This window comes from Fringilla coelebs, assembly GCF_963513975.1.
Source record: "Fringilla coelebs genome assembly, chromosome: 5".
In the NCBI taxonomy this organism is placed as follows: domain Eukaryota; kingdom Metazoa; phylum Chordata; class Aves; order Passeriformes; family Fringillidae; genus Fringilla; species Fringilla coelebs.
The window spans coordinates 49,826,985-49,894,931 of NC_140033.1; the positions used below are offsets into that span (position 1 = coordinate 49,826,985).

Below are 67,947 nucleotides of genomic sequence, written 5' to 3' on the forward strand. Positions count from 1 at the left end.
TTTGCACTTGCAATACCAAGCCTGTGTGCTTCCACTATTCGTGAGAACAGCATGTTTTCCCAGGAAAAATCTATGCCAATAGGGCAGTGAAGTGTCGGAGCCTACAAACCCCTGTCCAGATGCAGCAGAGCCCTCTGGAGACCGCTCTCACACGTGGAATCTTGGGCCTGCAGTGCCACCTAATGAACAGGCGCAGCGCAGAGCCCGCATGGATGCTGCTGTGTGCAGGGGAATCAGGCAAAGGCACTTGCTAGGGCACTTCATTACCCTCGAACAACTTTCATCCCTCTCCCAGTGCTTCAAAAATTACTATTGGATCCTCACAACCCTGCTGTTAGGCAGCAGATAATAATAACCCTGTTCTGTGAACAAGTTGAGGAGCAGCTTTTTGCTGAGCCCAAATACACAAACCCAAATACACAAAATAAGCTGAGAGTAGTTGAGTGACAAATGAGAGTTAACTCCTTGTTCCATGCCACTTTTGGAAATAGTGCTTCCAAGGGACAGGGCAAAGCAGTGACATGGTGCATTGTTGCAATTTGCACCCTTCTCCTGGGACTCCTTGGCTTGTTCATGGTGCACCAACAGGACTCACCTGGGTGATGAGCCATGAACTCCCACCTTTCAGGAGGCAGAAGCTTGGTTCTGTTTGGTTCATGAGGACGCTGGTCAGGCATGAGGTGCTAAAGGACATTCCCTCAGGAAGAAACCAGCTGCTGGTTGGCTTTTCCATAGGACATTGTCAAGGAGAACAAATATGCCACACAAAATGTAAGCTTAATGCTGGTCACAGCAACTGCCTTCTCAGATCCAGAGAGCAAAATGCTGAGGTGCTTCCTAGGACTGTCTTCTGGTTTCTGACTTCTGCTGATACAAGGAGGCATCCCAGGGGACAAATCACCACCCAGGACAGGGAACTGCCTTGAGGCAGCAGGCAGGCAGTGTGAGGAGTTCAGTCTCTCCCTGGAGCTTAGGAGTTAGGGCTCTGCATTCTTCCTTCTGCCTTTACCTTTTCTGCCATGATCTCAGCTCATGCACCCTCCAGAGCAGAGGCCTCTGTAAAGGTGCTGTCACAGAGTGCAGCACGTGTGTGAATGGCAGCCGTGTGGTCAGAGCCCTTCCCCAGAAATGGAGGGTCTGAGCTGAGCATTCTCCTCAGCCTGCAGGGACTGTACACACTCTTTCCAGCTGCCCAGTCTGCTCTACCCCACACAGCATGGCATGGCGGGGCATGGTTTAATGCGGTAGGTCTGTAGCATGGGTGGAGGGCACCTCCCAGGTTCAGCATCCCAAGGGCATAACCCAGACATGTCTTGGGGTGAAGGCTGGGAGCCTGATTCTGGCACCAAAGCAGCAGACCTGGCCACAAGCACCCATCATGTTGTGACAGCACAGATGCTGAACCCTCAGCTAAGTGTGAAACAGGCTCTAGCTCCATAGCTGGTTTTGAAATCTTTCAAATTTTCAAAGTGCTTCAGGGGTGAAGGAAGTGAGTACTGCCACTCTGGCTCTTCACAAAGGAAGGAACCAGGGACATACACTGTCTCACGTGCAAATAGTCCTCTGTGAAAAGAAACATTTTTAGGGCTGGATGCTCTACAAACAGGCGGTGCCAGGAGAAGACCATACATGAGAGTGGGAGTCTTTGGAAGTTTTAAGCAATGAACAGCTGAAGAAGTTTCCACCGAGCATGTGGGAGCCAAGGCTTTTCAAAGACATATCATATGTCCACAGATGGGCAGGCTTTCACTAAAACAACAAAACTCAAATTAATTGAAACAACAAAACTCAATTTCATTGAAACCACAAAAATATTTTTAAAGAAAACAAACCACAAAAGCACTTATTTTCTCTTGCCCACCCACACTTCAAGTCTAGGCTTCAGAGCAATGAAAATCCTACTACAGCTTCCTGTAGGGGAATTTATCTGAAGTGTGTGTTTTGTGTACCAAACCAGCAAGGTTCAGTCTTGCTGGGACAGTCAAAGTGGCCTGGAGAGGAGGAAGACTGATCTCCAGCTAAAGTGTTTATCTTGGAAAACAGAAATCAGTGTTTCAGCACCTTCCCTAGGACATGTTTAGGAATTTTGCATGAGTCAGGCACAGGATGACATGTACACACAGCCAGGAGTTGAGGTCGGGACACAAATCTCATCTGGCTCAGGAAAAGCACCATGCCATAGCTGTTCCATGGCCCAGTGAACTCTGAATTTGTCTTGCACTGAGCAAGTGATTCAGTGGGTGAACATTTATTGCCCTTGCTCTTGAAAAAGAGAATGATCTGGTGTTTGGGGGCAGTCTCCCAGAAGGTGGGATTTTATGGCTCTAAAGACAGAGGAGGGGCAGAACCTTGATCACCAACACTACTGGGTTTGTGCAACAATTGCTGAGCTATCATTTAAAAGGTAGGAAAATAACAAACCTCTTCCGGTGGCATTTGCAAATGTAGTAGATGCTATTTTTTGCACTGATCTCGCTCTGGGAAATAGTTGAGCTCTTCAAGGTAGTCTGGGAAGAAACACCTACCTGGTCATTTCCAGCCACACGTGGCTGTGAGACAAGGTGCAGAGGAAAACAGCTGCCCACCAGGTTGATCTAAGACTAAAGGACAAGTGCCAGCTGTGTTGGATTGAGAGGAACACAGTCCGGGATTCTGGCTTATCATCCCACTAAAATGGTCCTCTAAGGGCCTTAGATGTGCATCCAAGGCATGGCCACATTTCAAGAGAAGTGCTGAGGGCTCACATCTAAAGAGGATGGAAGGCTGCAGTTAACAGCTGTGTAAGCTATGTAAGGAGTGCAGAAACCCCATGCTGGGCAAAAACTGGTTATGGATGGGAACAAAATTACACAGAAACCATGACAGACCTCAGCCAGAGCTCTCAGGGGGTCCTCTGCTTGGGCCAGACGACCTTTCCTCTACCCTCTAGGACCTCCTCCTTTGGCAAGGCTGGGGCACTTCCACGTTTTTTTCCCTTGTGTCTGCTGTGTAACACCCGGAGGCAGAGCACTGTTTTGGGCTGGGGCTCACTGGCCATCCAGCGTGGGGCAGTTCTCGTGCTGGGAGCAGATCAGAGCCAGGTGAGGAACACAGAGCAGCAGAGTTCGCTGGCTGCTGGTGCCAAGGGCTCCGGGTAAGCCGTGGAGCTGCCAACTGGCAGCAGGGGGCGGCTGCATTCCTTCCACGCCTTTTAAGAAACTAACATTAAAAATACTAATTGATGTCAGCATACCGACAGGGTAGATTTCTGGTGCCCTTGGGCTTGGCTGCGCTGATACCCAGCGCATCCTGCGTGTGCCTTCCGTGCTTCCATGAGGCAGACGGGGCTGCTCCTGGGGGCCAGGGCAGCGCCGACCGTGCCTGTTTACTGCTCTTTACTCCTGCGATGCGCTCGGAGGCTGCCTGCCCAAACCGCAGTGTGCGAACGAACCGGACCTGTGCTTGCGGGGCAGCAGGCTGAGAGCCATCTGCGGCTAATCAGACACGCAGCGCGCAGGGCGAGAGGCCGGCTCACCCCCCGGCTCAGCGGGACCTTGCAGCCGGCATCGACAGCCGGATCCTCAGGGCTGCCAGCTCCGGGACATTACGGGGGCTGCCAGGGCTGCCTTCTGCTGCAAGGTCGTTTCTTGAAGACTCACCAAGCAGCGTTTCTTCGGGGATGTGCTGGGTGGTTTTTAAGCTATGCTGATCTTTGCTGCAGTCTTCTGGGGGACAAAAAAAAAAAAAAAATCTTTGGCAGGATTAGGCTTTGTAGAATATAAATGACCATTAATAAATTTTTAGTGTTAATGTAAGTGCTTGTATCAACTGAAAGCTGAATCGCTTAATCAGGCTAGCAGCAATTAAAATGGTAATTTTTTTCTGTACTAGATTTTGCTAGCAATTTTTACTCAAGTAAAACTCTTTGAAGTTAATTGGAATTTTGATTAAAGCCTCCTGGATCTGGGTCTCTGAATTTGTACTGGGGAAGGTTCAATATTTGCTTTGGTTTTCTGCACATGGAGTTCACTGCTATATATTAGTGTGACTGTATAATTAGTGGTAACAAGAACAACTCCAATAAAGATTTCTGTAATCTAGTTCTTGATATACTTCAGAAAAGGTCTTTTATCACAGAATGACTTTTAAAGTACTGCTAAAACAGGCTGTAAGATCTGAAAACCTTGATTGATTAAATTGTTTGTCTTAATTATTTCTAGCTCAAACGAATGGCTTAGCAAAATTCACTTAATTCGGTAATTCAGAACTTGGATGGGGTGGGAGGATGGGAAATGTTCCTGCTCTTCGCCTTCAGCTCTCGGGTTTTGGTTGCCAGTGCAAAGAAAAACAACAACAACAAAAAAAACCTACTGAAATTACATTATAACCATTAGTAGACGGTAAAGTAACTGTGGTGGAACAGCTTTTAAAGGTAGTGTTTTGTCCAAAATGTTGCAAGATAAACGCCAAGCAAATGCAGCCCCCTGACCAGACTGCAGCGAGGCACTCCAGCATTTTGTGACAAGTACTTTTGGGCAACGGAGTGCTTTTCTGAAAGCTGTGACATAACTGGTGCAAATATTGCTTAAACTTCACTTGGGTCAGTTGCTGGTGTGGGAAAAGCAGAAAGAAAAAAAGAAGGGAATAATCACATGGAAATTACACTGATTACACCAAGCATGTGGGTTCCCACTATCTGTCTCTCTTTCTCTACTAAGAAGAGTATTAGAGCTTGTGATCAAAATGCAGGTCAACTTGTTTTTGAGAACCCCTTTGGTATCCATTAGCAAAGTTAATCTATCCATATGTACTATTGGCCTTAAGGAGACATAAATTATATAACAAGTTGTAAACTTCCTGGACTAAAAAGTACAAAAGTTTATCAATAATTTAAATAATAACAACTGAAAGTTTGTTGTGACTAGGGGTTTCTTTCTTTTATTTTATCCTGATATGGTCATTGGAGCGCATTTTCTCCCTTTTCCAGTCTGACACCTCAGCAAGTGGATTCTAATGTGAGGGAAAGGAATACAAGGAGATCCTTGCAATTCAGAGAAACATTCTGTTCTTTTGTGTCTACTTTTTCTGAAGGTCTTAATTTTGAGAAACAAAGAAAATTTTACCTTAAATACTTTCCCTATTCTGTCTAAAACACAGACACAGAATATGAGAAAAGAAGAATTAAAAAGCAGATCAAAGCTTTTATTATTATTATTATTATTATTATTATTATTAACCATTATTTTGTAATATAGTATAAACGTCTTGAATATGCAACAGCTGTGCTATTAAATACCAAAAACTGTTACAAACTGCTAATTCTGCCTAATGATTATCCAAAGGGTCACCATTCCCTGACAGTGGACTTTGAGTTCTTAGATGGCTTCAGCAAGGGTAAGCACTCTGCCAGTTACCCAATCCATACCTGTGGACACGGTATGTAGTGTGCAAATGAACACATGCAGAATAAATGACTGAGATTAACACATTCACACTGTGTATTTGCCATTTCTACAGCAAGGTTTGTCCTGTACCAGACTTCGCATGCAAACAGCGCCCAGTGACATTCAGTCACAGCAGAGGAGCAACTGAGCACACTTGTGGGAGAGTAGGTAGTTGCATATGTAGAAATAAGTCCCTGCTCTGATGCAAAAAGTTTCCTAGGAGACTTCAGAGAAAAAACCCTCACTCTGTTGTTTGAAGGAGTGGTTGGAAAGCAAAGGCACGTTTCTGCAGACTGGTGTGTGAGGGAGCCTGGATACCTGAATGCCTGCTCATGATGTCCCTGTTTTCTCATGCATCACCCAAAAAAGCCTTGGTTGCCTTGAAGAGGTGGCCTTAGGTCCTGCTTGCTCCACAACGACTGATAGCTACATGTGTGCTATGTTCACAGAGCCGCTTTGTGCTGGTAGAGGCGCAGAGGCACCCCCAGAACCCGGGACATCCCATCGGCCAGGTGGGTGCAGCTGGATCGACGCTGAAAACAGGATTATCAACTGGATCAATGCTGAAACCAGGACTGACACCCCATCAGCTGGACTGACAGTGGAACCAGGACTGGTGACCCCTTTTTCTCTCTTTTCTCACGTTTTCATATTTCTCTCTTTCTCTCTCTCCTGCCCTGCATCTCCCCATGCTCCTTAATACATCTTTTCTCTCTTCCTTCTCATCTTACCCCTTTTTCCAAAATATGCTGCCATGTGCTTATACAGTCGGTCAGGGACTAACATACCAACTACCACGCCAAGTGTGCAATTTACTAGTAAAACTTTCTGATGGTTTGCGGGCCCTCAGACTTCCGTCGCAGCTTTCCACCGCGAGCATTGACGAATCCCGGCTGCTTCCTTCCCCTCGAAGGTGGGCCGCGGCAGGCACCTGGCGGTAAGGCACCTGCGGCGGCCGCCCGGGCAGAGGAGGCGCCCCGGGCTCCTGCCGCAGCGCTGCTCCCGCCTCCTGCTGTGCCGCTCGCCGCTTCCCCGGCCGCCGGGGGCCGTGCTCCTGCGGAAAACGCCCGTAAACGCCGCGGCTCGGCGGCGGCGGGCAGCGCTCCCTCACGGCGCTGCCCCCGGCGGGAGGCGGGCCGGAGGCGGCGCGGCCGGGGCGGGAACCGCCTGAGGCGCCGCTCCCGCCTCCTTCGCTCCCTCCCTCCCCTCCTCACCCCCCGCTCCCGCCCCCTCGCGCGCGCGCCGGGGAAAACGTTGCGCAGGTTCTAAAGCGGCGGCGGGGGCGCGGCCGCGCGCGAGGGGGCGTGTGAGGGGGAGCGGCGGGGAACGGCCGCCACCGGCACAGCCAAGGCCCGCCGCCGCCCGCCCGCCGCATGGAGCTGTCGGCTATCGGCGAGCAGGTGTTCGCCGTGGAGAGCATCCGCAAGAAGCGCGTGCGGAAGGTGGGCAGCGGCGGAGCGGAGCGGGGCGGGGCGGGGGGAGCGCACCGGGACACCCCCGGCCCCTCCCGCCGCGCACCGGGAGGGGGGAGGCGTGGTGGGCGCGCGCGCGGCCGCCCGGTCCCCGTCGCTATCCCCCGTCCCCTCACACCGGCCGGCGTCACCGGCACCTGCCCGAGGCTGGCGGGCGGGGGACACACGTGTTGCCCGTGAGGTGGTGCGGGGCGGAGGGGGGGCTGTCGCTGCTGGGGTTCAGCCTCTCTGCAGGATGAGTGCTGGTGACACCAAACGGGAGAGCCCAAACCGGAGAGGGTTTGGGAAAGCTCCCGTGACTCAGTTTCCCCAGCCGTGGAAGCGCTCCCGTCCCCGCAGAGTGTTGCGAGGATTAACCTGTAAGCACGCAGTGTGTAGAGGTCCTTCGGTGGAAAGTTCCTTATAGGGCAGTGTTTTCCAGCCTTGGGAAAGCTCCTCTTGATGAGCCCCCCAAGAGGAAAATGAAGCTGGTTCTCTGCCTCAAGTACCCGAGTGCTTTTCTTGCTCTGCTCTCCTGTAAAGGCATTTGTGGTTGCAGCAGGGCTCTTGGAGAGTAGTCGTCCTGCATGCACAAAGGCCTTTGCCATGCTTTGGACAGCGCTTAACAAACCCCTTAGTGTATAACATTAAATATTTTGATAGTTGTTCACGTTGCCTGTGGAGCCCTTGAATACAGTTTCCAATCACTACGCTTCCTTTTTTTTTTTTTTTTTTTTTTTTAAATCTTGTACTTAGAGTGGAAAAAAAAAAAGGATAGCTCTGAACTTCAGCTGTGAGCTGCTGATTGCTTGGGTCGAAAGGATGAGTGCCTGTGATGGATGGAAGAGTGTTTGAGTAGAACGTGTAGCAAATGGAAAAGAACATGCCAGAGACGCTTCATAGGTTCTGATAAACTGTATTTCTTCTCTCTGCTTAAAAAAAATTCATCCGACATTTGCTCCTGGCATACATCTCCTTCCTGCATTTATGTGTGCTGACACAGGTTTGCCTGTGAATGTGTGGATGGTTCGGTCTTGCTCTCTGGTTGGCTTTTAGTGTTCTGCCTGCAAGCCTTCTGCAAAGCTGTGCTCCAAGCTGATGGTAGTACAAGCATGCTTAAACACCCCTGTGTGCCCAATTTTTGGAGAAAAATGTATAGCAAGTGTAGTTGAATTGGGAAGTGGCTATGTTTTGAAAATAAAGTGATGGGAAACAAGCTTTTTGGTTGCAGAGTTCAGTCTGCTGATTGGTTGCATCTTGTACTGTAGCCCATATTTGGTTCCACAGTTCACCTGTTTTCTTCTGCCTTTTTTCACCCTCAGGGTAAAGTAGAATACTTGGTGAAGTGGAAAGGATGGCCCCCAAAGTAAGTTGTGTTTACTTGTCTGTTTTTTCTTTAATATTCCTTAATAGCTTGCACTGTGTCTCTGCAACTGAGCATTTCATTCATAATGGGTAATGGTTTGTCCCTCATTTCAACAACAATAAACAAAATCAAAGAGCCACAAACCAAGCCCAAATCTGTTTGTGAATTGGCAGCTAAGGAATACAAACTGTGTGCCAGTCTATTCAGACTGGGTTTTTCCACCACTGAAATATTTCATTGAGACGCTTTCTAGATACAAATGTTTTTAAACTCCTTATGAGTTCAACAAAGAACCCAGATTCTTCTGAACTTGAAATAGCTCCTGCTTTTCTGAGTCAGCACCAAGAGGACCCCACTTTATTTTTAGAGCTGTCTGCAGTCTTTTAAAATAGGAAACGTGTTGATGGTCTTGTCTTCTTGTCCTACTGCTTCCCCTCTGCAATTCACCAACGGAAAGGGGCAATGTTTCAGATTTATTGATTGTAGCCAAATGCAGGTGATCTTTGTCCCTTGAAAATTACCGCCATGCCTTCATTTCCTTGTCTGAAACCTCCTGTTACTTTGAGTGCCTTTTCTACTTTTGCTTTGGTTGCTCCATTGCAAAAAGGAAGAAAAGTTTGGGTTTTTTTCAGCATTGCTGTGCACTGTTTACAGACACTTCTCTCATTAAAATGCAGCTGCTCCTGAAGAAGAGTGATTTCTCTGTGCTTAAGCAGTCTACGAAATGCTTTGAGATTAAAAGGATTAGGCAACTGGAGAATATTACTATGTCAGCTAGCAGTCTAGTAGAACAGCCTCCTGGCCAACCCATATGGGGCCCTGTCTTTGCTTTTCTGTTTGTGCCTGTGTGTGTACACGGACAATGTGTGTGGGTACAGCAGTGTTACACACACAGTTGCTCTGCGTGTTGCTAAGCAAAGGGAGCCGCTTGTTGCGGGTTTGTCCTCGCAGCTGCAAAGTGGGACCCACCAGGATGGTTCTGTCAGGCTGTATCGGGTGTCCAAGAAGCTGAAATGTGTTCTTGGGTGCCTAACCGTCATACCTAATCCTTGTGATTGTAGGCCATGTGTGAAGATAAACAGCTTCCCCTCTCTGGTGGTGGTGGGAGAGAGTGACTTTATTCTTGAGAGCTCTGCTGTCAGAGTGTAACCTTGTGCACTTGTTGAGCACCAGCTGCATGTAGCATGGGTCACTTGTTGGACTGCTTCAGTCTCAAATAGCCAAGTCTTACCTAATCACTGATAGAGGGTGGGAAATGTGTTTGGAGCCTGCAAGACCTCATCCCCTCTTGGCCAGAATACTGATGTTTATCCCATTCTCCTTCCAACAAACTCATTGAAGTCCTTCTCCTGTAAAGCTCCTTACCAAGAAGGTGGGCTGAGGCATGGCGTAATGTTTTCTGGACAGAGCAGGCCTTATTCTTAACTGCTGCCTGTCCTTGTCCTGCGCCTTTGAATACTGCGGGAGACAGAAACACTTTTGGGAATTTAAAGCACAGTTCCCCTGGGTGCAAGGTGATGTCAGAGTTCTCTTGTTTTGCTGTATGGCATGTCCAAGCGTCTTCCCTCTTCCCCCAGACTCCAAATCTGAAGATTGTTGATTATTTTTTTTCCTTCCTCCTGCCTGCCTCCACTTTAACTGTTGCCTCAGTGGTTTGAATTACTTAAACTCAAGATGCTCAGAGCATTGGAGTCACTTTCATCCCACTAGCAGTCTCTGTTCCTTGTTTCTAAACATACATATGCCTGTGATGGCATGCAGCACCGCGAGCTGTTTGTATCTTTGTGACTGTTTTCTCATTCCACATCATTCCCTTCCTTGATTACCAACCTTGTTGCATTGCTTTTTGTAATCTGTGTACCTATTATCCCATCATTTCCATTGGAAGTATCATGGAAGGGAATGAGGATAGGTCAGTACTTTACTGCTTTCACATGCAATTGACATTTCACTTTTTTCCCCCTCTTCTTAATAAAAAATTGTTATTCATGCCCTACGCCTCAGATTTATGGATTGCACTGCTGGAGTCAGGGAATGGAGGAGTGACAATCTGATTCTATCTACAAGCTTGTTTACAACTTGTGTTGGAGTTAAAAGGAGGGGGAAGAGGAGGAGTAGAAGGAGGGGGAAGGAAGATCATATGATCTGTGTTTTCCAGAGTGCCTGCTCTCTGCAGTTTGCTGCAGCCCGGGCTGTGTGTACCCATATATAAAGCTCCGTGTGCGCGCGCGCGTGGCAAACTCAACCATGTTTTTTTATATGCAGTGTTTTGCCACTGCAGCGAAGCTAGAATCTGAGCTGCAGAGAAGAAGGCAACACCCACCAGAGTGTTTTTTTTAAGCAAATCCCTTTTTTTCTCCTGCCTATGAAAAGCAATCCAATGACTTTTTTTTCCCCTTGTGTTATTTTTCTTAAATTTGTAGGATGAGTGCCAGAATTCCTGCAGCTGGGAGGAAACCTTCCTCTTTTCAAACAGTATCTTGGCTTTGACAGCTCACAGTCAGGTTGCTGCAGGAGGCATGAGCAAAGGAGGGAGGGAGAGAGGGAGGGATCAGCTCGTTATGAAGACATGGCTGTTCTTAACTCTCTGATGTACAGTGCACCTTGGGATATCTGAATGTCATATTTTTGTTTCTCCCTTTTGTAAAAGAATTTTATTTTCATTTCTAGACCCATCCTCCAGTATTGTTCCTGTATTACAGTACTTTTCTTCTCTCTAATGGAGAGATAAAAGGGAAAAGCTTTCCCAAATCACCTCCCTTGTATTCCCCGTGTACCCCATGTCCTCTCATGCAGTCTGTGCTTCATGCAGAAATGTTAACATCCTAAAATGCTTTCTTGCTGTTTAAAGGCACTGATACAAATGCACCCTTTTGTACCTGCATGTGACTCCTCTCTGATTCTCCTCCCCGGGACCCAGGATAAGCTCTGCCTCCAGGCCTGGATCTCACATTTCAGGAAATTTAGGGTTCTGAGGCATTTGAGGGTTCAGATTTGATTTCTTGCCTTAGAGTGTGTATGGTAGAGACACAACAACCCACCTTTTCTGGGCAAGCATGACCGCTAAGAAGTAAGCATGCCCCAAGGACCGCTTTGTGATTATTTCAGCTTCCACAGTGTGAGCATTTTGCCTGCTTCTCCCTAGTGTTAAGTGCATCTGTGCTCTTTGGGAACTAATTTTGGTGGGTTCAGTCCTTTCCTGAGCATCTGATTCCTGTCGCAGCTGTCTGGCTGTCGAGGAGGGAGCTTGGGCAGTGAGTGATGCTGTTTCCAGGCTACTTCGGGAGCGTGAAGCCTGTTCGGAGCCGTGTCGGTGGCCCGGCCCGCAGGGCGGTCGGGGGTACTTTGTATCGATGAGTTCCACTCGATAGGAACAACCTGTAGGGGGAGCCGAGCAGGAGGAAGAGGCGCTGGCAAGTGGCCATCCGCTCGCCCCAGGGCCCAGCTCCCAACATGTTTGGTTGAACGGCATCAGTGGAAAAAATTAAATTCTTAAATGAATCCTTTCAGCTTCAGTGATTAGAAGTAATTAATAATGCAGTTGAGAAAGCATACTTACTCTTTGAGCACTCTAAATTAAGAGAGACCTATTTTTCAGAAAGATGTATCCGACCGTGCCTCATTGTTCCGTTGGGTTTGTGGGATTTGAGGGAGTGCTGCAGATGAGACCTGTTTAGGCATGGACCTAAAAACAGTTTGTGAGTGTCTGCACAGGCTTTGCAGACATTGTGGAGGGGCCCTGGGGAGGAAAGTCTTCCCCGTTTTCGTACAAAGAGCCGCTTGATGCTCGGCCCTGCCTGCTTTGGGAAGGGGAGGTGGTGTCTGTGGGAAGCTGGGGAGGGAATGGCTGGGATTCCTCAGAGCTCTCGCAATGTTGTGGCAGGCCCCACCGACCCTTGTGAAGACAGTATCCAGGGCTGCAGCACACTGGTAGCAGGCCTGCAGAGAGAATGTTTCATTAAAATGTTGTTTACTTTTTATTCCTTATGTTTTTCTTCAGATACAGCACATGGGAGCCAGAGGATCATATCTTGGATCCTCGCCTGGTAGTGGCTTATGAAGAAAAGTAAGGACACATGTTCTTTCTCTCCCTGGACACAGGAAAAGAAATAGCGTCTTTATTTCATTGTATACATAAAATGCCCCTGTTGTCCCTACTACAGTGAAAGATGATATGTATAGCAATGAATCCTGCTTGATTTTTGTACCCTGATGTTGACTGAGATGGAAAAGGCAGGGTTAAAGCAGCTTTGATTGGCACTGTTCAGGAAATAAGGCCAAGAACAGGCAGCACTGAGCCAGAGAACAATCAGACTCAGGTTTTAAGCGGGTTCAGAGCTGGTCTGGAGTGAGGTGAGGTGGGAAGTTTCTCTAACCCATCCTTGATTAGCTCTGTCAGAGAAATTCCCCTATTGCAAGGTTTTCACTCCTACAGGAAGCAACTCTGGGATGATTTCCAAGCTCATGTTGGTCACCATTGGGTTTTATTGAAGGAAATTGAGGGAGCTATGCTGCAAAAGATTGAAATCCCAACTGGGTTTTATGCTGTGTTATTTAGTACTCAGTTTGATTTGTATTCCTCTTTCACAGGGAAGAGAGAGATCGTGCATCAGGGTACAGGAAAAGAGGCCCCAAACCAAAGCGCCTCCTACTGCAGGTAGCCTCTTGCTCTTCTGTGTATTTCTAACTCCTTAGCTGCTGTGCTGCTCCCCTGCTCTCAGTGAGGTGGAAACTGTCTGTTTGCTGTTGCATGGACAAAACTGGAGGTAACAAGTTAACATAATAACATGAAATCAGTGTTTAGGCAGATAGTTTTAACCTGTTAGCTGAAGAGCTAGCTAATTTGTCTTTAAAAAAGCAAAACAAAATGAAACAACATTTTTCTCTCTGAAATAGGATTTTACAAAATGTGGGCCTGGGTAGTTGCAGGTTACCTGGTTTGTGTGTTCTTTTAATTTCATGTTGAGCTTGGATTTCCCATCAAGTCAAAGGTAGCCCATAGCTGGAAGAGGAATTTCAGCATGCTTTTACTGTTGCCAAGCAAAGCAGCCAATCCTAGGAAACAAATATTAGGAAGAGCTTAGAAGGCAGTTGAAGAGGGGAGAGAAACGGTCTTGTGGAAGCAGCACACCTTATCCTAGCTCATCTAAAGGTTCAGAGACTGAACAAAGAATATTTTCCTGGTTCCCAGTGGGGAGCCCTCACTGCATGATCAGATGTCTGCTCTGACCCTTGCTGCATTGGTGTCTTGGCAGCGGCTGTATGGCATGGACTTGAGGAGTGCTCACAAGGGAAAGGAGAAGCTCTGCTTCTCTCTTGCACGGAGGTTTGGAGGAGGAGACAGTAGCCTGCCAGGGGCCAAGACAGGGCAGGCAGAGTTCCCCGAGAAGACTGGGGGTGCAGTCCTGCCATTCTCTCTCCGGAAGCAACGCAAAAACCAGAAGTACCTACGACTGTCAAGGAAGAAGTTCCCGCGCATGGCGAGCCTGGAGAACCGAAACTGCAGGCACGAGTTCTTCCTGAATGATGCAGTGGGTCTAGAGGCCCGGCAGAGCCCTGAGGACTGGGAGGCCATGCAGCACACCAGCAAAGAAGGTAAGGCTAGTCACCCTTTGGTGAAGTTCTGGGGCATGTGAAGGATGTTCTGCATCCTTTCACCTTGGTTACATCCTCCTGGGGTTGTGGTTTAGGTCAGGCCCATATTATATCCCTCTTGTTTGCAGGTTTCTTTCTCATTTGAAGGGTACAGATTTTTTTTTTTTTTTTTGGGTCCTGTGGCTCTATGTAGTCTTACATCCCTGATACCCCTCTCAGTGTTAGAAAACGTGCAGAAGATACTGCAAGTTTTTCTCCTCTTAAAATTTCCTCCCAGCAGAGGTGGCACACGAGTGTGACAGATGAACTCTGCCTCTGTCCACATTATCGACATGTGCTCAGCCTGCTGCTTGGCTCAAAGGACTTTGGCTGGCAGTGGACAAAGTTGGACAGCGGTACTCCTCTCATAGTGCTGTTTTAAGAAGCATACAGGAATGCTGCTAGGAACTCACAATGTACTCCCTGCCCCCTCCTTCCCTTTCCTCTCCGCACCCCTTTAAAGCCTCTTGCTGTAGAGCTATGTGAGAAAGGCAGAGAGAGATGAAGTGAGGATGGTAACTCCTGCCTGATTCCACTGAGTAGGCAGCATGAATGTAGGCATGGGAGATGTCCAAGCACATTTGGCATTTTGGGGAAGGATACCAGTGTCTTGTGCAGGAGGGTTGTGGGATGTGTGTGTTGCTCTCAGTTACCAGGGAAACTCTATCCTTGCATTATTAGAGCTTCTGAAGGAGTAGCTTTCCTGAGGAGTGGAAAACTGGGGCTTTTGCTGCTTGTAGTAGCTAAGGGAATCCTGTTACTCCTTGCTAGGAGTAGCTGTTAGCCAGGCTGGATTAGGCAGGATCTTAGGGAGAGGTCTGTGTTCTGGGAATCAGCGCTATTCCCTCCTTTCTGAGAGAGACTGGAATGGTGCTCAGAATCCAGGGAGGCAGCAGCGGGAGTAGCACAGAGGAACCCAGTGTTACATCCTGACAGTGAGGAAATGTGTGGGGCTGTTCTCCCCAGAAGTGTGTGGCACTAAAGCACTTGGGGATCAGAAGAGTGAGTGGCACTACAGAATTGTAAAACTGTTTTTGTTCTCCACTTGACACATGGCTTGTGTGGAATCCCAGTTACTGTTAGGGGGAATTGGACTCTCTCTAGGGGGAAAGTAGATACCCCTGGTGTTGGAGACAGAAGACGGGAAATACACTCTAAAGGGGGTCTTGTGAGGCATATGAGAAAGGAAGAGCAGCTCATCTATGGAGCACTACTGAGGGATTTTTGAGAGCATCACACCCAGGCTGTGTTGCAGGTGCAGTACAGACCCTCCATTTTGTCTCCCTTTGACTCCCCTAGGAGTATCTGAAGAGTGTGTGTAAGAGATTTTAATTTTTGCCTTTTCAGCAGGGTAGAGTGTTTAGAAGACAGTGAACTCAAACCAGGGTGGGTGTGCTTTGCTGACACAAAACCAAATTAGGGGCTGAGATGGGATGAAGGATATGGGGGAATTCTGGATGGCTAGATTAACTCAGAGGTTTTACAGGGTCTTTTGACGTCTGCATAGGCTGCTGTGATACTACTATGTGTCTGGACGCCTGATCCTCCATTTTCCTTTAGCCTCTGAGGGTAGGGCATGCACATGTTCCTTCTTGCTCTGTACGTGCAGCTTCAGTACAGGCTGATTTCACCTACGGTTTGTCAGAAAGGAGATGCTTTTTCCATCTTTTCTTCCCTCTCCCCTTCCTCCTACCCTCTCCTTCACCTTCTCTGTTTCACTAACATGCTCTTATGTGCCTTTCTTCCTGCAGCAGATGTGGATGCCAGTCTCCCTTGGATCCCCACTGTGCCCCCCAGCGAAGTGACAGTGACAGACATCACGGCAAACTCCATCACCGTCACTTTCAGAGAAGCACAAGTGGCTGAGGGCTTCTTTCGAGACCGGAGTGCGCAGTTCTGAATCTCTGTTTGCAGTGCTCCCCAAAACCAGTGCTTTTAGGGTGGGGCTAGGGAAGGCTTACGTTATCCCTTAAGAGGAAAAAAAATTCAAAATGTCTCCTCTTAAAATGTTTACAGAGACCCTTTTTTTTCCTCCTTTTTCCCTTTTCAGATACGCAAAAAAGGGCAGTGTAGGGGGTGTGTATTTGTCATTGCTTTGTCCAGCTGAAAAACTGACAGCCCTTTCCCTGGCAAAGACTCCCCTCCTTGATGTGAAAGCAGCAAGCTGAACAATTCGCCTTTTATCCTGTTAAGTGGCAGCAGCTGCATTTGTGGGGAGAGGGTATGTGGAGGTGGAAAGAGAGCTGGATCTCTAGCCTGCCGCCTTGTTCTGCAATTGATATCCCTTGGATAAAGATACATCTCTGTACATTGCTCTTCCCACCTTCCTCCTCCCTCTCTTCCTTCAGCAGTGAGAGGCGATGGATCCTACCTGTGTAGATAACTCCAGCCTGTTAAGACTTTCTCTTCAGCACTGTTTTCCCTGTGGCCCGCTGTCAGGACTTCAGAAACATATTTGCCTGTCTGTGGTAAGTCAGTCTTTGCAATGTGGGTCCATATAGACAGCAGAGCTTTCTCCCTTTGATTGTTGATCATGTGGAAAGACTGCAATGCATCTCTGAAATCCAAACTGGCAACATAAATTCAATTTGCCCTCATTAAAAGCTCAGAAAGCCAGCATAGTTGAGACATACCATTCTCTATATGCTAAACAGGATTTGCAGGCTTGGCTCTGCTGTTTGAGGAATGCATTGTGGAAAGCGGGGTCTTCTTACCCTTTGCCAAATTCAGTATTAATAACAAATCCTGCCCTGAATCTGTGGTAATAAGTTGGTTGAAAACTGACTCCTCTCCCCTGGGAGGAGGGACTAATAGGACAACTGAAGCATTGCCTGGCACTGCAGAGATATCCAAGATACTGGCACAGGCCCAGGACGCAGGAATTGGACAGAACTGAGCTAGAAATGGACCTTGATTAGCAGGAAATTCTGTTCTTGCATCCCATAGAGAGATCCAAAATAAACAACATGTGGGGAAGGCATGTACTAGATCTGAGGAGGGGAAAAATTCCTAATTCTTAGCAATGAGAATTCTTGGATTGTGCTGCCTGAGTGATTCTGTTTCATTACTCCAGTATCCTCACAGTATTTGTGGTCCTGTACTACTTTACTGATAGGAACTTCCCCTTGGAAGGCTTAAAAATCTTTGCCAAGGAAAGTGGTCTGCATTTCAATAGACCCGCCTGATCTTGCACTTAAAAATGCCTTGTGCTGGACTGCCTGTGACTCTTTGAGGTTTTTGAAGAATTGCTGTATTTTGAGTTGGTAGATTAGCATAGCATCTGTTCTTGCACATGCATGTTCTCTTCCATTTTTAAAAGAAAATTTTATTTAAATAACTTAATTTTTTAAATATAGACCTTTTCCAACGGAAAGCAAGAAAAGTAAGATAGTTTAAAGTGGTAACTGTGGGACAGAGTGCTGCAGGGTAACATTGGCTACTGTCATGATTACTGTCCTCAAATACTATGTTTCCTTACTCCACCCCACCTGAAGCATCTCTTATCTTCTGCATTTATTCAAAATGAAGCCATGAGCCGTCTTAGCTCTGAGATAAAGACACCTGTGGAAATCCTCAATGTGTTTGTTTGAGGGGCTTGGCTCCTGGCCTGCAGAATTTGGGAGCTCTAGGGTTTCTGGTCCTCCAAACATTTACTTATTATAAAGTGCTTGGACTGCCACTGTGGGTTTTTACTAGAAGCAATTTTTACCTCATTTAGGATATGGCAGCTCAGTGTAGATGTAGGATTTCCCCTTCCATCTCAGACCTGTTGGAGCAGGTCTGTCTTTCATGCCATCAGAGCAGTTTCAGGATCGCTGGGAAGATCTTGAATTTCTGGACTGACCTTTTATCTGTCAAAGAAGTAATATGGGAGTTTTATTATGGAGAAATCTGAGAGGGTGAGAAGTGGAAGCTGGGGGGGAGTTATGTGGTGGGAGGAAGAGTGAGTGGGAAAGAAGCTTGCAATAGCTAGCAAGGGCAAGCTGATGAGGTAAGCATGCAGGCGCAGGATGCTTGTTGAACGTGGGTGTCCAGAGCGAGGCTTCTGTGTCTGGAGTTGCACCCTTTTTTGCAGGATGTGGGGTCAGACGGTGTTGTTACCATCACCCACACACTCCCTCTTCCTGACACCTGCCAAATATGCTGAATACCTGCATCTCTCTTCTGTTGTGACCAGTGGACACACCACGTGGCCCAGTCCACTCTTGTGGGCTGGAGCAGGTCAGGTAGCGATGGTTGCAGAAGCGTAGTGTTTGAGCTTATTTTTAAAAAAGTCTTGAACTGCAGCTCATCCTGCTAAATCTTCTCGGCATTTATAGAATCTGTTTTCTTTATTGTAATGCAGCAACTGCTGTCTTTGTCATGTCTTCATCTCAGTGTACAAATGCACCAAAAAAAGCTTCCAATTTACTAAGTTCCTGGCTTTGGCTGACATTGGAAGCAATATCAATCCTGCAGCAGGAAAGAGCTTGTCCTAATAAACTAGGTTTCCATCCTCTGCTTTTCTCTCCACTCTCCACCTGACACTTCTCAACACTTTGTTTTGACATTTACTTTAAACGTGTTTTCTTTCTCTTGCAATGGAGTTTTCAAAGACCTGTGGCGGTCTTTCAAAGAGGATCCACCCACAGCTTCATATCTTAATCATTTTTTTGGATCAGGCTATCTAGTGTTCTGCTGGTGACTAATAATCTTGCTACACAAAGTGTGGAACAAAGTACCTGGCTGCCATGCTGCTTTGTGTCAATGAGGAGCTAACCATAATGGGGTTAAGACACAACAAGCTGCATGTGCGTGGGTTTGGAGGGGAGGGTGTGAAGAGGAGTTTGTGGTAGGAAACTAAGCAGTTACTTTGTTGGCGTGGACTTTTTTTTTTTAACATTCATGAATTCTTATTTATCTCAAAGAACTTTTCAAGATTTTTCTCCTGATCTTTTAAAAATGTGACTCTGTTCCACATTGTCTGTGGACATATCACTGTAAACTTCCTTGGTAGAGATGGGCTTCAGGGACTTTAAAATCAGCTTTATTCCACCTCTGCAGGTGTAGAGAGGGTTTTACTAGTGATGGAAAGACAGGTTGTCTGGGTTTGTCTCTTCTCCCCAGTACTGTCCATCTGCCAGTTCAACCCAAAGCCTGGCAGTTGAATTGGGACCTCCTGTGCTAACATATCATGAAAATCAGATGCTGTGTTTGGATCTTTGTTAAGCATTCCATTTGATTAGAGGAGCCAGAATAGCATCCAGCTGAAGCTGAGTTTAATAATTCTATTTGAAGCACAAGCCGAGAATAGAAATGGGCTAACTCTCCCATACCTTGTTTGGCTCCATGACTGTAAACAAGAAAAATAAACTTCAGCCAGTAGAAATAACTGAGCTGTACACAAGAAACAACCTTCTCAGAGAACTGCTCTTATAGTCATTCTTAGAACTGTTTCCATGTGAAAATTTACCACCAGTATTGGGGGACAGAAGTGTTTATTTTATAGATCTTGCAGTGAATTCACTGTATGTGTGATAGACCTGGGGGACTCCATGAGACTGGAAAGCCTTTTTTGTTAACACTGTGTTTAAAAAAAAATCTATGTGGAAAGAACTGCCTCTGTTCCTCGATGGTTATAAACTAGATGTTATTGCTCTGATATACAAGTGATGCCTTGGAACAGCAAGTTTTAACACGTAAATAATGGCAGTAAGTAGCCTTCTGCATGCTCCTTATTGTCTTGCGTTTGCTTGGGGGCCCTTCTGCTTGTGAAGTCAGACTAAGGTGATTTTTTTTTCTCTTTATCTTGTTTTTTTTTCCAAGCAAGACCAGGATATTATTGTGAGAACACTCAAAAGCAGTTCCATTTGCCAAAATAAGCCCAAATTTGTTAGTGAATTGACTCTTGTTTATTTCAGAGCTCAGACATAGAGAAGCTTATTGAGAAATGAATGGCTTTTTTTGTTGTTAGTGTTGTGAAACTGTCCAGAATTGTTCTTCTGGTGTTTTGTGACTGGATGTATAAAATTGTTTGTTCACCTCACAGGGGGCCCTCGGTCCCAGTACTGTTTCATGCTGTACGCCAGCTAGTGCTGCTTGATGGTTTCACTGGAATAGAGAAGGGAGGCCTCACACAGGTCAAAATGTAGGCAGGGTAGCTCAGGCACTTCCCTCCAAGGTAGCCACAACAGTGGCTGGGGTGTGGAAGACAGTGGGGGCTGCCAGCCACATCTGTGCATTAAGCAAAGCAAAGTCTACCACCACCTCTCCACTTCTTCCTCTCCTCTCAAGCTTTGAGCTTTTGTTTTCAGAAGTAGGGAAAGTACAAAAACCTCCTTTTCTAAAGTCAATTGGTATCTACCCGTCTTCTGTTCCTCCCTGGCTTACCTGCAGCCTAGAAGGAAGAGGGTGGTAGGCCTTTCTGGGAAAATAATAGAGACAAATGCTGGTCAGGGAAGGGAGGGACAGAGTTGCCTTGGAACTGCTCTCACTAGGTGGTTGAGGAGGGGCCTTTGGGTCAGCTGGCAGTTGAGAGAGAAGGTGTGATGTAAGCAAAGAAGTTGTAGTGAAACTGATCCCTTGCATCTGTGAGTGGAGTTCTGAATGGGCCTGCAGAGAGGTGAGTGCTGCATTTATGTATCAGTGTTCTGCCATTTGGGAATGCAAGGGAGATATGTACATTGACAACTTGCATAGGGCAATTTCTACATAAAAATGTATAGTAAGGGAACACATTGCTTTCGCCATGCCTGTTGTAAAGGTTTTCCCCAAGGGCATGATAAACTTATTTTGAGAAAATAGTTTATGATCAACAGGCCACAATGTCCTGTGCCTGAACTTACTGTCTTCACAGAGAAAGCGTGAGCTTCTGGGTGTCAAACCACCTGGATTCCGCACGCAAAGGTGGTCAAGATAGGGAAGGCTTATAAAAGAGCCCCAGGACAATTGGAAGGAGAGAGAAGCAATCACTTAAAATGGAATTCAGACCTTTCAAATCCTTTCCTGTAACTAGCACTTGCTGTAGAGATGACCCCTTTTTCTCTTCCACTTCTTTCTCTTTCCCCCTTAACTTCTTGAAGTGCAGGGAGCATGCAGGAGATGATCCCTAATTAACCGTGAATGGTTGAGGTGCAGGGCTCCATGAGAGCATTTCGGGCTTCTGTGGATTGCTATAAAGTTGTGATGGGGTAGAATTCCTAAGAATTTGAACCTCCATCACAGCTTATCTCATTACTGCACTATCAAAGTTTTGGCTGGGAGGGGAATTTTGAAGGAGGAGGAGGAGGTGGAAAACCTTTTTTTATTATTGTTGTTGGTTTTTAACCAGAAAATGTAGTGTCAGCACAAAGAAGCTTTTTGCAAATCTGTCAAAATGCTAAGCAGCTTTTTTTTGCTTTTAAATCTGAAGTATGTTTTGAAGCACTTTGGAAATGCAAAGCACTAGGAGTGCTAAGTACTCCTTATCGTCTGTCTAAAAGTGGCATCTGAAAAGCAAAAGATGTATCTGTTTCAGGCCGCTGGCTGCTCCTTCTCCGGAGCTGCCACCCAGCCTTTGCCTCCCTCCCAAGGGGGAGAGTGTACTCCACCATGCCAGGAGCAGAGGGTTCCCTACGGGAGAAGAGGAGACCCGCTAAATCCCTCGCTTGCCTTTGGGGCGCAGGTTGGCTTCCTCCCTCCCCAGCTCCTTTGATCGAGAAAGGGAAAAACAAAGTTGAGTTTCAGTTTGAGTGGTCCTAGTCTGGAACTCTGACTGTTTCTTCCAGCTCCGGAGACATCTTTATAGAGTTTCCTGTCTGAAAAAATTGCACCTTATTAGCTTAATTGAGGAACGAGGAGATGTCTGTCCTTCTGCAGGGAGTGGGGAAGAGGAAGGGAGGGTGAACCAGCAACTGTCTTCAGTAGCTGCTGGATTTTTCCAGAGGCTGTTTCCTCACCTCATCTCCAACAGAGCAGCAACAAAATACCTAAAATAATTTACATGAAGCTTTTGTTCTGTGTATCTCAAGAAACTTTTGAGTGGGTTTAGGGCAGAGAGCCCTTTTCCCTCACTTAGTCAGCTCTACAGCATGGGGGACAACACCTCAATTCCCTCGCTGGGTTTTCAGCACCAACCTTTTCCCTCAGCGTACGCACATCGTTAGAACGCTTTTGCACACTGACTCACCTAATTTGGTGTGCTCCCTTTCTGTTGCAGGGGAAAGATGGGGGACAATGGGGTCAGTTAGAGGGGAGGGTCCCTGATTATTTTTGTTCCTGTCTCTTCAGTTGTTGCTGTTGTTCCCATAAGCACGCTAGAGTATTGGAGTCTTTGCACACAGAAAGCTTCCTTTTGCACAGAATGAGCTTCTAGCTTTTGTACAGACTAATTGAATGTATTTGGGGAGGGGGGGAAATAGGGAGTAAACCAATTCCAAACAAACCAATCAGAGTATAATGCCTTTTCTGAGCAAGTATGTGCTGTAAAAGGAGATTGTAATAGCAAAGAGAGGGCAGGCTCAAGTATAATTTGACACAAAGTGTGGTTTTATTTTTGTACTGATATGGATAAGAGACTGTACAGCATCTATTTATTTAGATGATTTATGTGGTAAATGTTGCAAACAAAATTATTAAAATATTAAATATGAGAACTGACATTTACCTCATGGTATGTTTGTGTGGTCATTTACCCCCGCCTTCCTTTAATTCTACAGCTGAATTATTTTCCAACAGCCACAACTATTGGTGTATAAACATGCAGTGCAGCTGGAAAAAGAATGCAGAACATGCATGTGTGCATGAGGAAGATCAGTAAAGAAGGATTGATGAAGAATGCAAAAGGCTGCTTCTGACATTGCTCGTTACTTTGATTAGAAGAGGTCAAGTTTTTATTAATTTTTAACCCACTGGGTAAGTTAGAGCTGTCCAGGGCTGACGTGGGATGATTGGTCTTTGATGGATTATAATTTGAAGAGGAGAACACTGATGGCAGGGTGGCTGTTGCTCTGGGTTTAGGGAGCTCTCTACATCCTTCATGAGGCTGCAGTGCCAGGACAGCTCTGCCAGCACCAGGAGAGTGCTGGTATGTCCCATATCCTGCATCTCATTGGAATGGAGAAAGTCTGAGGTGAGGCCTGGGCTGCCAGGCATGCTCTGCTGTGCTTGCCAGCAGGACAGCAGTTCTCCTCCAAGCCAAAGCTTCCAGTGGATTGGCCAGCAAGGCTTCCAGGGACTTCTTCAGGAGCACAGCTGCTCTTGGATACAGTTTGGCCCCTGGTTCACCCCAGGATTTAGCCAAGGAGCTTGAGTCCTGGAACTGCTGATACTCCATGGAGGAAATACCAAATGTCATTTAGTCCTCTCGGGTGCCTGGCTTGCTGCTTCAAGATGTGTCCTACTCCATCCGTGTAGAGAGGGAGGCAAAGTGTTATTGAGGTACTGGCCAAGAGAATGGGGCTGCCTGAGATACCTCTAGTAGATGTAATGTGGGGGTGTGCCCTGCACCTGAATGCACCTACAGCATCAATCACAAAAGCAAGTGGAGCAAAAGCCTGGGTGGGGTGGGGAAGGTGCCTTTCCTGAGTCAGTCATGGCTCAAGGCAGCATGGTTACGTCTTGCCTGTGTTACCAAAGGGCCGTCAGCATGCTTGCCTTGAGCCAGGGAAGCTGGAGTTGAGTGATGGCATCAGAGCAGGACTCCAGCCAGCCACTTACTTTCTGGCAGCAGCTAGCAGGTCAGGTGAAGTTGTAAGAAACTGCAGTGCAGAGTTACGGGAAAGCCTGCTCTGGAGATTGTGTCTTCATACCTCTGCCAAAGCTGCAGAGGCTGGCTGGTACTAGAAACAGCTTGTCCTTTTGCATGCATGTGTTGGCTGGATTAAAGGTTAATCTGGGCAGTCCTTTTTTTAATAATCTGTTGCTATGCCACCCCTCTGTTCCGTGCAGTGCAGCTGACTTGCCTTGCACAGCTCTCCCCATTGGATGCCTGAGAACAAGGGCAATTGGTGAAAGGGGAAACCACAAGGGTTGAGCAGTTCGATGTTCTCTGAGAAGCAGAAAGTGAAATGCAGCCTGTGTGACCCCTGTGATGGCAGTCACTTCCTGTCTGTTCAGTGCCAACAGCTTCCCTGCCCTTCACAGCATTTTGCTTGCTGAGCAACTGCTTTGGAAATGAGGATGAAGAAATCTGGAGGACTTGTGTAATCATCCTAAGCCAGTGGAAGCCTGGGCTGCTGGGCCTGCTTTGGGATCTCCTAAGCAGGCCCCAGGGATGTCATAGCATCCCACTGGTGTAGGCACAGCACAAACCCCATGGGCCTTCTCTCTGCTGCATCAAAAAATGACTGGGCTGGAGGGCTGGTTGTTCGGGCCACTGCTGAGCCACCCGTAACTGGTGTGCAGGGTCAGCTCCAAGGGACCTGCCTTCGCCTCTGTGTGTTTCAGAGTGCAGAAGGAAATCCCTGCACATATTCACCTGGATGCCCATAGTGCCAAGGGTTTGCTTGGAAATGTACACGGCATTGGCTTGAGGGGCTGGGCTGTGTGCAGCTGTTCCTAGTAGAGGTGAGGGACTGACCATTTGCTTTCCAAAATCTGCTGTTCCTAACAGTGACCTCACTGGAGTGAAGAGCAGCAGAGTCACTTAATGAACCCTTGGAGCTTTTCTCCTGGAGATAAGTGCTGCTACTCCTGCCAGGTCCACAAAAAATGAGCTTGGAGGCAGCTACTGACTTTGAGCAGGTGAGTTTCCCATTATTAAGTGTTATTTCAAAAACACTTAAAAATTCTCTCGCACCGGCTGCTGTCACCCATGCCCCTACACCGCTGACCAGGGGTTTTGCTGTGAAAGATCTTGTTGCTCTCCTAAAGCTTATTGCTTCCAGACACTGACTTCCTAGTAAGAAGTGCTACAGTGTATCCTATGGCACCAGAGTTTTGCCGGCAGCGAGTTGCAATAAAAATATTTTATTTCAGTGTCTGTAGTGAACAATAGCTTGTTCAGGGAGGGCTGTCTTCCCAGGTGGGTTGGGATTTTTTTAAAGTGTTTTACTAGAAATGTGAATGAAACAAAGGAAATGCCCAACAATGCCCTGAACAGCTGGATATTCTGCTACAATTTTGCTTTGTGAGAGTACAAGGTAGATGAAAGTGTTAGGCCATACCTGTGCAATGGCAGCTTGCAGTGATTTGAGCAGTGGCTGTGGCAGGAAAGAAGGTTCTGCTGACAGGTGGAAGGAGAAAATAACTAGAAAGAGCACATGGAGCTCTCTGAAAAGCTGCTGCCCCTTCTGGTCTGTGGATCACGGTGCCTTTTGCTCCTGTCCTGAGGCAGGCTGTGCTATTTGTGACCCACACATCTGTTTGGGGACAAGGCCACCAGTCTTGGTTGCTGCACATGTGTTTGTGTAGCCACGCAAAGACTTTTCACCCTTTTGATTTAAGGGTGCCTACTTTTGGGGGTGGAAAGCTCAGTCGGTAGTTGAAAGCTCAGTTTCTTGACACTCAGCTACAAATGTAAAAGGAGTTGTTTAAACAAAGTGAGCAGTAACAAATGCTAATTTAAACGTGGATGCTGTTAATGAACACTTAATGTGCAAAGTTAAAAAAGTGAAAAGCAAAATGCAATGGGTGTGATGGACTTGTTCTTTTGGAGTCACCTTTAAGTGTATGAAGAACTGAAATTTAAAAAAGGTGGTGTCTAGAGAAAAGGGGCAGTCCAGAAGGACTTGACCCACTGTAGGGGAGATCTCGTTTTGGACTTTTTTCTTGCCTGGCCTGTGATGCCAAACACCTGAGAAAGGGCCTCTTAGAGCCTATGCTCGAAGTGAGGGGTATGACCTAAATGCAGAATTAGCAGTGATGAAGCACGCTGTGTTTCAGTCCCTGACTGCAGAAACACGTCCTTCTCCGAACTGGTCACATGTCCTGAACCAGGGTCTGTGGGATTGTCTCCATCGACATCCAGCAACCTCTCCACTAACCCCACTGCAGATGGGGACAAGGCAGTGGGAAGCACATCCTCTCCTGAGTCACTTTTCCTCTGGGCAGAGAGCTTGTGTTGGCTGCAGTACTTCAGCTGCTAAGGTGAAAAAGAAAAAAACACTCTGAACAGATCTTGCCTGAATCACAGGCAGTGAGGAAAACATTCATTTTTGAATGTTGTCTGCCTGCCTTGACTTTGGGAAATCCATCCCTACTAGAACTGATATAATAGCCATAATATAGCTGTTTCCAGAATTTCCTCCTTCTGGGTGAAACCCCTGAGTAAGAGGTGGAAAGGGAATGTGAATGCAAATGTAGAAAGGGTTGGTGAGGGTCACAGGGGCTGTGAGGGGTCCCTGCCAGCACAGCTGAGGAGCAGGTAGCAGAGGGATTCCAGCACTCTGCAGGTACCTTGCTGGTCATGGTGGATTTAGAAAGAGCAGCAAATGCAGGACAACTGTTCCCTCTAGCCCTCATCACAGCTCCCACTTTTTCCAGAGGGTATCTGAAATGCACAGCCTCCTCACCCAAAAAGCAGGTGAGAAAGCAGAACGGGCCAGATAAGGTCCTCCAGGTAAGGGTGGACCCTGCATTCCACACAAATACAGCTTCAGGGCCATGAACTTCCACTTTGAATCACAGAGAATGATTTCTGACTGAGATTTTTGTCTTTTTAGCACCTGCAAGAGACTGTAAAGTATGCTGCAAATTAATTAGGGGTTTGCAGTAATAGTCAGGGCAGGGAATTCCTCTAAGTGACTTAACATTTTTCTGGTTTCCTTACAGGTTTATGTAGCATGCTTGGCCCATTTACCTTGCAGCACCTTACACTGGCTCAAAAATTGTACCTTATACTGGCACACACTCACACGGGCTAAACGGAATAAAACACAGAAAAAGGAAAGAAAATATTTAAGCGCCTTTATTGCTAGTTTTTGCCTTGGTACGTGCTTCAAGGCTGCCTGCTTCCTTGCTGGGGAGAGCGGGTGACGGTGCATCTGCAGCGGGAGAAGAAGAGGCTGCCGCCATTGTTTTAAGTAAAAAAAAGGCCCCGTTCGGGCGGGAAGGGGCAATACCGCCGCCATGCCGGGGATCTGCCCGGGCGGGATTCGATTGGCTTCCGTTCGCTCCTCTCCTCGCTGCGCGCCGTCCCACGGGCCCGGGGCTCCGCGCCCCCCGCGCTGCCCGGGCCGCGGCCCCTTTAAGAGCCTTTACCCACGGGGGGGCGGGTCACGCGCGGCCGCGGCGGGAGGGGGCGCGCGGGCGTGCGCGAGCCGGCGGCGGCACGAGGAGGGCGGGGCCGGGGCCAGGGGGCGGGGCGGCGCGCGCGGGCGGGCGGGATTATTATGGGCTGTGGGCGCCGCCGCCGCCGAGGGGGAGCAGCAAGATGGAGCTGTCTGCAGTGGGGGAGCGCGTCTTCGCCGCCGAGTCCATCATCAAGCGCCGCATCCGAAAGGTGAGGGGCCGCCCTCACTGGGGCTGCGGGACTCCCCCCCAACCTCGGTCCTCGCTGCCGGGCCCCGGCCGCGCCGCTGGCCCGCCCGCCGGGCCCCCGCCTCACACCCCCCCCCCCTCCCCCCCCGTCTTCTCCCCCGTGTGTTGCAGGGGCGCATCGAGTACCTGGTGAAATGGAAAGGCTGGGCCATCAAGTGAGTGTATCCCGCCCGGGCTGCGGGGATGGGGGGCATGGGATGGGGCGGAGTGGGATGGAGGGGGAGGTATCTGTGTGCGCGGCTGCGGGGGGATTTGGGCGCTAACCGCTTCGCCTGTCCCCTCGCTGCTCCCGCCCCGGCAGGTACAGCACCTGGGAACCCGAGGAGAACATCCTGGACTCCCGCCTCATCGCCGCCTTCGAGCAGAAGTGAGTGTTCATCCCCCACCCTGGGCTGGGGGGGCTGCAGCAGCAGGTTTGACTTTGGGTGGGCGAGCGGGAAACAGCGTCCAGACGTTCCTTTTTTTTTTTCCGGTTTTTTTTCCTCTGGTTTTGTTTTGTTTTTTTTTTTCCCTTTAACTTGTATGTTTCTGTTTTTCCCTTTGGGAAAAGTTTTAACTTCTTGAAAAATTTGATTCCCTAAAGGGAACGAGAACGTGAGCTGTACGGGCCCAAGAAGAGAGGACCTAAACCTAAAACTTTTCTGCTGAAGGTAACTCTTAATTAAATAACTTAGGCCTAGCAAAAAAAAAAAATCTCTCAAACCTTGCTGGTGCGTGCCCTTGGAAGGACTGGACTTTCAAGTGACTTGTGCCTGATGCCTGGCTCTGGGAGCGCGGGGAAAACCCGACAGGAAAGGGGGGGTGGGCAGAGGCGCAGAAGCGTGTGAGGGGAGAGCGCGTGTGCGTGCGACGGGTGCCTCAGCAGGACGGTCAGCACACGCAGATGTGCCTGGTGAGCCTGCAGTCTCTTTTTCCAATATCCTCTCCTTCTCGTGGCCTTCTGTTGCCGCAGTGGAGAGCTAGCCAGTCTTGTTCCCTCTTCCTTCAGCAGGCTGTTCCATCCAACCCGTGCCCTGCAACTTAGCAGGGTGCTGAGCGGTCAGGCAGCAGAGGCGGGAATCCCACTGCCACTTGTGCTCCTCTGATAGCATTTAAGGATGTAGGTGCTCCACGGGAGTTTCATGAAGGGTTCATGCTTTGATCGGTAAACTGCAGGCTTGTTTTGCTTTTGCAGAGGGTGGGGGGTGGCTGGGAGGAGGAGGAGTGTTTCACCTCTGCATAGGAAGGTAGCTGAAGTTTCCAGTTCTTTTCTGATAGACTCAGCATCTCTGCAAGATGTCGTAGCATCTCTGTTTGCTTGCAGAGAAGAGCAAGGAGGGTAGTCCCTAGTGCAGGCCTACTTGCTCAGTATTTTTACCTTTTTTTTTTTAATTAAGAACTCTGCTAGCTGCATGACTGTTACATGAGCTCTGTGAATTTATTAGTTTACAGATTAAATGCCTTGCTCTACTTCCCTCCCCTTCCTCTCCAGCTGTCACAATCTCAGGCTTATGAGCATAGAAAGAACATACCTTTGTACAGTTTAGAGAGATGAGCAAGTCTGGAGTTCCCCTGGTTTTATTCTGATAGGAAGCCCTGGAACAGCCAGTGTGGACCCTGTAGTAAGGCATCACTATCACCAAGTCATCCTGTGGCTTTGGGCAAGTCACTTAGGCTTTGTGCGTGTTTCCCCATCTGTGAAACAGGTTAATACTTCCCTTTGCCTGGCAGCAGTAGGAGCTTTACTCAAGTCAGCACAGCACTTTTAACTGCATGAGCACCAGAAAGCACAGTGAGGAGTAGGGTGTCACCTCTTCTCTGCTTTGAGAGGGCTTAATGAAGCACACAGAAGAAATGCAGGAGCAGGCGTATTCTGATGCTCTGCGTGAAACCCAGGGGACCATGGTAATCCTTGGGAAGTCCTGCTGATGGAACTGTCCTCCCCGGTTGCCTGTTTTTCTGCTAACAGTGTTCTGTATCTGTAGCCTGAGAATTACAAACATACCTGATAATGTGCTACCTCTTATGCTGTATTGAGGGAACACAGACTAGTTGGCTTTCCTCTTTCTGGCAGTCATGCATTAAATGTAACTTTTGTGTTTAAATTTCCAACAATGCAAAGGAACACTTGAAGGGAAAATCACCAGCTTGAAATCGTCCTCTGCCTGCATTAAAAAATTCTGGTATTTGTAACACCTGACACTGTTCAGAGCTGTAGAGCGGTGACTATGCTATGTGTAATCACTTTCTTTTATTTTTGATTCTGTGTGTGATATGGCCATATCTATTGCCATATCACTCATTAAAAAAAAAAATTACTCATTCTCACTCATTAAAAAACCAAAACCAACCCCCGAACTCAAAACCCACTCATTGCTTCTCTTTTCCCCTTACCCTTTAAAACTCCCCTAAACTTAACGTGAATTATTCAGCAGCATCCTTTGAATCACATCCGTGACGTGTTTCTGTGGCACATCTTCCTCCTGCCAGCTCCTCAAATGGTAATGGAAACCTGTAGGTTTGCAGAGCTGGCTTGGTACTTTGTAGAAGATGACTCGTGATAGGGAGCAAGATCAGCTCTCCTGAAGGCTGGTGCCACGTTGTGGGAGAGGCTGGCAGGGCAGAGTGCTACCACTGCTGCTTGGTTTGCACCTCTGGGAAACAGAGCTGGTGGAACTGTTAGTCCTCTGACTTGCTGTTCCTCTATGACTTCGGATCCTACCCTAAAAATAACACCCCAGACCAGGCAGCAAAAAGTAACTCTGTCTGAGCCAGCCCCATCTGAACTTGTTTGAGCTGTGTTCAGGCAAACCACAATCGACACAACTGCAGCTAGAGTTACGACAGAGACAGCGAGATGGTTTGTAACTTAATTTTTCTGACCCCTGAAGATGCGCATTTGACCTCTTCTAGCCCTGCAGCACTGGTTCTGCTGGGGGAGGAGTGGGATTGGGTTCTGCCTCGTGCATTGCTAACAGTATTTTCAGTTCTTTCAGCTGCAGAATCTCTTGCCAGTGAGAATTTCGGAAGCAGGGGAAGAAATTTGATTCTTGTATCCCAGAGGGAGTATTTGGAGTTGGCAGTTAGAACAATATTCTTTTTGATCTGTTAACTGAACAGATTAGGCCTGGATGCAATGATGTTTAACCAGAAATCTGGCCTAGGACTGCTTTGATGGAGTAGTCTGCCCTTGACTGGGTGGCTTGCTAGGATTTTTCATGTGTATCGGTGCTTAAACTTGGGCTTCTGAGTCTCCAGAATGGCATCAAAGTGTCCTGATATGCCACTCAGTCCCTTGTCTTGTGTGGGTGTTTTAGCCTGCAGTTGGGACTAGGTTTATCCTGGGATTAGTTCTCAAAAGTTGCAGATAGGCACCCAGGGGGATTTGCAGAAAGCATTCCAGCAGGTTAGTGGCCCACGCCTTTGGAAAAGCTTTGAAAAGCTGCATCTTCGACCACCTGCTGCCTTTGAAAGCCGGGCTCCTGTTTCTGAGAGCTGTCTAACACTTGCCCTTTCGATCAGACTGCAGAGGCACATCACAGTTCAGGCTTTGTAATATCGCTTTCAAGATGGCCGGTGTTGAAAGCGACCCCTGCAAACTTCAACTGCACAGTTTTGGGCAGGAAATGGGTCTTTATCCTTTGCATGCTTGGGGCAAACTTTCCCACAGCTGAGTTCAGGCTTGGCAGGAGACTGTGATTCTTGGGAGGCTGCTGGTGTGCTGCAGCCCTTTGGTGAGCAGATGGGAAACAAAGTTCTTAGTCTGAAACAGGCAGCACTGTGTAAGGCTCTTCAGGTGTCTGGCAGAAGTCATCCTTGAGGACAGGCCCTTCAGCATGGATGCTGGTGTGAGGTTACAAAGAGACATAGCATGTGCTGTAGTGATCTTCCTCTTTTTCTCCTGCTCGATTTGCTCTTTTTATTTCACTTTTTTCTCTAGGCACTCTGCTGTGTGGAATGCAAACCTCACCAACTCATCTAATAAAGTCTAGCAAATGCTATTCAGAGACAGAGCCTGATCTGCAAGCTCAGTGGGTGGCTGGCAAAGACCCCTAGTTGGGGTGGCCATAAATACTAAGGTGACAGGAGTGAAGAAGGTTAATGGGAAGGAAGAAGTAAGGGAGAACAAGGGTAAAGGGATTCTTAGTAGGAGAGTGGGGGAAGAAGGGGCTGAACCGCATGGTGCTCTGTCCTTTCGCCCTCTCTTGAACTCCAAAGCTGGAATTGGGTTTCTTTTGATCTCCTCCCTGTTCGTAAATTATCCTGAGTAATTTGAAAACAGACCGTTCCTCTTTTGTGGCATTTTGTTCCCAATCCAGAGGGAAACTGTAGTTTATGGCAGTGTTGCTTGGGAGAGCTGTGCTATGAACTGGCTTGCTTTTGCCTTGTCACTTGGAAGACTGCAGAAGAAAGAGGGTGATAAAAAGGCAGAATGGCAGCCAAAAAGGGGAGAGAAGAGCTCTTGCAAATGCTGTTGGGAGCAAAGACTGTGGGAATGCAGGTGGAGAATAAAAGACAAAGCAGAGCCAGTAATTTATGAGAGAGTAGCGCTACTATGGTGTGGCAGCACTACTGGAATTGGCGAAATTTTAAAATAATTCACTAGAAATCCACTGCCTTACAAGGTCTTTGGTTTGTTTTTTTCTTCCAAATCGTAGAGATTTTGATACAAATCAGGTAAGAGAGGCCTTTCTAAGCACGTGTCTGTGTACGTGCTTGTGTGCCTCGGTGCGTTAAGGGAATGAATGAACAAATATGCTTGCTGGGCCTCAAGGGACACTTATTCAGAAATAGTAGGGAATGGGGGAGATACACTAGTTCCCAGGGGCAGTGAGGGGGAGCTGTACAAGATAAATAAAGGTGATACATATCCCAGACGGGAAGAGGGGGAAGGGAAGCAATCCCAGCAATTGGCTTGCTCTCATGACAGAGCACTGCAGCAAGCTTCCAGAAACTGCATCCTGATGTAGGCTGAGCTGTAAGCAGAGAATGAATTACTTCGTATACATGCTGAGTACCTCTTCAGCAGTGAGCACATCCTGCTGGTGAAAGCAGCAAAACCTAGAGAGGTGGTTTCTGTGTGGAAAACTCGTGAGCCGAGGAGCAAACTGTGGTGACACAGCTCAAAGGATTCAGCAGGTTTGTTTTTCAAAGACCTTATCGTCATATGGCTTGTGATTGTGATCGAGGAATGGTTCCAGAGCAGGGAGAAGTGCATTTCCAGCAGATAAAACTGAATGTTGAGTCTTCTCCAAACCAAAGGTAGCAAGCTGGTTAATCTAAAGTTGGAAGCAGGGGAAGGAGAGCCTCTATGCTGTCCTCTGCAGGGGTGAGGTTCATGTAGGTGATGCCTGAATAAACCTGATCCTGTGGTAGGAATACTGAGCTTCCCAAGTGAGAAAGCTCTGGGGGCTGGTCTTAGATAAAGCATCTGATACGATTTTTCTTGAAACCTTACCTGGAAAAACAATCTCAAGGTAAGCTGAATATTTGCATAATGCTCTTTGGAACTTGCATTGAAGCTGGTCACTGGGGATAGCAGTGTAGCAGCAGGGGAGGATTGTTGGGCCCTAACTTAACCCTCTCTGTTAATAATCTGACTAAAGTATCAATGCTGTGTGTAGACCACCTGGACTCTACTGAAGTTGGAATTTAATAAAGGCAGATAGCTGAAACATGAATTAGAAACAGCTTCAGCCTTGAGAAAGTGCCCCAGAAGTAACTGGACACGCAGACACATGGCACATAAATGAGACCCACTGGTTCTGGCACACTGGAAAAGTCCAAGCCATGTACCAGGGCTCTGCAGTAGCTGCTGAGCAAGCACAAAACCAAGACAGGTCTCTCTGTGAAAACAGGCCAGGAACTGATTAATGTGTGCAGAAAGAGAAAGTAAAAGCAACAGGGCAGTGGAAGTGACCAGGTAGTAACCATCGCAGCATTATCACTTTGTTTAATGTGGCTGATGGGAAGCTTTGCTCAGGAATTTTTGGGGTGTATAAGGAAACTGAGGGTGTTTGTGACTGCTTCCCCCACACTTCTGGGAAGCTGCCTTCTTTCTCTCCTGGGTGATGGAGGCCGTACTGGTGGAAGGTGGCAATTAGATTTGACTTGGAGCAGAATGGCACAGAGGGGGCAGAACTCCTCACTCGAAGGCATGACTAAGGGCTAGGCAATTAATCTGAAAGATGTGCAGTGTTGGCAGTGGGAGAGACTCTGAAGGACACCTGCGTCCATCCACTGAAGCTGTAGAAGGATTTTCAGTGATGCATCTGTCTGTAGCCTCTGCCTGGCTTCCCTGTCCTGTATTTTGGAATGGGATGTTTTGCATTTTGCTCTTGGTTCAGCAGTGGTAAATTGGTAAGAAACCCAAAGCACAAGAGCAGCAATGCTGGAAGGGCTGGCTGTGGTGTGGAGCAGGATGAAAAGGAGCAAATTTGTTAATTCAGGCTGTGCTGGTATGTAATGTCAGAAAGCAAACTTTAGCTTGTCCTTATGTCTGCCACCTGCTTCGGAGGGACCCATGAAGAGATGGAGTAAGCACAGCCCAAACGTGCATTTGCCTATGCCCTCCTGACTGGGTCTGCAGTGTCTCCAATTGTGTATTGTGTATTGATTCGAGGCGGAGAGTTGATGTGTGGTGCAGGGAGTTATCCGGTCCTGCTGCTGGGCTCAGGCCTGTACGAGGCCTGTGACAGGAACTGTGTCTTACTTTCTCAACAGTTTGGGGCATGGAATAACTTGATGGACATGAGGATGCTTTCTGCTACAGCAGAAAAAATGTTGGGGATTGTGTGTGCTGGGAACACTTCCCTTTAGCTAGGTGGCAACAGCCCTGTTTGTTAATGTGCAGAGTGGCTGTGCCTGCCTTGGGGTTGGGCTTACTTGTCTCTGTTTCTTTGTCAGTTGGCTGACACAGAGTCTAGGTCCCCAGTCAGGATGAGCCTTCAGTTTGTGTTTTCTTGTACAGTCAGAGGAGGCCTCATTTTTGCAGTCCTTTTAAAGCCAGAATACAAGTAGTACTGAAGGCTGTGATCATCCAGTGTTAGTCAGGAGAGGAACAAAATGTCTTCACGTCTCCATTCTCTGCTCATTCAGGATCTTCTGTGGTTCCCATGGGTGTCTCTGTGGGAGAAGAGGGGCTCTGGCTAACAGCAAAGCTCTGGAGCTGTAGGCCCAGGACTTTGAGCTTTTTGTGCAGGGCTGGCTGGGCCCCTCGCTTAGATCTGTTAGATCCCTGCCTTTACATGCACATTTTTTTCCCCAGGCATTTCTCTGGTAGGAGGCACAGCCTGCAGGGTGACAAAGGAGATGGAGTTGAGTGCTAAGCTCTTAGTTGGCAAGAAGCCATCCCGATCTTGGCGTGTGCAAGGGGCAACGGGATGGAAAAGTTGGGGAGGAAAAGCAGCTGTCGTCTTCTAGCACTGCAGTTCTTTCTGTGCCCACGAGGTGGGGGAAGCTGCTCGCGGGATGGGCAGTCACAGGGTGGGGGCTCGCCTGTCCCCTCCAGGCCTGCGTGACTTCTACCTGAAGTCACCGCTGCTGAGAGGGAATATGGAAGGGGGCTGGCTTGAGCAAGTAGCGGGGTCCAGGTGGAAAGATGGGCTGTACAAGCAACAGTGCTCTGATGAGATGTGATGTAAGAATAGACTCTGGGTTTCCATGCCCAGAGGTCATACAGCACCAGCTTATCAATGAAGCTGTTGTTCCTGCTGCCAGAAAATGTTCCTGTCTCTGCTGCATGAACCAGGGCAGTTTTTGGCACCAGAAGAGCTTAAAAATATTGTTCCTCTGGCCTGGCTCTTGAGGAGGGCTGGCACAGAGCAGTTGAACAGGTGCTATTCTTGCTCTGGTCCAGTGCTAGGTTTCAGATAAGTATGGTGTTCAAAAGGACAAGTCAATCTCCTCTTAGGAGGTGCAGTTAAATTTTATTTGAATTCCAGCTGGCCTCATCTCTGGCTTTAAACATTGGACTTTGCTCTCGCAGCACAGTAAGAATGAATGACTTCCATGTGATCCTAGTTAAAAATCAGATCTCTAAATTTCTTGCGTTAAATGAAGGCAGCTCCATCAGACCATTCTCACCAGCCTCTATCTGTGTTCCTCAAGACCCCCTTCTACCACGCTTTTCAGAGGCAGTTCTCATTAGGCATTACTCTGCCTCTTCCCTCTTATCTCACATTCAATTTGTAGAGAACCTGGTACAATCCCTTTGTAAGTTTGGGTGCTGTCTCAGCACTGACAGCCTCAAGTGCCTAAGATGATGCTGGCTCCTTTGGCTGATAGTGGAGGGTTGTGCACTTTGATGACAACCAAGGGGGGCTTTGGAGACCATTAACTCTAACCCTGAAACATGCCTGGGAAGTCACAGTTTCTCCCTGGGGAAAGCATGTGTCAACAGGGGTACAGCCTAGGGAGACATCAGCTGCCCAAAAATGATATAGGTAGTGCCCTATGTCTCTCTGGGGGCTGTGCTGGAGCTATCAATAGTTTGTAGGTGTGTATCTGTGCTTGTCATTGATGTTGGGTATAAATGTGTCATGGTGCTGCCGGTAAGTGCTTGGCCTGAAGTGAGCAGTGCCCGATTGGAGATCTGGCTGCAGCTAGGCTGCCTCTCTGACCCTGTTTGTTTTCTTTCTCCCCACCACCGCAGGCTCGGGCCCAAGCGGAGGCCCTCCACATTGGGGATGTACACTTTTCTGTCAAGCCTGGTTCCAGTACCTCCTCTCCCAAACTCCACTCCAGCGCCGCGGTGCACCGGCTCAAGAAAGACATCCGGCGATGCCACCGCATGTCCCGGCGCCCCCTGCCCCGTCCAGATCCCCAGAATGGCGGGAGCGTGGGTGGCGGGGCTGGCATTCGTCCTCCTGTCTCACCCTTCTCGGAGACCGTCCGCATCATCAACCGTAAGGTGAAACCCCGCGAGCCCAAACGCAGCCGCATCATCCTCAACCTCAAAGTCATTGACAAAGGTGGGAAGCCAGCCAATGGGGCCGGGGGCCTGGCTCGGCCCAAGATCCCTTCCCGAAACCGTGTCATTGGCAAGAGCAAAAAGTTCAGCGAGAGCGTCCTCCGCACTCAGATCCGCCACATGAAGTTTGGCACCTTTTCGCTCTACAATAAGCCATCTGCTGCACCTACCCCCTCTCTGGAGGGCAAGGGGGAGGCTGAAGGCTCCCAGGCAGCTTCCTGTGGGCTCATTATGGGCTCCACCCCCTATGATGCCCCCAGCTCCAGCTCCTCTGGCTGCCCATCACCTGCTCCCCAGTCCTCCTCCGACCCAGATGATTCCCCTCCAAAGCTGCTCCCTGAGACCCTCAGCCCAGCCATCCCCGACTGGCGTGAGTCAGAGGTCCTCGACCTCTCAATCCCACCTGAGTCAGCTGCCACCAGCAAGCGTTCTCCCTCGGGAGGGTGCAGTGGGGGGCAGGCTCCCTCCTTGTCCCTCTCCTCTTCTGACCCGGAGCAGGAGGCTGGCGACTGGCGTCCTGAGATGTCCCCTTGCTCTAATGTGGTGGTCACAGATGTCACCAGCAACCTTCTCACTGTAACCATCAAGGAGTTCTGCAATGCAGAGGATTTTGAGAAGGTGGCGGCGGGCAGTGGTGGAGGAGGCAGCAAGTGAGCAACCAGGTCCCCCCACTCCAGGGGTGTGGGGGGAGCTCTACCTGAGAGAAGTCGTGGTGCGAATGGCTGTCCTTAGTTCTCTCCTTCTCCCCTTGGCTGTCCCTATACCCTCACTGCCACCCTTCCTCCTCCTTTCCTCCTGCCCAATTCCTCTTGCCTGGAGGCTGGAGTGTGTCAGTGGGGGCATGGGAGCACCCACTGTTCCTGGGTGTTGGTACTGCTAGGAGGAGGCAGGGAGGGTTGTGGTGGGGCTGGGGAGTGGTTGTTTGTCCTTGAATGTGGTGTTGTCCAACGGGCGGTGGAGCCTTTGGGGCTGAGGGATGAGTGAGCATGTGTCTGTGTGCCTGTGCAGGTGGTGAGGAAGGTGCTGCTCTTCCTCATTCCCCTCCTATCTTTGACAAAAACTGAAGAGGAGCTCCAAACCTGGGAGGAGAGGATGCAAGAGGATTGGAGCCCTTGCCCATGTCCTCCAGATCTTCTCCCACAACATGCATGCAGACTCTTCCATTGTTGTTTCCCCCTTGCCATGACTACCATCCTGCCATCCTTCCCCTCCTGGCCTGCGGCCTGGATCTGCCCCCTCCTCTACTGTCCTTGTGGCAGTTGCTGATCCAGATGCCCTCAGAGTGAGGGAGGGAAGGACAGGTTAAATGTCATGCCTGGAAGGTGCTTTAGACAAAGCTGGGGTGGTGGGGGGGTGCCCCATGCAGCCTATGCCTCATATCGGCTTCCCCTTTCCTCTGACTATTGGTGCTACCTTGACAGTTGTATGGGTGCTTTCAGGTGCCCCGATCCCTCCTCCTGCATCTTCCAACCTGTTCAGCTCCTCAGAAGAAAGGGAGGAAAAGAGGAGTCTGCTTCCAGCCCATATCTTCCTTCTGATGTTCATCACTTGCACTTGTTTGGGAGAGAGGGGCATGAAATGCCTTTCTCTGGTCCTTCTGTGGCGGAAGCGGGAGTGGGCTGTGCATCCATCCTTCAGTCTGCGGGAGGATGATGCCAACAGCGTGACGCTGCCCCAGCCGCGTGAGGCTGCTCTCCCACCTCGTGCGTAAGCTTCCCCCGGCCCTCTTTGCTTCTTCTTGCTCCTTCCAAAGGAAGGAGGGGTCGATGCTCAGGCAGGTTGGTTGTTCTTCCTGCCTGTTTTTGCCGCTCCTGCTTGGTTGTGCCCCTCCTGCTCTTCCCTCCCTCTGGTGGGTGGCCTGGAAGAGGTTTCCCCTTTGTCTTTTCAGCATCTGAAACAGCCCTTACAACTGTCAACCAAAGGTGCTCATAAGAAATACCTGTCTCTCTCACATCGCATGCATGTGCGCTGGATCTCTTCCCCCAAAGCTCCTGTGAGCTGATCTAGAAATTCCTTCTCTTCACCCCTAGCAAGTAGGAGGGAGTAAGACCACAGCTTGCTGTTTATTCCACAGCTCCCTCTTTCCCTGACCACCTTTGTTCACATCCAAAATAAGCTCTATTTTTTGCTTGCCATTTCTGGCTTGCTCTGTTTCTGTGTGGGTCCTAAGCTTCATGGTGAGAAGCCGTTCCTTTGCTCTGCTTTCTTCCTCTACTTGCACAGGACCGAGCTTGTAGAGGCAGGGAAAAGAGGTGCTGATGAACTGGTGGGAGAGCCTAACCCTCAGCCCTGTCTCTGGATGGGGCAGAGGGGTGTCACTTCTACATAACATGCTGCAGAGGTGAAAAGGGTGGAAAAAATTCCTCATGCCAGGGCTCATTTGCTTATAAGCCTGCCCTGGGCAGGTGAACACAAGTGGAATTGGCCCCTCTGGTGCTTTCACACAAGGATGTTCAGGAGCTGCTGGCTCTGAGGAGTGCTCTCCTGCAGTAGTGATTTTGTGGTTGTAGTGATCTGAGGATAGAAGGGAGGCAATTTGTGGGAGGGAAGTAATATTTGTCTGCCCAAGGGACGTTGTCAGGGTGGTGGAGGAATAGACCAGCTTCTGACCTTAATTAGGGCTTTTGTGCCCAGAGCGTGTCTATTCCCTGCCTCCAGCGCCTGGGTTGGTGTAATAAAATCTTTGCTGCCCTCCCCACAAACCTTGCCTTGCAGTGGGTGGCATTCCAAGCTGTGGGAAACGGTGAATTCACACCAGTTGTGGTTGGGTGTCTGTGCAGACAGTCTGAGGGGGATTCCAGGTGCTGTTAGCACCACCCTTGGTACACCTCTTTCTTTTTCTTTCCTTGGTTAAAGAGCTTAGTGGACTCTTCGGGGATGTGCTTTCATTCACAGTTGAAGCTAGGGGCAGGGAGAAAGAGACTTCCCTGATCCATTCACCAAGCTAAGGCTTTCTATAACTTGTTGGACTTGTGTGCGTGTCTGTGTTAATACCTGCTTGTATTTTTTGTGGGTGTTGGTTTTTGTTTTTCTTTGGTTTGGGTTTTCTTTTGCGCATCTTTCCTGTGCCTGGCACACCCAGGGATCCCTTATGTTAGCATAGCCTATCCATTTGACTGCAGCTTCAAAGATGAGCAGTTTGTAGGCATAGGAAAAAGCTCTTTCTTAGGAAAATAGCGAGGAGATTCTTCTCTTTTTCCTCCCCCTTCTGAATAAGAACTAATCTGTGGCTGTGAGGTAAGAGGAGCTGCTTTATGGGGTGGATGCAAACCGGCCAGTCACTTTAGGTTGTTAAGTTACTGTTTGGTGTGTATGTGGTGCTGTGTTTTGTTTTGTGGTATCACGGTTCTGAAAAAAGTGTTGAAGCGTTTAAGTGGGAGATAAAAGGGAACTTGAATAGGAAACTCTTGATGTGTTTTGGCCAAGATGTGTTGCTTGGCAGAATTCTTTTCCCCAGTGTCTCTTGTGTGGTGTTCTTTGGGGGCAAGGGGCAGGAATTGTTTAATTGAAGGGGTTTTGCCTTTCTCCAGAGTGGCAAGCAAGGGAACTGTCTGTGAAGAGTTAAACAGTGGGTCATTGTAGGGATGCTCCGCAAGGACCTTCTTCCTGCGGTGAGGAGATGAGGGGACTTGTTGCAGCAGAGAAACTCGTGCCGTAGATCCTCTTTGTGGAGGAAGAAAGGAGTATGATCCGGCTTGCAGACACAGCTCACCTGCTTGTGTGACAAATCCCTCCCTGGGTGGGTCACCGGGTGGGAACCAAACCCTGAACCTCTGGATCCGAAATGAGGATCCTGTGCTGGTTTGAGTTAGAGATTTGCTAACTTGAATGCAGCAGTAGCCTCAAGTTTCCTCAGGTGGACAAGACACTTGAGGCTGACTAACCTACCTTCGTATTCATGTGGGCTGTGCTCCTCCTTCTGAATTTTTGCCCTTGCTCCTTAATGGAGATAGGAAACAAGATTCGTCCGTGCCTTTTAAAATGGGCATGGAATTGAGGGAGGAGTTTATTTGAAAGTATCCCCTTCCTTTCCCCATAACCCTTAGGAAAAAAAATCAACAAAAACAGGGAAATATTCTCTGTGTCTGTGCCATGTTTGTTCTCGTTGTCGTGTTTTTAGAGGAGATTTTATGATGGAGTGGAAAAAGTGAAATGATTAGTTTTGCATAAAAAAAGAAAAGTTTTTTAAAAAAAATTTCTACAGGGAGAGAGCGAGAGAGTTTAAAAATGAATAATAAATGCAGTGATTGCACAAACTGTAGTGGTATTAGATGGTCCTTAGAGAAAAGAGTATTTTGTAGTATCGAAGCATGTGTGTCTGGGATGGTGTTTGGCTTGCTTGAACTGGAGGGAAAGGCATTCTAGGACTAAGCAGCGATCTCTGAGCTGAAAAGGCAAGTTGCATGTTGGAGGAACCCTGTCTACAAACCTTTCCCGTCCTTGCCTCCCAAGTGTTGGAGTGAGTTCCCTTCCCTCCCATACCTCTCCTGTGAGCTAAGGTGGAGTCTCCAAGTGGTTTTCTGGATCAGGCCATCAACATGGAAACAGTTGACTTACTTTGCATGCACAGCAAGCTGCTAACGTTTGGGGTTGGCATGTACCTTTCCTGCCAAGTTGCTGTCTCTTTTCCATCCCCTATATCCAAGCAGAATTAATCATGGTGGGCTTATTTCCTGGAGAGCAGATATGCCTCTCCTCTGTAAGGTTTCTTAAACTCCTTCCAATACCAGATGGGGCATGACATTTTTCTGTGTAGAACTCACCACATCAGGACAGAAAACTGAATCCCTTTGTTGTGTACTCTAACACCCCTTCTCTGACAGTTGCCAGGTCCCTAGAGGCAGATGAGAGCGCTGCCTTGTGTGCTCTGATTGTGTTGCTGAGGGACGAGCACCTTCTTCTCAAGGCCAGCAAATGCTGTAAGTTTTTAGGGTGGAGAGGGGAGAGGAACACTCTGGACTGTGCTCAAGTAGGGCAGCCTTCTTCTCCAGCTTCCTTTGGGATGGTGGGGAAGAGTTGCCTGAACGTTCCTTCAAAGCGAGGAGGCAGCTCTTGTATGCTGGCTTCCCTGCCCAAGATGTCTCTGGTGTTCATCTGGCACGTGGGAGTGACTGCAGGGAAGAGGGAAACCACCAGATGTTGGTGTCCTCACAGAAGATGGTAGGCAGGGACGCTTGAACAGCTTTTCTTGTCTGGACTTCTCTTGTGCCCTTTGCAGTGGCTTTGCAGTGGCAGATGACTGATGTCACGATGCTTCCCATAGCCTGGACTGCACTTGGAAAATTCTCTCTCTGCCCATCAAACTGTTGGTGCTTCCCATGGCTTTCAACTTGGAACAGAAACCTCCTGTCTCAGGCTCTCTTCTCAATGAGCAGCATGGGACTGGAGGGGCATGAAGCTAATGAGATACAAGCTCCTTTGGGGATGAAAAACAGAAATAGTGTGGTGAGCAGGCCCAGCTGTGGTGAGCCACTGCTTAAATTCTGTTTTCAAAAGAGAATGGGAGCATTTCTCTGTCTCCCCTTATTGAAGTTCCCAGGGAGATTTTGTGAAATATACAAATAAAAAAGAAAAAAAAATCAAAACCACAATAATGCTTTTTACCAGGAGGAGCTGTCTCTGAGCTGAGTCTTCCTAGGGATATCACTCCCTTCTCCAGCCCCTCTTTGTAGAGGAGGCTTCAGCAGCTCCCAGCATTTAGAGATTATCACCTCCCTGGGGACTTCCTGGCCGAAAGAGGTTGCCATGCTTGAAGGATGATGTCCTGAGTTCCCCATACTTCTGCCCACCCCAGGCTGTGGCATTAGTGGGGCTGCTCAGGAGCAGGTCCTTCTTCCCAGGGAGGTGTGACAAACCTGGAGTGCGTGTTTGGCTAAATGCTTATTTTCCCTTTTGCTTCCTTCCCCACCTTCTGACGAGACTTCTTCCTCCTTGCCTGGCACATCCTTTTACTCCAATGTCGCTTGCTTTTGCTGCATTTTTCAATTGCCCAATAATCACGCAAGAGCTGGGATCTTATTTACTTCTTATATATAAATATATGAATATAAAAAGCCTCCTTCCCCCCTTTCTCCCCGTCTCACCCACCACCCCATGCGCAGCCTCCCTGATCTCCGCTCTGAAGGCAATCTGCTGTAGAGGGTTAACTTGGGGTCAGGGATTCGGTGCCTCCTAAGTTCTGCTCCTTCTTGGCTTGCCATGGGTTTTCTGCCAGCTGTGTCACTGCCCTGTGTCTCTGTCCCCCTCATGCAGAGGGGATGGGGGTGGAGGAGACCATCCTGCTGAGGGTGCTGGCAGCCCAACTCTCGAGGTGTTTGCACAGAGATGGAGTGCTCAGTGTTGCTTCAGAAATTCCCTGCTCCTTGTCTGTGCTTCCTTCCCCAGGTAATTACAGGAAGTATCTTCATTTCACCAGTGCTCTGAGGTTGAGAAAATAAGTGTCTTTATTTTCTTTTAACTTCTGTTTTTGAGATCCTTCCCCAGAGTGCATTGTGTTTGGTTTCTTTTTGAGGGTGTAGATGGCAGGAGATGTTGGAGCCTATCTCCATCCTCACCTTTGCCTTTCCGTCCTCTGCTCCTCTCGCATTTTGCCATTGCCCTGCGTCAGATGGATGTGGTCGAAGATATTTGCACCCTTTTCTGTGCAGGGTCGGTCTTGGCACCAGGAGCCAACACACTGTGTTGTGTGGTGATTCTGAGGTGCCCTGTGTCCCACCTGCCTCACCTGTAAGCATGCAGCAGGACTCTTGAGTCCTTTCTTCCCTTCTGTAATTTTCTCCCTCCAGGAGTGGAGATACAGTCCTGTGGTGGTTGGCTGCCTCTGGCAGCTCTTCTGTGCATTCCAGCTTCTCTGTGGTGGGAAACGACGACTCCAGGGCCATCCAAAGCACAGTCCTTGGCCTGAGGGTCATTCCACCCCAGCTGAGCTCTGTGCTTTGAGCCCACACCCTCCAGGCACTGGCAGATGGAGGAGTGGGGTGCCCTCTGTGCCCCTGGGCTGTGTGGAGCTGGGAAGTGGGCAGCAAGCAGCATGCTGTGGCACAGGGAAAAGTAAGGTGACAGACCTGCAGCAAGGTGCAGTCAGAGCAGTGCCAGCTTCTGCAACGCTTCAGAAAATGTGTCTGCTGGGAGGAAAGGAGCATGGTGGGACATGCAGGCAAAGTGTTCGTTCCCATTGCAGGGCTCTGGTTCTTTACTTTATTCCTTGTTCAGCTGAGCACTTGGAGCTCACATTAAACCTCTGGAACACGGCTGGGTGGGTCAAAGCACTTCGCGGGGCTTCAGGGCCTCATAGGACTAATGGGGCTTTCCCATGCTCTCAAGCAGCCCCCCAGCTGGCCCCTGCTCTCTAGGGATACTGAGGGTTTTCCTCTGGGCAGAGCAGCAGGTAGGTGCTCTTGCACAGGTAGGTTGCTCTTCGGCTGCCCTGGAGGGAGCCTGCTGCTTCCAGCCCCCAGCTGCAAAGCGGGGGCAGAATCTTAGGTCAAGTTCTCAAGTGGAACAAAAAAATTAATCGTTGTGATGACTTTTTTTAGAAAAGAGTTGTCATGCCTGCACCTCCCCCAAGCAAATCAACTCTGTGTGCTGTCCTCCTTCTTCTTCTCCCCTGTGCCATTAAGCCTTGTACCCTCCCTAAGAATAGAGGAGACTCTCTGCTTTGGGATTTTTTTTCCCCCCATTTGTTTTCTTTTTGCATAGGAAGTTGTCTGCTGGTGGTGGAGGACAGGGGCCTGCTTCATCTGTTCCTTCCTTTCACCTTCCCCTGTGCCAAGCTTAGGCTCAAATGCTGCAGATTCCTGCAAACACTGAACTTGGAGCAGGCAAGTGACCCCACTGTGTTCTGTGGTACTTGGGTGCTTCGGATTCTGCCTGTGCTTGAGCTTTGGCAGCATCAGAGCCCTTCCTTCCTCTTGGGGAAGGTCAGCCCTAACTCCAAGTGCTGATAGTTCTGGTGCAACCCATCTGTCTCTTCATTTCCCCTCACTTGGCATACACAGTGAAGGTGGTAATTTTTTTTAATTTAAAATAAACCTAAATATGTATCTTGTAATTTTTTTTTATTTTGAAAAAAAAAAAGCATTTAAGGATTGTGCACGGATGAATTGTATATCTATATATTATTTTTTTTGTCTTGCAATTTTCATTTTAAATATAGTGTTTGTTCAGTTTTGTTTTGTTTTTTAATCCAGTTCCCAGCTGGCTAAACTCTGTCTAGAGTGGATGGGTGGGAGGCAGAGCCACTGGAAGGGTGATTGAATCACTCCTTCCCTTGGTGCTTCCTACAAGAAACTGGTTTGCTCCAGGTTTGGGGGTGGGGTTGTGCTAATTACTCTTGTATTCTTGTACATTTTGTTCTTTCTGCTGCTCTTGAATATTGTATCAATGCCAGAAATGGGGAGTTTAAAATTAAAACAAAAAATTAACCCCAATAAATTGTTACATTCCAAAACTTGTTGTTGTTTTCCTTGGGTGGGCTGTGATGTGTGGAGCTTGGGAGGAGGGCTATGGAAATGCTTGCCCTGAGCCAGCACAGATCAGCTCTGCAGTCAAACACAAGAATCCTGCACCTTTCTTGGGCACCATGGATCAGCCCTGGTTTGGTCTTTGGACCTTTCTGGACACAGAGCAGCTCTGAAAAAAAGACAAAGGAGTACTCTAGAATGTTAAGGGAAGAGGGAACATTTGGGAAGGCCAAGCTGTAGCAAGTGGAACCTGAACAACCCTCTTCCCAAGTGCTTTGGGGTCTCCCATGGGTCTCCCACATCACTTTCTTTTAATAATGGAATTAGATAAGGGTACAGCCTAGCACTTGGTGGCCGAAAAATGCTTTAGGCTTTTTCCAGCTCCATTACATGTGCTTAAGTACACTTTTTCACAACCTGATCTAATATGGTGAAAAATCTCCCTGTGTAATTGAAGCCCCAGATTCACTCCATCACCCTCCAGCCAGTAGCAGCTGCATAAAAAGGCTCAGCTGAACTTCTCGGTGGGGAGTGCTGGTGGTAGGAGGTATGGTGGGGAAAGCAAGTTGCTTTTGGACAGAGAGGTCCTGCAGGCAGGCAGGAGAGAAGGGCAGGCAGCGCTTCTGGGTGCTGGGAAAGGGCAGTGTCTGGGTACAGCTCCAACCAAAGCTCCCTCAGGGCTGCCCTTCAGGAGCATGTGATAAGGTCTCACCCGGAGGGGAGATTGGGCTCAGCTGGGTGTTCCTTGGACAGAGTTGCTGCCTTGAGATGCTTCTGCAGTGTCTGAATTTTGGAAAGCCACGGTAGGGCCTGCTCCAGTGGTGGCATGGCTGGCAGCAGGGAACGCTGCCCACCCAAGCCAAGCACAGTCCAGGTGTCGTTCATGTCATGGTATTGGCTCACCTTGCCTCTTCTGCATGCCAAAACACTCGCAAAGCCAGCACTCCCTCCTCCCTTGCCCCCTAGGTTTGCCCAGAAGCCAGTGGGTTTTTGGCTGGATTTGAGAACTCCAAATGATGCCAACTGTCACCCAATGCTTTCTGGAGCAGGAGGAAGGCTGGAGAGACAGATCCCAGCCTGACTGAACAAATCCAATGAAGTCCTGCAGCAGCATCCTGGTGCAGGCAGACCCAGTAACCAGGGCAAGGTGATGCAAGTCACATCTGCGGGGCTGAGAAACCTGGAAATAAAGAAGCCAGGATTTCCATGCTCTGTAGAACGTGCAGATCCCCAGGAGCCTTCAGATCCTGGGGAGCTGCAGGTTCTACAGAGCATGGAAGGAGACAGTGGAGCTGAGTCCATGGAGTGAGTGGCAGAGGAGCTCTTTGATCTCCTTAGGGTGGCCCTGGGGATTCTCCTGTGCTGGGTGATAACCTGGGAGGAGGGAATCCCCCACCTCAGAGGCATCAGCTTACACTCCCCTGAGAAAAGGTTTGCCCCCTTCCCTCACCCCACCACCCTGCTGGCTTCGGCATCATGAATGGGCCAGGGTTTCATGCTGGCCAGGATGGAGCTGCCTGGTTCCTGTGGGGGGGGTTGGATGCAGGGCAGCCTTGGAGCAGCAGGTGTCCTTCCAGCAGTCCATCCCAAACGTCCCTCTCACCCAGGGGGCACAGCAGGGTGACCCTGTGTCCTCCCTTGACCCTGTCTGCAGCCATCCCTTGGGGACAGATGCTAGTCCCAGACACCATTTTGGTGTTAATCAAATGGAAGAAAATCCCTTAATTGCTCTCTCCCAGTCCCTCTGGGCTGAATCCACGAGCTCTTGTTAAATCCAGCTTCTGTCACCAATCCTGCTCAAAACAGGAACCAGAAAAGCCCCACGTTGCCTTCCCCACCCTGTCATGCACCGTCCTTGCGAGGGCCGTCTGCCCACCGAGCATCTCTGAATTGTTATTCATGGGACAGGGAGGCTGCTCTGGCCACTCACTGGTCTGAGTCATCACTCCCTGTGAAAATCTATTTTTGTCACCTCTTTGTCTCTGGGAAGAAGTTGTGGTCCCTGCTGAGGGACAGGTCAGGACCGTGGGAGAGGTGAGCCCTGCCCTGCTGTGATACCCAACTCATCCCCATCCCAGCATGGGTGAGTGGGGCCAGGCTGGTGCAGAGGGGCTCACCCTTCCCCTCACTGCCAGAGCAGCATCAGCAAGAGGTATAAACCTTGCCACCATGATCCTGCAACCTTTGGTAATAAAATCTGGACAGTGCAAATCATCACTTCCCCTGGCAAGAAGCTTTGTAGAAGCATATGGCACTTTCCCCCACAGGGCAGCAGATAAAGGATACCCCTCCCAGCCTGATCTGTACACTTTGGTAGGGTGGCCTGGTGCAGCTCTCACACTGCACCTACACTGTGGGTAGGGTGGCCAGGTGCCGCTCTCACATGGGTTCCTTTCAGTTCCACTCCCGCCTTGGCGCTGCCAGGGTGGGCATGCAGCCGGCAGGGGTGACGCAGCAAGGTGCAAAGCCCTGCCACTGTTAGCAAGGGACAGGTCAGAGGCTGGCGGCCTCCCCTCGTGTCATGGGGTGCAGGCTTCTGCTTCCTTTGCATCCTGCACCAGTGCCCACTTGTCCCATCACACCGAGCACTCTCCGTTCTGCAGCGCTCACCGGCCTCGCCACCAGGGCCAGACGCTGTTGCTTGGGCTTTCTTCACATCCAGCTGCCCAGACTGCTCCACGTCCAGCTCCACTTTTCCTCCTCAGCATTCCCTTCATCTCTACTCTTCCTTGAACCACCCCATCTGTCTTCCTCTCCTCCTCTCCACAGCCTTACAACACCACAAGTCAGGCAGGTCTCTTGTTGGCTCTGGGGTGATGGTATTGAGGGGCTGGGGTCTCTCTGGGGAGAGAAGGTGACTGTATGCTGTCAACAGCCAAATTTGAGGAGTCTTTTGTAGCTCTGGCTCCCTTGCTATCCCCTCAAATATGCCTGGGGGGAAAAGAAGAAGTAATCTTTACCATTATTTCATACCCAGCACTGGACCTGTTTTAAACAAACATGCTCCCGCTTCCTTGCCTGCTAGGAAGGATTTCCTGCCATTACTGAGTAGACCTTGAAATTGATTTTGTTTGTTTTCCCTCTTCTGCTCCTCTTTTTCGGGCAGGGCTGCGTCGCCAAGGCCCCAGTGTGCCTGGGGAACAGGAGAGGGCACGGCACAGCTTCTGTTGGAGCAAGGAGAAAGTGGCTGTCTGAAGCAGCTCGTTTATGAGCAGTTCAGACTAGAGCATTGGTGGGGGAAGATTAAGCGTGTGTCTTTGATTCCCAAATGGATAACATGGGTGTGTGGGGCAGAGGGTGAGGCATCCCATGGCAGCTCTCTGCAGCAGTCCTGTCGGAGGTGGAAGAGCGAGACAGCTAGGAAGTTTGCTAGTTTAATTTTTAGGAGAAAGGAGGAAAAGGCCCGAAAGACCATCACAGGGAATGAGTGACTACGAGGCTCTCACCCTCGGGATATCAAGCGGCTCTTTACCGCTAGCCTAGACATCTCGCAGGGCAAAAATCTTCCCTTGGGCTGTGCCGGAGCAGCATCCTCTCGCCAGAGGCTCCCGTCGGGCTGACTTCAGCGAGCCCGAGGCGGACGGCCCCGTCCCTGGATGCCCCCGGGGCGCCCTCCCTGCCCTTCCCGTTCCCTTAGCCGCTCGCTTCCCACCGCTCGGACCGTCGCCCTTGCAGCCCGGGGAGGGTGCTCAGTCGGAAGGGGGGTCACTGAGAGGGGCACGGCCGGGGGCACGGCCGGGGGCACGGCCGGGGCCGGGGCGGTGGCGGCGGCGGGGGCGGTGCGGTGCGGTGCGGGCGGCGCCGCCCGGCACATATAAGCGCGGCGCGGCGCGGCGGGGCCCCGGAGCCGGTGCTGCTGCCGGTACCGTCCTTCGCCGCCAGCTCCCTCCGGGCTGCCCGTCCATCCCTCCGGCCGTCCGTCCCCCTCTCCATCCCCGCCCGCTTTGTTTTCTCGCCGTCCGCGGGCTCGGGCCCCCCACGCCGCTGCCACCCTGAAGTTTCTGGCGGTGCTGCTGGCGGCGGGCATGCTGGCTTTCCTTGGGGCCATCATCTGCATCATCGCCAGCGTCCACCCGGCCGGCACCGCCGCGCCGGCCGCCGCCGCCGACAATGACTCGGCCGCCGCCGCCCTCCTGCCCGCCGCCGACAAGGGGCTGGGAGCGCTGCACGGCCCCGCCGAGGCTCTGGCCAGCGCCGGGCCGCGCCTGCCGGGGGGGCCGCCGCTCTTCAGCCGCTTCGTCTGCACCCCGCTGAGCACCGAGTGCCCGGCCACCGGCACCGGCACCGCCGCCGGCAGCGCCGCCGGCCCCGAGGAGCTGCTGGCGCTGCGGAGCGCGGCGGCCCAGCTGCGCCGCACGGCGCTGGAGCAGAAGGAGCGGATCCGCATGGACCAGGAGACCATCCGGGAGCTCACCGGCAAGCTCAGCCGCTGCGAGGGCGGCCTGCGGAGCCCCCCGGCCGCCGCGCCCCCCGCCGCCGCCGGGCTTCGCGCCGCCCCGCGCCCCGGCACCATGGGCCACCCTCCCGACGAGCCGCCCGCCGTGCGGGAGCTGGAGGAGGCTGTCCGCACCCTCCAGGACCGAATCGACCGGATAGAGGTGCGAGGGATGCTCCTGGGGGCTGGGCGGGATGCTCCCAGGGGATGATGCTCCCAGGGAAAGGTGCTCCTGGGGGTCTGGGGGGATGCTCCCAAGAGAAAGATGCTCCCAGAGAAAGATGCTCCCACACGTGCCATTCCCCAGGCCTGCAGCCACATGCGCCCCGAACTAGCTCGTCCCCCTCATGAGACTTCAGGAAGGTTGTCCTTGCCTCCCTCTTTCCTGAGATCTCTGCCCAGGGGCAAGCGACTCACCTTGAGCCCTCCTCTCTCCTTTCCATGCAGGGTAGTCCCCAAGCACCCGGGCTGCCCCAATTTCCCCACAGTCTCCACCCAGGTAGGACATCTTGCTTGCCCCGTAGCACCTGTTAAGGACTCCTCCAAAGCAGGTTGGCAGCTCTGGCAGCCAGATCCTGCCCTTTAGCAAAAAGGTAAATCCCATCTGATGCCATCATGGTCATGAATGGGACACCTCACAAAGTAAAGTGCAGTGCCCCCCGCCGTGAGCCTGGCACCCTTTCCCCACATGGTCCTTCCTTAGGAGCTGGAGAGAGAAGGGCACAGCTGGCGTCATTCACTGTGCCCATTCCTGTGGCATTGGGCTGTTGGCACTTGGGATGCAGACCCCTGCTCCTCAATCTGTAGCAGCTGTGCAGCGTGTGCCTGGCAGGCTCAGTCCTGGCCCAGCCACAATCCAGTGGCACCAGAGGCTCTACCACGATGCCTGTCATGGGGCACATCGCGGAGTGCATGTGAGTGTTGATTTATTTGGGCTGATTTGGACTCAGCAGTCCCACGGAACTTGGCAGACTTTGCAGGATATGGCTGTGGCACATGAGAGCTGCAAGAGGAGAGTTGTGTGTTTTCCCTGTGGGAATTGCTCCAGGTAGGAGTTATTCCCTGAGGTCTGTCAGGCGTCAGAGCCACCTGCAAGGAGCCACCTGCGAGTTCTCAACCTTCTCATCTTCCTGTTCAGTTTCCTCTTTCCCTCTCCACTCTTCCCTGGAGTGTGGAGCTAGAATTGGGGGTCATGCAGCACCCTGTAGGGTCCCTCTCCTGCGCTTTGCCCCTCTGCCCCCCTCACTACAGACATGTGGGCGCAGCAGAAGGCAATGGAAATGGGAATGGGAAATTCAGAGCCACTAAGGTCACTGGCTGAGAAATGAGACTGGGAGAGAAGGTTATTGTAAGCGATGGAGATATGAACAGGAATAAAAAGACAGAGAAAGGCAAATAAACAATGAACACAAGAAGGAAAAGAGCTGGAAGACCAGAGCGGAAGCGCCTGTGAGCTGCCAGGGTAATGCACACGCAGGCACAAGAAGAAACACAGAGGCATGCCAGGCACATGCAGGGAGAGTGGGATGTGCAGCCTGTCTGACATGTTGCCCAGAGCCAAATGGAGCCTAAGGGAGGGACAGGCCCTCCAAAAAGCCCCTGCAGCCCTAGACAAATGATTTTCCATCAGTGGAATAACACAGCAGGTATGCTCACCCAGAAATAAAGCAGGGAAATAGGTCTCTGCACACGTATCCCAGACAATGCACGGTGGGATGGTGCCCAGCATATCAGTTTGGATGCCATGCTCTCCCTCTTCTCTGTGGGGCAGCATCACCCATAAGCTGCCCTGGCCCCTCTCCTGGGGTTTCTGAGGGTGATGGGGGGTTTGGGGTGGAGGAGGAGAGTGAAGCTCACAAGGGTTGGAGCAGGCTGTCACATGTGCCTAGGGAGCTTGAAGCGGTGCTGGGACGAGGCTCATGCACACACTGATGAGGAAGCCAAGGACCAGAACTGTTCGGGTTTGTGTTGCCAGGGGCCCGGGGGTCCCAGGTACACTCTGCAGGGGAGACACAGCACCCTGAGGCTCAGTGAGCCCTGCCAGGTGAGGAAATAGGGCAGTGTGTTACAGGTGGGCTGGTCTTTGTCCTGCTGAAAAGCGTCCCCCGGTGTGTACCACACCCCTGTGAGGGCTGCAGCCCAGCCAGCTGAGCCTCGTGGTCACACCCCAGCCATCCAGGGACAGTTGCCTGTGTCCTCCCTCTCCAAATTGCCTCCGACCCCACCCCAGGAGCAGACACCTAAAACTTCCTGGTGGGGTACCTGCACTCTTCTGTCCCGCATGGCTTGGGCTGTCAGCCCTGGGAGCTTTCCTAGGGTACCTCACGACGTGGGAGGCACTCTCAGCCTCCACAGCTGTCCTGGATGATGGCAATGACCGTCCCAAAAGGGGACCTGGATGGGGACAGTCCCGGGGTGGCCCCCATGTGCTGAAGACTGCAAAACCCCTTGGGAAGGAGAGGAAATGCTGCCAAGTCTGTGGTGGCTTAGTCTCAGAAGAGAGATGACACAAAATGCCATGAGCCGCTCTGGGAAGGCTGCGTCCCAGGGAGTCTCCAGTCAGGTTTGCCAGCAGGGATTACTGCTGGATGCTTCAGAGCTGGGACTGCAGGGAGGGGGCTGGTGGAAGATTGCTGATCTAATCTGGGCACTCTCAGCCCTGTCTGTAAGGCATAACAAGATTTATTCATGCACTGAAAAACCTATTAAGGCATTTGTTTCTTAATTTTGTCGGCATGGCAGAAGGATTTCCCAGGAGAGGATGCAGGGAGGGCCCCCACGGTCTCGCTCTTTGTCCCCTGCCATTTCTGTGGGGCTGGGCTAGCACCAGCACAGCATTCACACATCTTCCCTCACCTCTTCCTAATGCCACCCCGGCACTGATCGTCCTTTCCTCATGCACAGCAGCCTAGTTAGGCTTTTTCATCCTGGTTTTGAGGGTTCCCCCCTTTGTCTCAGCACGTGCTCATGTCTGTACACTCTGGTGCATCTTAGAACACAGAGCTGACGGACCCAGGTGCTCCTTTTCCATGCTTTTACTTATTGCTGCCAGTGGAAAGGGATCGGGGAGAGAATCACCTTGGCTGCCTGGGCTGTGCCGAGATGCAGATGCTCCCCTTCTCCCCATCATCCCTTGCAGGGAGCGGGAGAGGGAACAGCCTGATGGGCTCCGTGGGGGACCTGGTGGAATTGCAACAGCCTGTTTGCTCCTCAGCTGGTGGCTGTGCCATTGCGGCTGGTGACCTGGCTGCTGGCAGGAAACCCTCGGAGAAGGGAATGGGAATGGTAGTGACCAAGCTGCTTCCCTCTTGTCTCAATCTCCAGCAGTGCAGGGATGTAAGCACCCAAATTGTGACAGTCCCAGCCCCCTCCTCTGAGCGAGATTTTAGGGGGACAGGATCAACAGAGAGCCCTTCTCTTGTGAGGAAGAGGGAAAGGCTGATGCATCCCTGTTTTTCTTCTACTCCATGTAGTCCCTTTTGGAGTTTAATGATCCCCAAGGTCCTGCCTGGGTCCAAAGAGGTGGCAGTGCCCAAAAACCCCTGGTGCAGCAAGTGTGCTATCCTGCAGCAGTGAATGTCCCAAGGTAGCAGGCACTGAGGAGTTTTGTGCAGGCTGTAAGGATTCGTGGGTCCAAGGAGCGGAATGGCTCTGCTGTGTGTGTGCATCCCGATTCCTGGGATGTGCCAGGGCTCCATCCAGCAGGCATCCTCCTGTGCTCCTGCCTGCCCTGTCCCAGCAGCCAAGGTGGGCACTGGTGTGCTGGGGGCTGAGGGGCAGCAGCGGCGCCCAGATTTGCCGGTGCATTAGTAAATGAGGCTCTGATCTCCTTATGTAAATCAAAGTGCATTTGCTGACTGAGGGCTGCGGCCCCAGAGAGCGCACGCTGGCGTGGCTGCCGCAGCCCCCTGCCCCCACCTCCCCCTCCCCACCCCCTGCCAGCCGCTGACATTTAATGTGATTAATATTACCTGGCATCTTTCAATCTTTTTTGCCGGTTCTGGTGGCCAAAAAGCGTGGAAGGAGCCTCCCCCACACCCGCTGCCCACTCCCCTGCTGCCTGTGCGGCGGCAGATGGGAAGCTGGGTGCCTGCCGAACAGCCAGGGAGAAGGCGCTTCCCCCCCTTCCCCTCCCCAAAGGTCACCAGTAAATAACAGCTGCACATCAACCATTAATAATTTTGCAAATAATTTGCCTTGTGAAAAAGAGGCTCGAGCAGCAGCTCGGAGATGAGGATCATGGCTCAGGGATGCAGCCCAGCCTGGCATCAGGGGGATCATCCAGCACAACTCAGCTGCACGGGGTAGAATGGGGAGTCCAGTCTCCTGTCCAGCCATCATCTGTCTGCAGAGATATGGATGTCTGCTGGGATGGCCCCGAATCCCTGCCAGATGAGGGTGCAGGCTATAATCCCTTTCCAGAAGTAACATGGGGGCAGCAATGGTTCAGTCGGCCATGTGGCTCCGGCTGTCGGTACCCTGGCTGCCAACTTGGAAGGACCAGCGAGAGCTGGAGGGAGGGCTGGACCTCAGGAGGGGGGAAGAAAGTGAGCGAAAGGGGAAAGACACAGCATGTGAGCATGGAGAGGAGCATCAGGAAGAGATGCCCCAAAACCAGAGAAATGAGAAAGCCATAGGGAGAAAAGTTACAGAGGGAAGAAAATAGCAGCAGGGAGAAAAGCAGGAGGAAGACAGAGGTAAAAAACGTACTCAGTCACTACTGAATAATGTAGGGCAGGGTATCGGGGGCTAGTGAGAGTGACAAAATTTCCCAGCTTTTTCTTTTTTCATCATTAACAGATGGAGGCATGCATGAAAGCAGGGACGTAGGCTCCAAACCCGCAGCTCGAGCAATCAAAGCGTGCGGCAGACAGGAGCGTGCCAGCCTCCGCTCTAGCCAGGCAGCCTGAAAGGACAAGAAAAGCTCTCGGAGCCCACGGGATGTGGCCATAGAGGCAAAGGCAGCCCCATCCCACCTGTGCTGCCTCCTGCCAGTGCAGCCAGCTCAGCTTGGGTACAAATGCAGACAGCTCAGGTGGGAATTATCTCTGCCAGGAGAATGAGAATTAAACTTTGCACTTCCCTTCCCTCCTGCCATCTCTACCCTGCCTTTCATCCAGTGCCCAAGACCCCGTAAAAAAAAGGCAAAAAAACCCCAAAACAAACAAAAAAAACCAACCCCTCAAAAAACCCAGAAACTCCAGTAAAAGTTAAAGCTCCTTTTCCCATCAGCTAATCTTTCAATTTTGCAAAGAGCGAAGGCAGGATGCTCTTTGCTGGGCACTTTTCCCTTATCAGAGAGGTTTTGCTCTCACTGCAAGAGCATCCTTAGTGCTGCACAGAGCAAGCCGGCAGTGAGAGCTGGCATTTGGTCAGGGCTGGCAGATATCCCCAGCACAACCTCTCTTTTCTTGCTGGGTTTTGCTTTTCCAGGTTGGTTTTCCTAACAGAACTTGTGGGTTTGCCCTGGTAGACCCTGCTGGCAGCTCTTGCCAACCTTGGGGCATCGTAACTTCCATTTTATTTGTAGTCTGAGCATGTTGTTGCCCAGGGTGGGTACATTTGTGCTCACACCAACACCATCTTCTCACTTTTCCTCTCCCTGCTGTTCCCATCCGCCAAGGCTGCATCCTGCCCAGCCAAACCTGACTTTCTTCCAGCCTTCCCCTCCCCTCTGTTGTTCATGAGGGATAGCGAAAATTAGGGGTGATGTGGGCAGGCATCCCTCTCCTTCAGCTTTGTGTGTGTGATTATCAGGTCCTGTCCAGCCTGGAGAAGCTGGATATAAGAAAAAAGAAAAAACAGGGAACCACAAGAAAAAACAGGGAACAGCACAGGTGAGTGTGCTGACCTCCCCCAGGCCAGCTCTGAGGCAGGAGGGAGGCTGTTCAGATCGACAGGGATGGTATCCCCCATGTCCTGCCAGCACAAGCCATGTGAATGTCCAGGGCTGAAGCAGGCATGCAGATCCCTTGGTGCCAGAGGAGCCAAGACAAGGGTCTCCATGGCTGCTCCAGCACCTCTGGGAAGGTCTGGCAACACAGAGAAGGTGGTTGTCATCTTTCAGAGCCTATTGAAGAGACACTAATGCACTAAGGACATGGGAAAGAAGACGGCTCCTATTTACAGAGAAACTCCAGGAGCATGGCAAAGGGTCACTTTTTTTTCTCCCTTCTGGACTGGTTTTCTTCCAGCTGGGATGGGGTCTCCCAGTAAGGTGGGGTCTGGGGTCTTTGCAGAATGCAGTAGCAGCTGGGAGCATCTTCACCAGCTGCCGTGTTGGATTTGCCATGGGAAGAGTTTTGGTCTGAGTGTTAACCCTGATTGGACAAGACAGGCTCAATGTCCCCAGGTGATGGCTCATACCCTGAGGGCCAGAGACACGACAGCCTGGCACCAGTCCCACTTGTCCCTGCCATCCTGGTGAACTGGGAGAGGCTGGCTTATGGAGAGCTACCTGGCACACGTGCACACACCCCCGCACGCAGCTGAGCTCAGCTAAGAGGATTACAGCCCCATTAAGTGATGTTAACGTGCTGGCTATAGGTAAGCAGCCTCACGAGCAGCAGGAGTGGCCAGGAGCTCTAAGGTCCTGCCTGAATAATTTCCTCTTTGTAGGAGGCTTCCCGCAGGAGCAGAGCCAAGGGATGACCCAAACATCCCATCCTTGCTCTGTCTCTGAAGCAGCAGAAAGTCATTAAGAGCAGCCAAGCTTCATTTTGCAGTAACGAGCTCAATAGGGGATCTAAGAGGGGAGATACAAAGTCAGCTGGAGGCTCTTGGAGAAGACCCCAGTGCGGATATGGGACTGTCATCCCAGCACTACCTGTAGTGCTGCAGGCTGGGCATGTCCTTATTTTAACTCTTATAGTGATACTGTGCTGAATTTTTTCTTTTGTCCCTCCTATTCTCGCCATTGTGGCTGCTGCAAATGCAGCAGGAGCTGCCAGCCCGCACCAATGGCTCAGCACCCACTGCCCCGGCACTCGCCCGTGATGCCCTCCACACCAAGATGGAGCAGCTGGAGGAGCAGCTCCTTTCCAAGATCCTGACCCTGCAGAAGGAGCGCCAGGCCGCCAGCACTGACCGCAGCCAGCAGCAGCACAACATCGAGAAGGAGCTGAACTCCCTCCAGAACCGGGTGACGGAGCTGGAGCACGGTGAGTCCTGCCCAGCGGGGATGGAGGTGGGGCAGAGGGTTCCTACCCTGAGGTACATCACCAGGAGAGCCCCAGGACAGGTCACCCTTATCCCAATTACAGGTGCTGACCTTCCTCTCTCCTCCCCATCCTTGACACTTAGGACCACTGGGCTACAGCCCTCCTGATGCCTTCAAGGTGACCATCCCGGTGCAGAACAACTACATGTATGCCCGTGTGAAGAAGAGCCTGCCGGAGCTGTACGCCTTCACTATCTGCATGTGGCTGAAGTCCAAGGCCCTGGCAGGCATTGGCACCCCGTTCTCCTACTCTGTCCCGAGCCAAGCCAACGAGATTGTGCTGTTGGAGTGGGGCTCCAACCCCCTGGAGCTACTCATCAATGACAAGGTCAGCCCAGTTGCAGGAGTGGCAGGAGAGGAAACCCTGCCCTCGCCTTCCCTGCTTCAATCCCTCTGGGAAATTATATTCCTAAGGGCACTGGTGTGGGGGAGCTGGGAGGAAGGGGCCCTAGGTTTATGGTGGGAGGCACGAGGATTGGGAGAATGGCTCATTGGGGTTAATTCTGAGAGGGAGAAGCAGCACATCTGGATGTCTGTAGATTTTGGGATGCCACCACCACCACGGGGGTGCACTGCTTGCTCTGGCGGGGCACTTCCCCAGCAGTCCTACCGAGCACCGGGATCTCACTCTTCTCTCGAAGGTTGCCCAGCTGCCGCTGAGTCTGAAGGACAAGGCCTGGCACCACGTCTGCGTGGCATGGACCACCCGGGACGGCAAGTGGTCAGCGTACCAGGACGGTGAACAGCGGGGTGCCGGTGAGAACCTGGCCTCCTGGCATTCCATCAGGCCCCAGGGTGTCATCATCCTGGGTCAGGAGCAGGTAGGTACCAGTTCGACACCGAGAGCTGCCAGTTAGCATCTCTCTAGTGGGAATTGGCTGGGGGAAAAGCCCCCAAATGGGGCGAGGGGAGGGGGGCAGCACTGGCAGGAGTGTTCAGCAGGGCAGCTGGCTCTCCTGCCTGTTCATCCAGCCTCCAGGCTGGCCATGTCCCCTCACTGTCTTCTCTTCCCTCTCCTTATCCCTTTGGCCTCCCTGCCTCGTCTTCTTGAACCTCTTCCATGCATCCATCCCCTCTCCTCCTTGCCATCAAGCACCTTGCTCTGTTCTCCCCAAACCTTTCCCTCTCTCCCTTGACATTTCCCACCGGATGCATGTTCCTCCTCTTCTCTTCATCCCTGTCCAATCACCTCTCCTGCTCTTTCCCAGGACACCCTGGGGGGCCGCTTTGATGCCACACAAGCCTTCGTGGGAGAGCTGGCGCAGTTTGGCGTGTGGGACCACATGCTGGCACCAGCAGAGATCCTGGGCTTGGCTAACTGCACCTCCCACCTCCAAGGGAATGTGATCCAGTGGGATGACCAGGCGGTGGAGGTCTTTGGAGGTGCCAGCAAGGCGGGCTTTGCTGCCTGCGAGGAAGGAAGGAAGGCATGAGTGGCCCCCAGCCTTGTCCCCAGCGGTGAGGAGCCCGGTGGCAGCCCTGAAGCAGGGAGCCCCTTTCTCCCCTCCCAGACCAGTAAGCCTTGCTGGGGCAATGCTTGAGCCCCATGTGCTGGTGTCCCAGGAGGGAGAGGGGCCCCTAGAAGCCTCCCTGTTGTCCCTGTGCTGGTGCTGTGGCTTGTCCTCATTCCTGGCAGGCTGGCTCCTGAGTCTCATCTTGCCCCACATCTTTTTTGGGTGGAACTCGCTGTACCTGCAGGTGTCCCTGGTATGGTGAGGGTCATCACCTTGTCAGACCTAACAGGGAGTGGGAAGGAGAACTCCATCCACTTCGAGTGCAGTCCAGCCTCAGTGGGATGCCAGGGTGCAGGCATCACCTGAACACATCCCCTTTCCTTATTTATTTCTAGCAACCTCACTGTCCAGTTTTATGAGCCTGCATTCCAGGATCTCACCTCTAGCCCCATCCTTCTCCTGCTGCCCTGGTTTTTCAAATGTGGCCCTAGGGAAGCTGAGGGAGAATGGCAGAGAATCAGTGGCACAGCACTTACCCCCCTGCACCCATTTCCCTGCCTCTGCTGCCTGTTTGGGCAGGGCTGCCCAAGGGGAACCAGTCTTTTAAGGCAGAGGGGAGAGAGCACTCCTCACCACCTCCAAGCTGGGGGATGGGTCAGCCACCAAGGGAATGGGGGAAAGGGGCAAAGCATCTCCCCCAGCGCTGGCCGAGGGGGAAAGAGTGCAGCACTGCCATTGAAGGGAGCAAAAGCAAGAAAAAGAGAGATCGAGGATGGTGGCAGTCAGAGGAGCCCTGCCATCCATCCCCGAGTCTTTTGGTACTGGATTGGGCTACTGCCTTTGGTTCCACCCAGGTCCCCTTCTTTAGCTGCTCCTTGCCAGGAACAGGCTGCCACTGGCTTTGAAACTGGGAGGGTGAAAGAGCAGGCTGTTGTTTTCCCTGTGGAGTGCCTGAGAATCCGCTGTTTCCACATTGCGTGGTCACCAACATCTCGATATGTGAGTGTGTGTATGTGCACGTGTGTGTGTGTGTGGGGGGGGGGGGGGGGGTGGGAGGGTTATTTCGGGGCTCTCATGGTTGCTCAATGCAGTGTTCAGCTTCCAGTGTTCCCCCTACCCCAAGTCCCACTTTGGGTGACAGCTGCCCCCTCCCCTGGGGGAGGCAAAGCTGGCAGAAGGGATAGCCCTGCCACCCCCCATCCCCCCGCCCAGGGTCTCTGCCCGTGCTGGGGTGGCTCAGCCCACTGGGAACGACACGGCGGGGATGGGGAGCAGCCTGTGTGCCAAGTGGGAACACTGTGACCTTCGTGCACCCTGAGGAGCTGCCCCCTCTCCCTCCCTCCCTCCCTCCCTTGCTCGCTCGCGCGCTTTCTCCAATGCACGTTCGTGAAAAGGGCCCTGACGCGTGCCCGTGTTGGGACGTTTCTTTTGTAAAGCTGATCGTGAACAATAAACGTGATGTTTTCTGTTCCAGCCTCCTGCAGAGTGCGAGGTTGCTGGGGGATGGACGGGACTGGTCAGCCCAAGACGAGGTGACCTTCCCCAGGGTGCTTAGGGTTGCATCACTGAAGGGAGTTGGCCGGTCCCACCAGTGACATTACAGGAATATCATCACAGGGGTTTGGTATTGTTGCCCCAGAGGGGCAGGGGATGGTGTCACAGTCTGGCCACCTTTGGTCTACCCCACTGCAGAGCAGTATGGGGTATAGGCTGCTGCTGGTGGGGCATGAGGGCTGAGGGAAACACCTCTCCATGGAGGGAAGCAGAAACAAGTGAGAAATCCTGGCCTCTAAGTCAGAGCATGATAGCAAGGAACTCCTATTGAGTACTAATTAAGTACTAGTAATGAGTTTCTTTCATAGCTAGGCACAAGATGGTTCAGGCATGGCTCTTGGAGCTCCTATTGTAGAACAATTCATGACCAGGTCTGCGTGGTGCTTTTGCTTCTCAGTGGGTCCTGCTCCTCCTACGAAAGGCACAGCTTCACCAATATTTGGGGGAAACGGAGCACAAAGCCTGAGGACTGAGTTTTCCCATTGCTGCTATGCTGGTGGGATCTCCTCTCTGAGTCAGACCTGCCCCCCTCACTTCTTCTGGAGGTTATTTAATGTCATAGAAGGAAGGCTGGCACTCACCTTCAGCACATCTTCACAAAGCTGAGGGCTGGTTTTGAAGAAAAAGTATGTACTTCAGCTGGAACACTGGTTCATGAGCCTTGCTGAGCTGGAGGTTCACACCCCCATCACTAAGAGGAGAGGGCTCAACAGGTGCCATCTGCTTGCGTGCCAAATAACACAGCATAATTAAGAAGCGCAACATTTTCTAGAGGAGGAAATGTCAAAAAACACTGATGGGATCATAAACTCAGAAAGAGGTTAAATGGGGAGGGAAACTGGTCCAGAACACCCTCCTATCAAAACTGCAGAAGCACTGTGGAGAGGGCTCTTGGGGCTGCTGGCCAAGGCAGGAGAAACATGAGAGGATGAACGAGGATGGAAACAGCCTGGCCGCTGATGTAGGCTATTGGCAAAACACCCATCTCCTCCAGAGCCGGAAACCCAGCCCACACTGAAACTGTGTGTAAATCCTCTCCAGAAAAGCAGGAACAAAGGGGACACCAGGAGATGCTTGATCAGGGCCTTCAGTACTGCCCTCCTCATCTCTGCCAAGTGATGCTGGCATGATCCTAACCCCAGCCATGTCCATGATCCCAGGATGTGGATCTGTCACTTCTGGAACAGGAGAACGGGGGAAGCCTGGGGGCAGAGCTTTTGCAGGGCAAGCTCCTCTCCTCCAGAGGTGCACAGCCAGCTAGGCAGACCTGGGGGCACACAGGAAAACTTGGTAGAATTTTCCCAAACCTTTTAAAAGCTTCCAGCAAATGCTTCCACTATAAGGCTCTTCAGGAAAGAAAGGTATTACGGAGAGATTAGAAACTGGATGGGAGACACAAAAGAGCAGAAATAAATATTTGATTTCCATCCTGCCCTGGCTCTCTGCAGGAAGCAACGTCTGCTTCTTACCAATCTGAGGAGGAGGAGAGCAAGATGAGACCATTTCTTTTCTGTAAACCAAGCCTTGCAAGAGCTGCAAGCCTGTGACAGGGCTTAAAAGGTAGAGGAGATGACAAATCAATAGCTTTGCTGGCTGCAAGAAGTAATTACAATGACTTACACATATTGCTTGCTAAATTAACCAGGAGCACTCAGGAGTAGCCCCGTGTCTCTCTAAGGGCAGCTGGTTGGAAAACAACATGTTGTGCACAGAAGAGATGGGGAACAACAAAGTCAGCCTTGAGGGAAAGAGGAGGGTAGGGAAGGAAATATTTAACAGCGGTGCGGAGAAGGTTTTGTGCTTGTGGCAGGTACTTCAGCTGGTTGGCTGTGTTATGTCCAGACATCCAAGATAGGGGGGGAAAGGAGAGCTGGGCAGTGCTGGGCAGGGGCACCGCAGGGCTGTGGTAGCTCAGCAGGAGCTGGCACAAGAGGAGACGGTGTGGGAGACAGGCAGGCGTGATGGATGCTGCCCACGTGCTGTCCTCTATCTCCCTGCCAAGGGGCTGTAAGCACGCTTCAAGGAGAGGAAAGGAACTGCCATTTCCTTTCCTAATCTGCAGGACTCTGCTGCAGGGCTTTCTGCTAGCCAGGGGCTTAGCCAGACTCAAATACCACCCACCCCACACTCCCAAAGGGGTTTGTCTGGCAGTAAAGAAGACCAAGTCGAACATGGCAATGGGAAACCTTCAGGCCTGATGATTTGAAAACTTTTGTGTTTCAAAAGAAAATGCTGGCATTTATGAACACCTCCAGCCCCTGCCCCTCTTTCCAGAGGGCACCACCGGCCATTCAGGCTCTGCCTTCCCAGGCTCATGGGCAATCCTGGGACCCCCCACTTCACAGTGGGCTTTGATCTCCTGTGCTCCCCAATACCTGCAACCTCAGCTGAGTTTGCATGCCACGGCTCCCTGCAGTGTCAGCCTCCTGGTGCCCTCAAACGAGGTCAAGCCAGCCAATACTTGTCCCCAGGAAGTGACTTCCAAAGTCCCCACTGCCTGCTCAGCAATGGGGTGCTGCCTAATTGCCTCCTTTCACCTTCCTGTCCTGCTGGGAGCCTCTCTTGCTCCCTCCCAGAGCCAGGAAGGCTCATTAAGACTTGTGCAGTGCTTGCACAGGGAATGCACCACGATTCCGGAGCATCTGGCACAGGAACAGCCCCCACACGGCTGCTGGTGCTGCAGCAACAGACCTTACTAACAGTAGCTAACGTTACTAGAGGTAGTAGCTACGGGATCACGTGGGGCACTGTGTTTTCCAGCAGACCAGGGGATCAGGCTGTCCCAAAGCGAGCTGCCCTGTCCTCTGGCACAGAGGCTGAGCTGCTCTCAGCTGCCACCCATTCCTGCACACCAGTGTCCCCATCTCTGGCTTCTCTCAGCTCAGCACATTGGGGGTTCTTGATCTCAGCAAAATGTGCTTCAGCATTCCCACAGAGCTCCTGAGAGCTGCCTCCACCCCATCCTGGGGCAGCTGCAGGGTGCACCTCGGTGTGACCCAAGCCCCCAGCCTTGGCCCTCTGTTCCTACCCAAGGCAGTGCGGAGCAGTGCCCAGTCCCTGGGCTGTAGCTCACAGGCTGAGAGCAAGCTCCAGCCCCCTGCTTTACCACAAAGAGGAGATGGGGCACAGCAGAGCCTGTGCCCACAGGGACAATGGACAAGTCCCCAAATCTGTCCAGAAGCAGGTCAGAAAAGAAAGAAAGAAAAGAAGGATGTCCTCCACCTGATGAAGAGTCAGCCTGCTGTTTGGTTAATGAAGATGACTAAAAGAAAGCATGAGGCAGTATATTTACTACATATATGTATATTTTGCAGCCAGTCGTTACTTTTCTGTGCTCAGCTAAGGAATACAACACACCCTCATGTCAGAAGGAGAATGGTACTTTGTTTCAATGCATTTCCCTGTGGCTGCTGAAAACAAAGGGATAAAAGAGTCTCCACCTCTGATTAGTGGCAAATAAGGCATGACCAGCCAGAGCAAAGCAACGATTCCAGCTCCCTACAGACCCACAGGGGTGAATTGAACCCTTGCTCTGGACTTGCTTTCACCTACAGAAGGGTACCTGGTCCACTAGTACTGGAAACTAAAGATAGGCGACATGCTGTCTGTGCTGTTAGAGCCAGCAGCAGTAAGAGCAGCACACGTAACCTTTTCTGGCTCAACGAGGCTCTCACTGGCTTGCAGAATTATACAGAGGCAGCCTGTGGAAACCCTGCACTTGGGGGTCCAGAAACCAACTGCTCACATTTTGTTAAGCCACAGCAGATGGAGGCAGGCCAGCAGAATGCTCTCCTTCCTCAGGAGGCATCTCTGTCTTGCAGCCCCGCTGTATCACCCACCACAATCATAAAAACATGGTTTTTCCTATCCTTGGCCTGCTGCAGTTTTCGTTTGGCCGTTTTCCTTTAGCTTCCCACCTAGCAGCCACTGATGAATAATCCTCACAAGCAGTCCCCACATGCCCTGAGGGAAAACACTCCTGGGGGTCACACTGATCAGACCCAAAGCAGGTTTAATTGAACCCAGAATCACACAGACAAGTGTGCTCTGCCCTGCACATGCACACAAACACCCCAGCTCACACTTGCTGCTTGGTAGTAAAAGTGGGTGAACTACACAGGGATTAAAGCATTAAAAAAACCACAGTGAGAATACGGTGCTTGAAAGAGCCGTGTCCCTGGAGAGATTAGAGTAGCTGCCTGGAGATAAAGTAATGATGATGGAAAGATCTCCTTCCTCACAGAGATTCTCTTCCTAATTATCTTGTCTGAAAAGAAAAAATTATGATCTCCCAGCTTTTATCTGTCTCTTGACAATTTTAGCTCTGTTGCAAGAGGCCCAAAAGAGGAAGGAGAAGGAATTAGCCCAGGAGGCAGGAATGGTAGGAGAACAAGCGACACAGGAGGCAGTGCTTCATTTTTGTCACCACCAGCAGTGACAGAAAAGGAAAATATAAATGATCAGTGCAGCTTTGTCTTCCTAAGCCCAAAGGCAGCTTCCCTGCCCCCAGCACTGCTCTGTCAGGCAAAGGACAGCCAGGAGGTCGGATTCACTGCTGAACCTGTGGGAGAGATTAACAAGGTGTTGTTCTCCCGGTGATCACAGGGCAGAGCTTGGTGCTACAGCGAGGGAAGAGGACTCCTGAGCTGGCAGGGGCAGGAGAGTGTCCAGATTGTTCCTCCCCCACTCTTTTCCTTCTCAAACAGCTGGAAAGCAAATTCTTCTTTCAGCGGGCAGCGAGCAGCAAGAACGTTTCAACCACACACCAGCCACAAGCACCACGTGAAAAATCAGACCCATGAGCCGCTCCGCAAGAAAAGGATGGCCACTGATGGAAAACCATGCACCACACCCAGCAGCTGGGGCTTTGCACAGAAGAGGAGGAGAAGTCTTTCCCTTAGCATTATCCTGGAGCTTGCTGCTTCTCCATCCTTGTTAATTTCAGACAAATGCAACCCTAGGCCTCCCTGAAAACTGTTTAAGCCCTGGTTTAGAGGCAATCGGTGTTTGGCTAGCAGGGTGCAGAGACAACAGAGGTTTTGTAACAAGCCCAGAGCCAAGAAAAACCTCAAAACAAACAGACATTACAAGCATAAAGCTATGGAGGGCAGGAGGGAGGCGATTTTCTCCGTGGGGACGGAGGCTGGTGCAGTAGGAGCTGTTTGCAAACTCGTGATTCATCCCCTCAGCATCACTTTCTCCTTCTTTACACTCCTGTTGACATGCAAACATGAGCTGTTGCCTCTCCCACACAATGAGAACTGTGTCCAGTTCTGGAACCCCCAGCTCAGGAAGGACTCTCAGGTGCTGGGGCATGTCCAGCGAAGGGCAAGGGAGCTGGTGAAGGGTCTGGAGCACAGATCCTGCGAGGAGCAGCTGGGGTTGCTCAGGCGGGAGAGGGGGAGGCTCAGGCATCTGTTCCCTCCTCAGTTCCCTGAAGGGAGGCTGGGGCCAAGTGGGGGTCAGCCTCCTCTCCAAGCAACCAGACAGGACAAGAGGACACAGTCTTAAGCTGCACCAGGGAGGTTCCGGCTGGACATTAGCAGGAATTTTTCCACAGAGTTATTACGGGAATGGGCTGCCCAGGGAGGTGCTGGAGCCTCCTCCGTCCCAGGAGGTGTTTAAGGGAAGGCTGGGAGCGGCACTCGGTGCCACGCTGTGGCCGACACGGCGGCGTTCGGTCACAGGCCGGCCCATCATCTCAGAGGCCTTCCTGACCTGATTCTGTCATTAAAAATAAACAACCAAAATTGCCCCAAATCGCTCCTTGTCCTTATATTCATCCTTGCTTTTTAAAAGGAAAAATACCTAGAACTAGGCCCCTAAGGGGTTTTAAGTCAGAAAAATAAGAAGCTGCCCGACGCCAGTTCGGGGGCTGGGGGCGCGCACAGCACAGGCACTCCGCGGCCACCTCACTGCCGCCAGCGCCCCAAGGCCCCGCGCGGCAGCCGGCAGGGACACAGCCAATCAGACGCGCCGACCGGCGCAGCCCGTCCAATGGAGGCCGAGGGGGGCGGGACTTCCCGCGCCGGTTGCTATGACAAGCGCGGCCCTTCCTTGGCAACGGCGCTGGGCCGCGGCGGCCGCGCAGGTGAGGCCGCGCCCGGAGCTCCGCCGTCCCGCTCGGGGCCGCTGCCCGAGCTCTGCCTCCGCGCGGACCGGCGCGGCGGGGCCGCGTTCCGCTGCCTCACACCCGCGGGCTGTGGCCGCGGGCACGCCCCGGGCTGGGGGTGGGTATTGAAGTGGCTCCCGGGGATGGCGCCGGCCGGCCGGGCGGGGGTTCTGTCCTGCGGAGGTCGGGTTTGGGTCCCACGGCCCCCGTGTGACGGCTGGTGGTCTGACTCGGTGCTGTAGCCAACAGCTCTGTGTGCCTGGCATACATGACTGGTGTGTCGCCTGGTACCGTGTTGGTTTCGTTTTCCTTTTAATATGAGTTCACCCTTGCTCCCCTGGGTAGGAGAGGAAGATGCTTTGTTGTGGGGGAAGGAACCAGAGGAAGGACGGCGGTGAAATGCTCTGAATCTCTCGGTCAGTGCTGTGCCTCTGCGTTGCCCGGGTAGAGGCAGGCTGGTAATGAGGTCCAGAGTTTTCCCATATGGCCCTCCCCAGCTGACAAATGCTCCAGGATCTGGGGAGCAAGTGCACAAATGAGACCAAGATGTTCCCGTTAAACATTTCTGTCCAGACGAGTACGCAGATTCTGTGCCTAAAATACTCCTACCCTTCTCTTGTCATGTGCAGTTTGAAACTATTGCAGATAATAGTGTCCTGGGAAATCCTTTTGGAATTAATCAAGAGTGGTAGCAGCTGATATATTGTTCTCTTGTCTTCTCCTGAAAGCTGTACCTTGGCTCAGCTCTTCCCTCAAGCTCCACTGGTGCTTCTGGGAAGTGCTGTGCTCCTCACTTATGGAAAAAGATACAGTTTAATAATTTGTTTGCATTAATGGTCTATGAGCTAAGACTCTCAGGGGGTTGTGAAGGTGCTGTTGAGGAAATGGCAAGTGAGTGAGATAGCATGATGTTCTCGTAACAGTTTCATTTGCCTTTTGTTTTAATTGAAAGCCATCTGTCTCTTGCCTATGTGTGTTTTTGTTGAAGCAGTGTCCTCTAGGCCAAGAAGCGACTCCTCCTGCTGAAGAGAGGAACACAGAGCCCTCTTCCTCTCAGCTGGCTGTGCCACAGCACTTTGCTGAACTGCAGGTAGCCCCTCTGCCCCTTCCTGGAGTCTCTGTGGAAGGACCATGGAAGAAGCTGAGGAGGAAAAAAAGGACGAGGCTGATTATAAAAGGCTTCACAGTTTTCCTCTGATTAGGGTATGGAGAGAGATGCATTGCACATTTACCAGTGTCAGAGATACGAAAATCTGCCTTCATTTTTACTGTCCTTCTCCTGCTGCATACCTACTGTGAGAACATGTGTACTGCTGGTCCTGTGGAGAGATCTTGGTTGTCACTGCTGCTTTCTCCCTGTCCTTGACCTCTCCTGGGGAAATCTTAATAGCTCCCATGTTCCCCATGACAGCCAGAGGAAGCCTGGGGCAAAGTGATCCACCAAACAGATTGAGAGCACGCTGCCTTTGGAGCCCTCTCTTGTGTTTTGTCCTGGAGAAGCTGGAGCAAAAGATCTTGCTAGCCAGCCAGATAGCGGCAGCAGAAGAAAAGGCTGTGTAATTTAGACTTCTTTGTTACTCATATAGCAATAATTAAGGACTGTGGTAGAAACAGTGTTAGTGTGCTTCCCCTTTATCTTATAGCAGAAAAACTGGCAAATGTCCTGATTTCCTTCTTTAAGCTGTGCTTACACAGTGCTAGTTTTCCTGTAGCTACAGAAGAATTCCTCACTGGCTGGAGGAATGGTTCACTTAGAGTGCAGTAAGCCTTTTCAGATTTACTACATCTAACCCCCGCTAGAGCCAGTGCAGAAGTCAGAGCCTCTTACTGTTGTTGTGTGTGCAGCTGTGATTGCTGTGCTCAGCTGTGTGTGTGATTGCCCTTGGCAGCACTCGGACATGCCGGAGGAGATGCGCATAGAGACCATGGAGCTGTGCGTCACGGCCTGTGAGAAGCATGCCACCAACAATGAGGTACCGGCCACCTCCCAGAACGGCACCCTGCTGATGCTGCAGGAGCAGGGATGAGGGTGTGGGGCAGAGCAGAGTTAGGTCTGACATCCTGTTACTCTCTGCACTGAGCTAGGGTAGAAGGAGGCAAAGAGCTTGGCTGGAGCTCAGCTTCAGTTCTCTTGGTCTGCAAGATCTGTAATAGCACTTTGCAGAGATTTGTAGTGGTGCTGGCTCCCAGACCTTACCTCCTTGCTTATCCCGCCTTCCTGAGACATGCTTCCACTTTGTTCATAAAATGCCATGTGTCCTGAGGGCTTGCTTCAGAACTGCTTGGAGTCTCTTGTTTTGGGCATGAGTACATGAAAGTCTGTTAAGTATTCCCTCTTGGCTTTAGGACCAACAATCAAGGGAATACATACCTTGCTTCATGGGCAGGGCACCGCCTGTCACTGAAAAATTTTCCTCTCGCCTTTTTTAGGATCAAGCAGGGTGTGATCT

General features: G+C 50.9%; 4 protein-coding genes across 13 annotated transcripts in view; all 4 read left to right on the forward strand.

The window, feature by feature from the left end:
• The first annotated feature begins 6,686 nt into the window (after positions 1-6,686).
• On the forward strand, positions 6,687-22,570 carry CBX7 (chromobox 7). 4 transcript variants are annotated; one of them, XM_084205731.1, is made up of 8 exons: positions 6,687-6,865; positions 8,197-8,240; positions 12,241-12,306; positions 12,831-12,897; positions 13,496-13,835; positions 15,626-15,760; positions 16,226-16,342; positions 22,550-22,570. In XM_084205731.1, exons 1-7 carry the CDS (start codon positions 6,797-6,799, stop codon positions 16,255-16,257), a joined length of 753 nt encoding a protein of 250 aa, XP_084061857.1. In that variant the 5' UTR covers positions 6,687-6,796; the 3' UTR covers positions 16,258-16,342; positions 22,550-22,570. The 4 variants fall into 4 exon arrangements, with proteins under 4 accessions (XP_084061857.1, XP_084061858.1, XP_084061859.1 ...); XM_084205732.1 differs by having other exon boundaries at positions 15,629-15,760; XM_084205733.1 differs by lacking the exon at positions 22,550-22,570 and having other exon boundaries at positions 15,626-22,492.
• Positions 22,571-27,190: 4,620 nt separating this feature from the next.
• Positions 27,191-44,697, forward strand: CBX6 (chromobox 6). 2 transcript variants are annotated; one of them, XM_084206012.1, is made up of 5 exons: positions 27,191-27,273; positions 27,423-27,466; positions 27,613-27,678; positions 27,895-27,961; positions 35,944-44,697. In XM_084206012.1, exons 1-5 carry the CDS (start codon positions 27,205-27,207, stop codon positions 36,913-36,915), a joined length of 1,218 nt encoding a protein of 405 aa, XP_084062138.1. In that variant the 5' UTR covers positions 27,191-27,204; the 3' UTR covers positions 36,916-44,697. The 2 variants fall into 2 exon arrangements, with proteins under 2 accessions (XP_084062138.1, XP_084062139.1); XM_084206013.1 differs by having other exon boundaries at positions 35,998-44,697.
• Positions 44,698-48,748: 4,051 nt separating this feature from the next.
• On the forward strand, positions 48,749-57,860 carry NPTXR (neuronal pentraxin receptor; the record flags this gene model as incomplete). Its single annotated transcript, XM_084205660.1, has 5 exons — positions 48,749-49,321; positions 56,096-56,318; positions 56,461-56,705; positions 57,019-57,198; positions 57,586-57,860. The coding sequence occupies 5 exons, from the start codon at positions 48,749-48,751 to the stop codon at positions 57,808-57,810; spliced, it is 1,446 nt and encodes a 481-aa protein (XP_084061786.1). The 3' UTR covers positions 57,811-57,860.
• Positions 57,861-65,458: 7,598 nt separating this feature from the next.
• DNAL4 (dynein axonemal light chain 4) overlaps positions 65,459-67,947 on the forward strand; it is a 4,062-nt gene continuing 1,573 nt past the window's right edge. Inside the window, exons 1-4 of one of the 6 annotated variants that reach the window (XM_084205511.1) lie at positions 65,459-65,476; positions 65,843-65,913; positions 66,489-66,700; positions 67,387-67,470. In XM_084205511.1, the coding sequence (XP_084061637.1) occupies positions 66,629-66,700; positions 67,387-67,470 (156 nt within the window). In that variant the 5' untranslated portion in view covers positions 65,459-65,476; positions 65,843-65,913; positions 66,489-66,628. The other 5 variants (XM_084205514.1, XM_084205512.1, XM_084205515.1 and 2 more) reach the window with 5 other exon arrangements.

Bases quoted from the DNA above. Each gene is read 5' to 3' on its own strand.
- CBX6 (XM_084206012.1), top strand. From the start codon at position 27,205: ATGGAGCTGTCTGCAGTGGGGGAGCGCGTCTTCGCCGCCGAGTCCATC. The intron at 27,274-27,422 runs GTGAGGGGCCGC...CGTGTGTTGCAG, and splicing joins TCAAGCGCCGCATCCGAAAG to GGGCGCATCGAGTACCTGGT. The intron at 27,467-27,612 runs GTGAGTGTATCC...CCGCCCCGGCAG, and splicing joins TGGAAAGGCTGGGCCATCAA to GTACAGCACCTGGGAACCCG.
- CBX7 (XM_084205731.1), top strand. From the start codon at position 6,797: ATGGAGCTGTCGGCTATCGGCGAGCAGGTGTTCGCCGTGGAGAGCATC. The intron at 6,866-8,196 runs GTGGGCAGCGGC...TTTCACCCTCAG, and splicing joins GCAAGAAGCGCGTGCGGAAG to GGTAAAGTAGAATACTTGGT. The intron at 12,898-13,495 runs GTAGCCTCTTGC...GTGTCTTGGCAG, and splicing joins CAAAGCGCCTCCTACTGCAG to CGGCTGTATGGCATGGACTT.